General features: G+C 36.6%; 4 protein-coding genes and 1 long non-coding RNA gene across 6 annotated transcripts; 4 read left to right on the top strand and 1 right to left on the bottom strand.

Moving 5' to 3' along the window:
- Positions 1–21,265: 21,265 nt before the first annotated feature.
- LOC138909355 (uncharacterized) lies at positions 21,266–21,598 on the top strand. The gene has a single exon (XM_070200550.1). The coding sequence runs from the start codon at positions 21,266–21,268 to the stop codon at positions 21,596–21,598; it is 333 nt and encodes a 110-aa protein (XP_070056651.1).
- Positions 21,599–21,601: 3 nt separating this feature from the next.
- Positions 21,602–22,174, top strand: LOC138909354 (uncharacterized). The gene has a single exon (XM_070200548.1). It carries the CDS (start codon positions 21,602–21,604, stop codon positions 22,172–22,174), a length of 573 nt encoding a protein of 190 aa, XP_070056649.1.
- A 5,555-nt stretch (positions 22,175–27,729) lies between these two features.
- LOC138891397 (putative late blight resistance protein homolog R1A-10) lies at positions 27,730–29,658 on the top strand. Its single transcript, XM_070200547.1, has one exon. The coding sequence runs from the start codon at positions 27,730–27,732 to the stop codon at positions 29,656–29,658; it is 1,929 nt and encodes a 642-aa protein (XP_070056648.1).
- A 20,102-nt stretch (positions 29,659–49,760) lies between these two features.
- On the top strand, positions 49,761–52,197 carry LOC104110013 (uncharacterized). Its single transcript, XR_004510458.2, has 2 exons — positions 49,761–50,776; positions 51,638–52,197. It is a non-coding gene; the product is annotated as an uncharacterized lncRNA (long non-coding RNA).
- A 672-nt stretch (positions 52,198–52,869) lies between these two features.
- On the bottom strand, positions 52,870–60,986 carry LOC104110011 (probable potassium transporter 17). 2 transcript variants are annotated; one of them, XM_009619424.4, is made up of 8 exons: positions 60,723–60,986; positions 58,536–58,758; positions 57,635–57,868; positions 57,474–57,524; positions 56,772–57,032; positions 55,013–55,065; positions 54,552–54,921; positions 52,870–53,727 (listed from the first exon to the last, which is right to left on the bottom strand). In XM_009619424.4, exons 1-8 carry the CDS (start codon positions 60,855–60,857, stop codon positions 52,883–52,885), a joined length of 2,172 nt encoding a protein of 723 aa, XP_009617719.1. In that variant the 5' UTR covers positions 60,858–60,986; the 3' UTR covers positions 52,870–52,882. The 2 variants fall into 2 exon arrangements, with proteins under 2 accessions (XP_009617719.1, XP_009617722.1); XM_009619427.4 differs by having other exon boundaries at positions 60,750–60,980.
- Positions 60,987–72,089: the final 11,103 nt, after the last annotated feature.

Genomic DNA, 72,089 nt, shown 5'->3' with positions numbered 1-72,089 from the left:
TAGTTGTTCATAATCAATTACAGAATCATCAATTAACTTCATGTTAATGAAAATCTCATTTCAAACTTTCACAATACTGATAACGAAACACGAGGCATGAAGACCTCAAAATTATTTACCCGAATTAACGAGTCACATTTAACGCCACCTAGGCAGGCACCTACCTCGTAGGTTAAAAATTAATAATTACAACACGAATTTGACAACTATGCACAAAGAATTTCATATAAGTATTTTTAAATAAGCCTAACAGGCATGACTCCCTATTAGTACTATAGTACAAATTTAAATTTCACAAGGGAGAACTTAAACACAAGAATTTTCCTCACAAGGATCTCGTCCTTATATAACTTCCACCGTAGCTCGTAGCCCGGTTTAAATATATCAATTTATATAAAAATATGAGGATCTCGTCCTCAGTTCTGAATCACAAGTAATATGCACATCGTGCCAATTGAAAATTTCCATTTTCTACTTTTAAATAATTTCGGTTACACCAAATCACAACACATAATGAACCCCACGCCGCTAGGACATGTAATTCACAATTTGTAATTAATTATTCGGAATTTACATCAAAATTTACCGAAATGAGTAACAGAAAGCCACATTTAGACTCGCAACTCTTATTATGACCAACACGAATTGATAGGCGTAGTTATCTCCATAAAATCTCCCAACAAGGGTAAACACATAAGTAGATTATAGAATTATGAAGCTCACTCATAAGTGGAGCACCATAGAAGGACTCGTTTCGATACTGAGAACTGAATCAAGTTAAGGAAATTATTCCTTTATATTAAATCGAGGTCGTACCTGTAACGACACCATCTGATGCAGCGACATCCGCCATACCGTAAAACAAATATATCAACGGCTGGGTCTCCACCTCTAGGACGCCTTTTACTCATATGTCCTTCACCCCTAACTGGTCGTATGGGGTGGTGTAGTAACTGCAATAGGACACGTAGCCTGAGTGCTTTGATGAAATAAGTCTCTCCCAAGTTTTTGACAATTTTTCTCATGATGTGCCTAGTATCACCATATTCATAACAACTCATTTGCGGGTTAGACTGCTCATATTGTGTCTGTGCCAGATAACTGGAATAACCATTGTAGGAACTTATGTCGGTGGTGCATTAAAAGAACTTACTGGAGCACCCCGAGTAATCCGATGTGCATATTGGGCTGGACGACTGCCTGAGCCAAGTGGGCGGTGTTGCATTGGCTGGTCTGCCCTCTTCATAGGCTTACCACGAACACTGGTGGAGAATTATCTCTCCCAAGGCAAATTTCTTCTTTTGTTATGCTGACTCAACACTGTTGAGCTGACCCATTTCTTAACATACTCTTTGATTCTTCTTTGGGGTAACCCTTACCCCTATTTATACACAACGATCACGAAAGTAGAGCTCCATACAGACAAATCTTGGCACGAACCACATAGTCCAGAATCTCGTCAACAACTATACTTACTCCGAACCACTCCAAAATCCGCAACAGTGACGTCCTACGCTGAGTAGACCTTCTACAAATTTAGAGTTATTTCTATAACTCCTTTGCTATTGAAGTATAGGATTATTAAGGAGGCGGACATACCGCAAGTCCCAACCTTATCCTCTATAAAATCTCAGGTCTTAAACATGTGTAAATTTTACACTACTAGAAATTCGGCAAAAACCGACCAAGGTCGACCGACCAACTTTGGTCGGTAAAAAAATCGACCAAAGTTGGTCGGTTTTTCAAAATATTTTTTTTTTTTTTTTACGAAACCGGCCAACTTTGGTCGGTTTTCTTTGGCGCAAAAATGCGGAAAACTATTTTTGAGTCCCGCAAATTTTATGTTTCAAGAAACCGACCAACTTTGGTCGGTTTTTCAATTAATATAAATAAAAATTAATATTAAAAAAATGACCAAAATTGGTCGGTTAATTCGGCGGGTCATTTAAAAAAACCGACCAACTTTGGTCGGTAATTTTACTTTTTAATAAAACCGACCAACTTTGATCTGTTATTTTCGTGCGAAAATACAATTAAAGAGTATAAATCAAATAAAAGACAGTCTTAAAACAAAATGTATCAATGATCTAGTGGTAGAATAGTATCCTGCCACAGTACAGACCCCGGTTCGATTCCCAGATGGTGAATCTTTTTTTTACATAATTAAAATACCGACCAACTTTGGTCGGAAAAAACCGACCAACTTTGGTCGGTTTTTTTTTTGCAATATTTTTTTTTTGAATTTAATTGACCGACCAAAGTTGTCAGTAATTTCCGACCAACTTTGGTCGGTATTCCTTTCCGACCACAAAAATACCGTCCACACGTATATGGTCGCATTTTGGTCGGTTTTTGGCCATTACCAACCAACGTTGGTCGGGTTTTACCAGATTTTTAGTAGTGTTAGGGAACCTTTCAGTACCACATATATACATTTCAGGCCAAAATTGATATAATACATGACCCCGCAATCCACCCATTGGTAGTGGACTCCCCCTACTCAGCGCGAAGTCATAGGTCACAACGTCCGATAATCCACAATAATAATTTTCACAGCTTGTATAAATCTACCAGACGCCAACGTCCGTTGCACCCCCACATGAGTCACTAGGTGATCTCTCAATATGCCCATATCTTCAGTCGGAACCACACATTGAGGCAATGTTTGAGCATCTATGGCTCCCTCATAGTCCATATACGGCATTACAACCGTCGACGCACAACTGATACCGAGTGCGCAATGTCATATACGAGTGGATACAAAGGAATATAAGATATATGTTTCAAGCTAAATCAATGCCGCACGATAAGGAGTCAAAGAAGTAAATATTTCCTAACAGTTCCATAGCCTCTCGAAGATAAGTACAGACGTCTCCGTACCGATCCACAAAACTCTACTAAACCTGCTTGTGACTCATAACACCTATGAACCTAGTGCTCTGATACCAACTTGTCACGACCCCAAATTCCCTCCGTAGGATGTCGTGATGGCACCTAGTCTCTAAGACTAGGTAAGCCTATCAATACGGAATAATAATAAATATCTTAAATAAATAATATATAATTCAAATAATTTTAACTCCCAAAACCTGGTAGAAATAAGTCACAAGCTTCTAAGAATTTATTCTTTATGTGTCTATACATCAGAGTCTAAAGCAAATAAGGAAGACAACATAGTAAGATAGAAGGGCACTCCGGAGTCTGCGGACGCTGGCAGATATACCTCGAAGTCTCCATGCGCAGGTAACTCACTGACGTCTAGGCTGGTAAAATATAACCGGATCTGCACAAAAAGATGTGCAAAAGCGTAGTATGAGTACACCACAGCGGTACCCAGTAAGTGCCAAGCCTAACCTCGGTAGAGTAGTGACGAGGTCAGGTCAGGCCCAGCTAGAAAATAAATAATGGCATGGTAAAATGTTTATCAATGTAGTAAAATAAAATGACATTGGAAATGAATCAATTAGTATGTCATATTTTATTACATCAAATAATGGCAAATAAATACCTCGTTGAAACAAAATAGAATTCTTTTCAACTTTAAGAAAATCACAACAATAATCAAAGGCAACTACGGCCATAAATCAATATCAACAAGGGCACTCCCGAGGTACCGCCTCGTAGTCCCAAATCATAAATAAATTCACAATATCTCATTTCCTTATATCACCGCGGGAGTCTTCACAATTTATTTAAAGAAAAATATTTTTTTCGAAATAGCATCCCGCGTTTTAGCCACCCTTATCACACCGCATGACTTCTAGTAGTTCCCCTACTAGCCACGCGTATCAAGCCACCCTTATCTCACCGCATGCGTTTCAACACCCAAACCTTATACCACCGCATGCGTATCAATATCACAATATATCACAATTTGCACCTCAAGTGCTCAAATAATTTAACTTGCCAAAATAATTTAACAACAATATTTTTACACAATAAAGATCTCACGGCTCATGCCAAAATAAATCATCAATAATAGTTTGCCACAATAAAGAGTTCACGGCTCATGCCAAAATAAATCATCAATAATAGTTTTCCACAATAAAGAGCTCACGGCTCATGTCAAAATAATTCATCAATAATATTCTTCCACAATAAAGAGCTCACGGCTCCCTCACAATGAGTATAAAAATATTCAGGAGTAAATAATTTAGGAAAATAATATTTCAAAATCTTTACTACGTTGCTTCAATATCAAGTTTAAAAATGTGAAATACTTCATATTAATAATATTTAATTTAAAGAAAATCAACCTTCAAATAATGCACAGAATAAAAGAAACCAAGTTTCAACTAAACAGGTAAAATAATTAGTAAGAAAAGATCAAACAAATTTGAAGTATATATCTCACATCAATGATGAAGAATATAACAAGATAAAATAATTTAATAAATGCGCAACAGTGATCTACACAATTTAAAAATATAATCTTTCGCAATTTAACCCGTGTACACACTCGTCACCTCGTGCACACGACTTTCAACATATTTTAATAATCACATCAATACCAATCCTAGGGGAAATTTCTCCCACACAAGGTTAGACAAGTCACTTACCTCGACTTGCTCCAATTTAACCAAGTATTATGCTTTTTCCTCGAATTTCTGACTCCGATCGACTCGTATCTAGTCATAATTAATTCGATACAGTCAACAAAAATTATAGTAATCACTTTCATAAGAAAATATTACATTTTCATTAAAATCCGAAATTAGCTCAAAATTTGCCCGTGGGGCCCACATCTCGAAATCCGGCGAAACTTACAAAATCCGATAACCCATTCAATTACGAGTCCACCCATACCAATTTTACCAAAATCCGATAACAACTCGACCTCCAAATCTTAAATTTTCGTTTTTGGAAGATTTTGCAAAAATCTTGATTTCTTCCTTTAAAATCCGAAATAAATGATGAATATGACCATGGATTTATGAAATATAATCACATTTGGATATAGGACACTTACCCAAGTTGAAGTCTTGAAGAAATCCTCAAAATCGCCCAAGAACCGTGCTCCAAAACTCCAAAACGAAATGAAGGAAATGACCATTTTTGGTCCTTAAGTTTCTGCCCCAAAAACACTATTCCGGTCCCTAAAAGTTCAATCCCGTCGCTAAAAGTGTCACATCTGGTCGCTAAATGTGCACACCAGGACTATTTACACCAACGGTTTTATTTCACTAAAAAGGCTCTAACTCCATCATACGAACTCGGAATTCAACGATTCTTATTCCTATGAGTCACAAATAAAACTACGAACCCATTCGTTCAATCGAAACTCAATTCGGAGCTCATTTGCTCAATGTGATACCAATTTTGCTCGTTAAACAATTAACTCATATTTTGCGCTTAAAACTCAATCGCGACTTGATGAAATTAGACCAAACTTTCCAGATCACTCCTATAATTCATTATCAAAATGTCGAAAGTCTCGAAATCGAATTTTGATCTCTAGAACTAAAAATAGACTTTTGGATCATTACATGCTTATGTTGAAAATATCAAACTCTTCCTCGACAGCCTGTAGTGTATCAATCATAACTTCTTGTGCTCAACTCCAACTACCAAACGGTTTATCATTCTGGAAACTAGATACAAAGGGCTACAACTTTCATGTTTTGCTCATTGCCCAACTCTTTATAGATTGTGAGATATAAGCTCCCAAAGTCAGCCCTGTGCAGCAGAAATTTCTGGCGATGTACACTGCTGTAGCAAAAATCTGCAATACCAGTTTCAGTCAATCGATCATAACATTTTGTATAAATGTCTGAATGATAAATCATTTATCATTCTAGAAACTAGAATCAAAGGGCTACAACTTTCATGTTTTGAAAATTTTCAGATTCCTTATAGATTTCGAGATATAAGCTTCCAAAGTCAGCTCTGCGATTGCACCGGTTGCTGTCCAAAAACAGCTTCTGCAGCAGAAAAATTCCAGCAGCTCCTTTTTGTCCGAAATTCATTCTGTTAACCTTCCGAATCCACCCGAGGCCCTCGGTACCTTAACCAAATATACCAACATATCCCAAAATACAATATGAACTTAGTTGAGGCTTCAAACCATGCCAAACAACGCCGAAATTACGAATCGCGCATCGAATCGAATTATGAGTTTTCAAATCTTTCAACTTCTATATTTTACGCCGAAACATATCAAATCAATTCCGATTGACCTCAAATTTTGCACACAAGTAATAAATGACATAATGGATTTATAAAAGATTTCAGAATCGGATTTCGACCCCGATATCAAAAAGTCAACCCCTCGGTCAAACTTCCCAAAAATTCAACTTTCGGCATTTCAAGCCTAATTCCACTACGAACTTCCAAATAAAATTCCGATCACGCTCCTAAGTCCAAAATCACCATACGGAGCTGTTGGAATCATCAAATTCTATTCCGGGGCCGTTTGCACATAATTTGACATCCGGTCACTATTTGAACTTAAACTTTTAATTTTTCATCAAAATTCCATATCTCGGGCTAGGGACCTCAGAATTTGATTCCGGGCATACGCCTAAGTCACAAATCATGATACAGACGGACCTACTAAAATTATCAAAACACTGATCCGAGTCCGTTTGCTTAAAAATATTGACCAAAGCCAACTCAGTTGAGTTTTAAAGCTCTAATTCACATTTTAATTCATTTTTCACCTAAAAACTTTCCGGAAAATTTTTTACGGACTGCACACGCAAGTCGAGTAATGATAAATAGTTCTTTTCGAGGTCTTAGAATACAGAATTAATTATTAAATTTAAAGATGACATTTTGGGTCATCACATGCCTCTACCGCGGCCCCAGCCTCTCGTGGCCCTAAATGATGGTACTGGTGGCTATACGACAAGAATACAAGAGTGAAGTTTTCCTAATGGTTCGGTAGCCTCTCGAAGATAAGTACGGACATCTCTGTACCGATCCGCATGACTCTACTAAACCTGCTCATGGCTTGTGAGACCTATGTAACCTAGGCTCTGATACCAACTTGTCATGGCCCAAAATCACACATGTCATGATGGCAACTATCGCAATACTAGCCAAGCTAATAATCACAAATAACCATGCATTTTTAAATTTGCAAACATAATGAAATAAGCTTAGCAGTGAAAATCTCATAAATAACATATAATAAAATACCGCGACTCAATAAAAAATCCCCAAAATCCGAGTGTCACTGGGTATATGAGCTACTAAAGTGTCAACATAGTTAGACTGCTAACACAAATGTCTAGAAAGATGGAACAATGCTAAATAAACTGAAAGGAATGAGAGTTGAGATATGCGGACGCCAAAGCAGCTACCTCAAAAGTCTCCAAGCAGAGGAAGCTCCAAATCTAGCAACCGCCGTGCCCAGAAGTACCTGGATCTGCACATGAAGTGCAGAGTATAGTATGAGTACAATCGACCCAATGTAATCAATAACTAACAGGTCTAACATTGGGTTAAAAGTAGTGACGAGCTTAGATAGGTACAGTCCAAATCCAGATAATAACAATAATAACTCAGAGAGAAATCCAATAATCATTTATAGACAATACAGAAATGTAGACATGCTTTCTAGTTTTAACAGTTTGAGCTTAACACAAATAGAACATGCCAAGTATGACCAATATAAGGAATGCCACATCTCAATATCTACATGTCAAGTATGCATGTCAACTGTAATGCAACACAATGATAAAGTCATATACTCATACTCTCGGAGTACTCATCCTCACTCAGCATGCTCAATCACTCAGTACTCCCAACCACTCAGCACTCTCAATCACTCGGCACTCGCACTCGGCCCACGCCCTCGGTAGGTACATGCGCTCACTACTGATATGTCTAACTCCGGAGGGGCGGATCCTGCCCAAGAGCTAATATAAGCTAATCATGGCATGAATCAATAAAGCCTATTACGATGTGAAGCCCGATCCTATAAATATCACTCACAATCAGGCCCTCGGTCTCACTCAGTCATCAATCTCTCCAGTCTCTCGTGCTCACAAATCTCATGACAACCAGCCCAAACAATGACAATATGATGTAATAATAAATGGTAATAGAGACTGAGATATGATATTCAAATGATAGATATGACTGAGTACATAAATGCAATTTAAGCAAATAATTCAACAACAAAAACGACCTCTGTGGATCCAACCAGTACCAGTATATAGCCTAAATGTGAAATCTAATATGGATCACATCTCAATTCCTCTAATACATGGAGATTATATGAATAATAACAAGATTGGGTAGTTGCACAGTCCCACAGAATAAACCGAGTCATAATTACTACGGTGCACGCCTATACGCCCGTCAACTAGCATGTGTGTCACCTCAACACCAACCACATAACACGTAGTTCGGGGATTCATACCCTCAATATCAAGTTAGAAGTGTTACTTACCTCAAACCGTACAAATATCTACTCCAACAAGCCCTTGCCTCGTGAATCGACCTCCGAACGACTCGAATCTAGCCACATACAACTAAACAATCAACACAAGCTACAGGAATCAATTTCCTATGATAAAGCTATGTTCTTTAACAAAAGTCAAAAAGTCAACCCCTAGCACACGTCTTGGAATCCAACAAAATTTACAAAATTCGAATACCCATTCAATAATGAGTCCAACCATACCAAAATTACCAAATTCCGACATCAAATCGCCGCTAAAATCCCCAAATCTTAAGCTACTCTCCAATCCCTAGTCCAAAATTTTTCAAATTCCACCTTAAAAACACATAATCTAGTTGGGAAATTCAATGGGTATTCAATATTAATAGATAAACGGCCAAAATTTGCTTAGCTATTCAAATCTAGTGAAACCCCTCTCAAAATTCTCCTCCAATCGAGCTTGCAAAGTCCAAAAATGAAGAAATCTCGAAACCCTTAGAATTAATACACTGCCAGTTCCATCGCACATGAGGTTCACTTAACTGCATTTGCCTCCCCGCAGGCATGACCAAAATTCCTTTTCTATTATTTCCATGAAGGCCCCCTACCTTCTCTTCTGCTGACCAGACTCCGCTTCTGCGGAGTCGCACCAGCGACCTCCTCTCCGCTCGCACCAGACCAGAAACACTTCGGCATTTCCCTTAAGTCTAAACTCATTCTGATTTCAATCTGAATCATTCCCGAGGCCCTCGGGACCCCATTCAAACATACTAACACATCCCAAAATATCATACGAACTTAGTCGCGGCTTCAAATCACATCAAACAATATCAAAAATACGAATTGCACCCCAATTCAAGCCTAATGAAACAAATGGATTTCCAACTCCTACAATTGATGCCGAAACCTATCAAACCAATTTCGATTGACCTAAAATTTTGTACATAACCCATAAATGACACAACGGACCTATTTCAACTTCCGGAACTAAAACCCGAGCCCGATAACAATAAATTCAACCGTCGGTCAAACTTCTATTTTTTTAACTTTTGCTAATTCAAGCCAAAATGACATGCGGACCTCCATATACATATCCGGATGCACTCCTGTGTCAAAAATTACCATACGGAGCTATCAGAATCATCAAAACTCCATTCTGAAGTAATTTACACATAAGTCAACATTCGGTCAACTCTTTCAACTTAGGCTTCCAATCTTGTGACTAAGTGTCCTAATTCATTCCGAAATATCCCCGAAACCAAACCAACCACCCTGCCAAGTCACATATTAATAATCAAACACATAATAAGCAATAAATGGGGGAACGAGGCTATAATACTCAAAATGACTAGTCGGGTCATTACACATATGAGCCTCGCTTTCCGTATCTTGTCATCCATACGAGCCACACGCACATTCTCCCGAATATCTTCATTCCTAACCTTATTCTTCCTAGTGTGTACGTACATCCATCTCAACATCCTTATTTTTGCTACTTTCATCTTCTGGATGTATGAGTTCTTAACTGACCAACACCCATCCCCATACAACTTGGCTGGTCTAATCACCGCTCTATAAAATTTAACTTTGAGTAACAGAGGCATTTTCTTATCACACAGAACTCCAGATGTTAATCTCTATTTCTTCCACCCCACCTCTATACGGTGTATGATATCCTCGTCGATCTCCCCATCCCCTTGGATAACCGACCCAAGGTACTTGAAATTGCCTCTCTTGGGGATGACCTGAGATTCAAGTCTCACTTCCGTGCCCGCTTCCCTCGGCTTCGCGTCGAACTTGCACTCCAGGTATACCGTCTTAGTCCTGCTCAACTTGAAACTCTTAGACTCAAGGGCCTGTCTCCAAACCTCCAACCTCTCGTTAACGCAGCCTCACGTCTCATCAATTAGAACTATGTCATCAGTTTCTAATGTTAGGGTAGACATTTATTATGTGATGTTCTCAAAATTTTGTGATGATTAGGAATAATATATGGCTTAAGAATAATTTTGTTATTCCGTTTACCAAATAAAATCGGTTTGTTGCTGTACATTTTATAGCATGCATAAAAACAGACAAATCAAATATTTAAGGTTGTAAGCATCGGTTAGGTTTACATTAATGGTTAAAATTTATTTTATAACTGTCGTCTTAGCTCTTTTCATGTCCATTAAGAAAAATAATAAATACAATATATAATTTACTAAGTTTTCCTATTAAATATTTTTTGAGAATTGAGTAGTATCAAAAAGAACTACTACTTCTTTAATATTAAGAGTATAGTTTGAAATAATTAATAAATTTAATCTTGAAATCCTAAAGTGGCAATTATTTTTGGACAAACTTTTTGTGTTAAAGCGACGCTTAAAATGAGACGGAAGGAGAAGATATTTTAAAAAGCCTTTAATCAAATGAAAATGGATGGAGTATTTATTGTTCCCACTATTCAACATAACTTGACAGATCGGATTCCACGAACCAACCGGCAATGAGTTAGCCTTTTTTTTAGTAAGTCAAGAAGTTTATTCATGACCACTAACATGGAGTTAGAAATAAATTAAGGATGTTATACAACAGTTGGTGCCATTAAAAATTATTTACACACCCAAGGCAGCCCACATTATATTAGTTGTTATATATTAGTTGAGATATCTTGAATTAAATCCTCCCTATATATATTAACAGACAATACAGATTCCATCATTTCCACAATCTTATTCTTGAATTTGATGGCTTATACTGCTGTAATTTCTCTTCTTCAAATTCTTGAGCAGAGAAACCCAGAACTTATTCATGCTCAAACTACTAAAACGATCGAAACACTTCATGCTACTGCTAAATATTTTCAAAAAGTTCTTGAAGAAGCTGGCAATAGTAGGTTTGACCATGAAAAAATCAAATCTTTGGACGAAAAAATAAGAGTTGTTGCTAGTGATGCAGAACATGTTGTCGAGCTGAAGATTTGCCAAATCATCGAAGGCTTAAGTTGGACATTTGGAATTTTACAACACGAGGATTTGCTACCGGTTATTGCAAAAATGGATAAAACAAAGAAAGAAGTAATGGAGATTGTTTCTGATTTTAGTACAAGTACTCATAATGCTGACGGTGATCAAATTCTTGAATTATCCGAGGATTCCTTAATTGGCACTTCTTCTAGAAGTTATCCAATGCGGGAATATTTGGAATATGATATGGTGCAGGGACTTGATGATGACTTGGAGACCATAGTTCAAAAATGACAGGACCACCGTCGGATCTAGACATTGTCACAATAACAGGCATGGGTGGCATTGGCAAAACAACACTTGCCAGAAAAGCTTATGATCATCTCCCAATCAGGTATCATTTTGACATTCGTGTTTGGGTTACAATATCTCAAGAATTTCGATGTAGAAATGTGTTGTTAGATGCTTTACATTGTATTTCAGGGCCAAATGTTTTCAACAGAATAGATTATGATAAGAAGGATGACAATGAGTTAGCCGACTTGGTGCAGAAAAACCTCAAGGGTCGAAGATACCTTGTTGTTGTTGATGATATTTGGAGTACGGATGTCTGGAATAGAATAAGGAGAATATTTCCTGATTACAACAATAGGAGTCGAATCTTATTGACTAGTAGGGAAACTGATGTAGCGATGTATGCAAATAGTAGCAGTCCTCATGAGATGAACCTCTTAAATTTAGATAATAGTTGGAAGTTACTTGGTGATAAGGTGTTTGGACCAAAACATGATCATCCTCCAGAGTTGGAAGAAATTGGAAAGAAAATAGTAGAAAAATGCCAAGGACTACCCTTAACAATTTCAGTGATAGCGGGACATCTTTCTAAAATCGCCCGGACATTAAAAAGTTGGAAGGATGTTGCCCGAACTTTAGGTGAAATCGTTGCTAGCCATCCAAATAAATGCTTAGAAGTGCTCGGTTTGAGTTACCACCACTTACCTAATCACCTCAAACATTGCTTTCTTTCTATGGGTAGTTTCCAAGAGGACTTTCAGATCGAGACGGGGAGACTGATCCAATTATGGATCGCGGAAGGTTTTGTAAGGACGTCTGAAAGTGGTAAAAACTTGGAGGAAGTGGCAGTAGATTATTTGGAGGATCTTATCAGCAGGAACTTGATATTGGCTCGAAAAAGGAGATTCAATGGTGAGATAAAAGTATGTGGAACGCATGATCTACTGCGTGAATTCTGTTTGATCGAAGCTGAAATGACAAAGTTTATGCATGTTGAGAGAACTGAGCTAGATGTCCCTACTCTTCCAACACAAAAGCATAATGTTCGTCGCTTCAGTTTTCAAACCCAATTTTATTCAGTTGACGATTGTTGTAAGCTATTACCCCCTGTTGCCAGATCTATCTACTTATTTTCTAGATTGGATCTACCTTTTGCGACACGTGTTAAGCTTCACGAGGTATTGCCCATCTACCACCGTCGTCCTATAATACATGAATTTTTCTCCCGTTTCCACCTTCTCAAGGTATTGGCCATCTTCCATGAACATGTAGGGTTCAATTCATTTCCACTAGTGATTACAAAGTTATTTCATTTAAGATATATCCAAGTTCGATGTAACGGCAACATTCCTGATTCAATTTCAGAGCTTCTGAATTTGCAAACTCTTATTACTCATAGGAACAAATACGAAGAGAAAACTTTACCAGGGAAGATATGGATAATGAAGAACTTGAGGCATATACATCTGGGAGGACCCAGTTATTTACCCAGTCCAAGAAGAGAAAGTATTCTAAACAAGCATCTCGTGTTAGGGATGCCAAATCTAGAGCAACTTTCTGGTCTTTGTTCCACCAGTTGTACAAATGAAGTCTTTTCTGTCATTCCCAATCTAAAGAGATTGATCGTACTTTATTCCCCAAAAGATCATATGGCCAATCGCCTCATTGATATGCCCAGCTTGAGAAAACTCGAAGCATTGAAGTGTTTCAGGAAAAGTACATTGCCAAGCTCCATCAAAAGTTCTATTTTCCCAACATCAGTTAAGAGGTTGACTTTAGCTGGCTGGTTTCAATTTCCTTGGTACGAAATATCAACTCTTGTCATGTTGCCAAATCTTGAAGAGCTCAAAATTAAATATAATGCAGTCAGAGGTCAAGCATGGAGATTGAGTGATAAAGACAAGTTCGAACGCCTAAAGTAGTTGTTATTTAACAGCCTAAATCTTGAGTGTTGGGAAGCTAGCAGTGATAGCTTCCCAAATTTAAAATGCCTCGTTCTGAAAAATTGGAACTATATCAAAGAAATTCCAACAGATTTTGGGGAAGTTTATACTTTGGAGTCAATTGAGTTACATAATTGCCCGACTCCTGTTGAGGATTCTGCAAGAAAGATTAAATAAGAACAAGAGGACATGGGAAATAATTGCTTTAAGGTCTATATCTACAGCAGTCACAGTAAGTTTAAGATTTCTCAATAATATTCTTCGATATATTCTTCACATTATTAAGTACCTCATCTTTGTTAAATTTTTCCTCCTTGAAATTAAGATGATTTCTACTTTTTATCTTGCAATATATGCAGGTGATTGAGGCTTATTTTGAGGGATCATCTAACACTATCTTCCAAATACAAAAGTAAAATCTTTTCTTTTTTAATGTTCTTATGCATTGTTAAATTTTGGACAAGAGGGGTTGCTCTGATGGTAAGCAACCTCCACTTCCAACCAAGAGGTTGTGAGTTCGAGTCACCCCAAGAGCAAGGTGGGGAGTCCTTGGAGAGAAGTATGCCGAGGGTCTATTGGAAACAACCTTTCTATCTCATGGTAGGGGTAAGGTCTGCGTACACACACTACCTCCCCAGACCTCACTAGTGGGATTATACTGGGTTGTTGTTGTTGTTGTTGTTGTTGTTGTTGTTGTTATGCATTGTTAAATTTATGTTTTAGGAATAAGCATGTTTCTTTGCACAAATAGCCGGCGATATTCATTGTTTATTTTTTATAGCCATATTAAATAGATTATACATTGATTATACATAATTATACACATATAATACATAAATTATGCATATATTATACCTCAACCAGTTATTTTTAGTTTAAGTAGTTACGTGGGTGGCTGGGTTAATTCTTTTTACCATACTATTAAACCTTTTATTTATTGTAATTTGAGCTCACCAAACTCCAATCCTTTTTACTGCTCTGCTTCAACTTCCTATTTCATGTGATTCCATGCGCTCAAAGGTGCCCTATCTAAATCTTGTAGCTTATGAATTGTGTAAAAATATTGTTACTGGTCAAGCTGTTTAAGCTAATGAATTGTGTCGAAATGTTGATATTGACCAGTCCAGTTCACTTACATCAATTTCGTGAAATCACTCATCGAGAGCCCCAAAGATGTCAAAAAATAGTCAGAGCCTTGTCTTTGCTTTCTTCTTCTTATTCTTCTTCACATTTTTATGTTTTTTTTCCGACATCTCCTCTATACTTGTACCCTTTATCACTGGAACATGGTCATATGTAGGAACCACAATCCCATCTCCCTGAATTGTATCCTCATCTATACCTTGCTTGTCAGATTCTATAACTTCCATAGCACTAAAGCCATTAGTTAACTTCAATGGAATTGTGTCATTAGGAAGTGCCTCATGTGTCTCTTAGATCTGTTTGTCGCTACCCTGCTTTCCTTAATTCTTTTGATTCTTACCAACACATTTTTTCTTTGAACTAGTAACTTCCACCCATTCTTCTATTTTTCTGTTATCATATTGAACGACCTCCTTCAGTTTTCCATCCTTAGATGGTCCCTGAGCAGACTCCTTGGGCAGTTGCAACCTACATTCAGCATCAGAATGCCTTTGGATCTTGCAATAAAAATAGAAATTCGGCCCTTGCTCATATTCCACAGGTTGAAGGAAGGTTTGAATCTCCCCGGAGTTATCTAGCAATGCAACTTCAACCTCCTTAAGCATCCGCCGAGTCAAGTCAGTTTCTATTCGTTCCTTGGCAGTTGTAGGTCTAGTGCGAGCAAGTGTAGCTTGTTCCAAGGCAATTATCGTACCGATCAAATTTGATTTGGTCTTGGTTTTAATTTTACAAAAATAACCAGAAAAACCGAACCAAACCGACTATAGAAGTAGCTATTTAAAATTTATTATTACACATATACATATGTATTATTTTATGTAAAGTTTTTGAAATTTTATGGTACATGTTAATAGCTATTATAATAATCTAGTTCCTTGCCTTTAAATTCTAGTTTGATTGGTAGTTTTCTTTGCTAAGTATAAGAACATATTTCATGTTAAAAATAATCTATTTTTAATTGAGTCCTTAAATTATTCATCACTATTTGATTTAATTATCATCAATATATTTTGGTAAATGATGAATTTCTCAAAGAGCAATTGGTTTGATAGTGTTACTTTGAAAATGTAGTCGCCGGAATATGTGTTTGGTAATGTATGTCTCATATTTAAGAAAAAAAACCCGATAAATAACTGAAAAATCCGAAAAATCGACATAAACCGAATCGATAAAAAATCGACTTAATTGGTTTGGTTTGGTTCCAATATTTGAAAAATCGACTTAGTGTGATTTTTTTTTAGTGGAAAATTGATACAAACCGAACCATGAACACTTTGTTGTTTAAGATAATATTTTAGTTTGTTTAGGTTGTTTCAGACATTCTAGTAGCCTAGTCGACTAATGACTACTTAGACTATGTGTTTTGCTTGGCCTCTAGTTGACTCTATATATATATATATATATATATATATATATATATATATATAAGGGAGCAGAGATTTTGAAATTATGTTTCTGTACCACTTTCTTGTTTGTATATTAATATTAAGAGTTATTATTTCTTGTATATTTTCTATCTGTAAATTAAATTCATTACTCTTAGTGTATGGTTAGTCTCCTAACTCCTTAATAACATCGATGGATTAACCTGTTAATTCCTAGATATTGAGGCCTGAAAAAATGTCCATATTATAAAAGGAAGAGATATCGGTCATAGCCGGGGTGTCGTTAAAGAAGTAGTTGTTAAGAACATATTGTGTGAAGGGAAAGAGATGAACAGAGTAAAAAAAAAAAATATATATATATATTGTTGTTGTTGTCTTTTGTTCTTTTTTCTTTTTGCTGGTACCAAAGGGGGAGAAAAAATTTACAAGCTTAGGGGGAGCACACCTTCAAGACATTAATTGGTTACTACGTATTGTTAATATATTAATAATTGTCATCATTAAAAATGGGAGACAGCTTTTAGTTTTAATGGTGACATTAATAAGTTCAATTCTAAGCATATTCGGGTAAATGTGCAGGAATACAATGATGCTTTGATCATACACTGGGGAGTACAAGGAAGGAAGATGTGCAACGGCCGAAAAAAAAACTGAGTCAAAGACCCAAAAAGGAAAATATCAAGAAGATCAAGTACGAGACTGGAAGGCGTGCAGCTTAAGGAAGACGGTAACCCAGAGGAATGCAAGAAAAGGAAAATAATGATTTGAATAGAAGCAAATTACAGTGGTCGAAAAAGGAAAACAAATGAGAAGCTGATCAAGCTGTGATTTAAAAGGTTCCAACTTTATTCTTGGAAAGATTTCCAGGATCAAATCTCTTGGGTTGTTTTCTTTCTGTCAATAGCAGGTAAGCAAATCATCTACAGAAAATCAAGGACACCAACGGGCTCCATATCCAGTATATAAAAGACGAAACAAGTCCAGAAGCAAGACATACGTTTGTCTAACCATCTTCAAGCTCTTTGTTCTCATCTTAGCAATATTGTAATACTTTTGATTTACTGTGTAAAAGAAAGAGATAAAAGAGAGAAAAATTATTGGTAAAATATTGTATCAAAATTGAGAGGAAAAATAGAAGAAAATTGAAGAGCTCATAGAAAACGCACAAACTAACTGTAACCAATTTACCAAGTAGCCATCATATAGAATAAAACCCTCTTGGAACATAAAGGGATTGGACTAGGATTCAGAATTCGATCCAGTATAAAATATCGTTGTACAATTCGGAGTACTTTTCTACAATTTAATTTCTGCACCCTTTATCCTATTCAGTTAGAACACTGAGAAAGCATAAAATCATTCACCCTCCATCTTGAACTTTCACCTCACAAGACTTGAACCTGCTAGGTAATAGCTTGTTTGGTCAAAGCTTCTCCCATGCCAAAACTATTTTTTTTCCAAAAAATTCTTTATTCTCAACTTGAGGTGTTTGGCCAAGTTTTTTATGGGAAAAAAGTGTTTTTGGATAAAAGCATAAGTAGTTTTTGAAAAACAAAAAAAAAGTAGTTTCTTCTCAGAAACAGAAGCAGTTTTGAATTTTTTTCCTACCAAAAATACTCTTAGAAAAATATTATATTTACCAAAATAATCCTACTTAGCTTAAATTATTAAGTAATTATAAATATGGGATGAACTTTATATTTGTTGAATAATTTTTTGATATTTTTAAATCATCTTGAAAGAATAAAATACTTTCAATTTTATTTTTATACTTTACTTAAATAAAAAAAAAAAACTTCATTATTATCTTTAATAATAAATATTTATAATTATTTATCTATTTATATAATATTAACTATTTGATAAATATTTTTGCGTCCTTATTTGTAATTTGATACTTCGAAACACTTTTTGAAAAGTTTGACCAAACACAAATTGTTGCTCAAAAATACTTTTCAAATTGATTAGTCAAACACAAACTAAACTGTTTTTCTTCGAAAATATTTGTTGAAAAATTACTATTAAAAAAAAAAATTTCTAAAAATAAACTGATTTTTTCAATTTGGCCAAACAAGACTACAAGTCTCCGGAAGTTTTGCAATGACTCGCTCAGACGCGAGTCGAGAAAAAGCATTTTAGGACGAGTCTCCTTCAACGCCACGCAACCTTCGTACTGTAAAGATGCTTGTGTACTCCTCCAATCAGAACACATACACAAATTGATGCATTTTAAATCAAGTAAAAACTGTCCATTGGAAGAAAGAAAACATTAATCAAATGAAAACGATATACATAACGCGACAGATCTGATTCCACGCACCCAACTGGCATTGACTCTTTTTTTTTTAATTAAGTCAAATAATTATTAATAAACATTAATTAGGAGGTGCGGAAAATAATTAAAGGTACAAGGTTGCTACACAACAAGTTGCTGTGTTAAAATATTGCCAAACTCAAAGGCAGAAACAATTTTTGGTTTTTTTTATAGATTTTAACATTGTTAGTCTCTTTTTAAAGAATATCTATATAAATAACATTACTTTTCCCTTTATTTTAAAAATAGCACATTTATTTACGGTTACAACATTTTTTAAGATTCCTGCCATTGCAAGGGTGTACAAATAAAACCAACAAACCACACCAACCCAATAATCCGAGTCAAATGGAGAAAAAAAATCCGACTATGGTTTGGTGTTGGAAAAAAAACCGACCATATTTGGTTTGGTTTGGTTTTAACTAAAAAAAGTCAAACCGAAATCAAACCAATCCGGCATTATATGTATAGAAGTTTTAAATATATTTAATACATAAAAATATTTATGGTAGCGTAGTTTATAAAAATTTCTTAAGCTTTTTCATAGTTTTATCTTTTAATGTATTATTTCAAGTTTGGACTTATACTTTTTGGATACTCCAATAAGTTTTATAGTCCATAAATATTAGTAACTCAAATAAATCCTAAACCAAAATCAAATCAATATTAATGTTAATAAAAGATATTCAATTCAATTGTACTATGAATGAAAATAGTATTGGATATCTAATTTTTAAGTTTTTTCATGGTTTAGATAAAATGTAAAACTTATTTTTCTTTTAGTGATTAGTCATGTAAATAATTGTACTTATTAGTCATAATTTTAAATTATGTTTGCTTTTATTATGGCTTATTAATAATATTTATTTTATGCGATTTTATTATCTTTATTGTTGAATATTTTAGTACAATGCCATTACTCATCTCATATTTATGTTATTTTATAGAAAAACACCATATATAGTTCTTTCTTTCTAGGATTAAAGAAATATTTGGAGCAAAAATTTTACGTTTTGTGCTATGAAGACTTTATGAAAAAAAACGAAAAAACTCGAAAATCGGAAAAAAAAAAAAGAAAAACCGAGATTAGAAAACCCGACTTTTATTGGTTTAGTTTGGTATTTAGATTTAATAACCCAATACAATTGGTTTGGTTTGGTAATTAGAAAATCTGAACCAACCCGACCCATGTACACCCCTACGTGACATTAAATTTTGAAACGTAAACACTAACCACAATTTATTGTTGTTACATGTGGTTTCATAATGTATCGTATTTTATTGTACTGTATTGTTTGATGAATACAACGTTTGGATAGACTGGGTTGTTTCATGATATCATGCACCAACAATATGAAGAATAAACTTGCAATATTACTAAGAAAAAATAGGTTACGGAGTAAAATTATTATATAAAAAAGTAGGGTAAATGATAGAATATGATTATTTAATAATAAGAAATGGTAAGACGAGAAAAAAAAAAGCAAGAGAACGATATCACCACACCAAATTCGTCGTTCCATAAAGTGACACTTTTCGTCGTTACGAAACGATAGATTTAACGATACGATACAATAAAATATAAGTAACAATCAAAACAAACATTTTATTTAAAGTAATAATACGATACAATGCAATAGATAATAACTATCCAAACAAGTTAAGGAATTATTGAACCACATTAATCACCTTTAATCTTTCTCGAATTTTGTATATTGCCTCATCTATGTGTCTTAAGCAAATTCCAACCAAATTCAACAACAACAACCCAGTAAAATTCCACAAGTGAGGTCTAGAGAGGATAATGTGTACGTAGACCTTACCCCTGCCCGAGGGAGTAGAGAGGATGTTTCCAACCAAATTCATTAAAAATATATATTTTTGCTTAGGTTTTTAGAATGTTGTAAATTATTGACGTCTTTTTCTAATTATTTTTGGTAGCATGACTTAATGGCTAATTGTTGGTAGATACTATCTGTTGCTATTTCTGTAGTTCTCTCAAGAAAATTTCAGTTAAAAAGAAAAAGCCTAATCTCCCATCTGCAGGCAACCTACACTGCTCCATTAATAAAGATGCTTGCTTACTCAAGTGTTGAGAGCAAATAAACAAATCGGTGATTTTTTTTAGTCAGGGAAAACCTGTCTATCAGAAGAAAGAAAATGTTAAGCCTTTAATCAAATGAAAATGGATGGAATACTATCATTCTACCATATCTCGATAGATCTAATTCCACGAGCGGCAATGGCTTAGAGGGTGTTTGGATTGGCTTTTAAGCTGATCAAATCAGTTTTTAAGTGTTTTTTTTTTTTTTAGCTTTTTTAAGTGTTTGACAAAGTTAAAAAGTACTTAAAATAAGTTAAAAACTGCTTAAAACAAGTTAAAAGCAATAAGATGGGCAATATGTTGAAGAATCGAGTATGAGCCATAACAGTCAAGCAGCTATTCTAGCTTATTCTGTTAGGCAGTTAGGACCTTAGGTGACAGCTGTCACTAGCTAAGTTAATAGAGGTAGTTAGTGGAAATTAGTTAGAGTTGGTTAGATGTACTTGTATATATACATAGCTTCTGTACAAAAGTTAGTTGCAGATTTCATTATATGAAATGAGTTCATTCTTCTCTCTAACTCGATCAATTAGTTCTATAATTCAATATGGCATCAGAGCCCGTGAAGACGATCAATTCACGCAGATTGCTTGAAATTGATTTCTGTATCTAGAACTCGTTGGTCGTCATCTATGCAATTGCTTTGATTCACCTCGTCTTAGGTTGAGTTGTCCTTGAGCAATTAGGTATTTTTTTGGTTTCTCTGTGTTCGATTCTATCCTAAGATCTCGATTTTTTATCTTCAATGGTGATCGGAGCCGGTGGTACAAGCTCAGGCACAGGAATTGAAGATACGACTGCTGATGCAACTCCAGTGGCAGATCCAAGTCGTGTGGGTGCTATAGTTGTCGATCAATATCATCCTCTATTTCTCCAACCGTCTGATACTCCAGGTAGCTCTCTCATCTCAATTAAACTAACTGAACATGAAAATTATGCTCTGTGGAGCAGCTCTATGCGTATTAGTTTACTAGGCAAGAGCAAACTAGGTTTTGTAGATGGAAGATGTTCTAAGGATAAATTTGATCCTTCTATTCATGATCTGTGGGAAAAGTGTAATGTTATTGTGCTTTCATAGATAATGAATTTTGTGAGTGTTGAGCTATTAAGTGGAATGGTGTATGCTACAAGTGCACACAAGGTGTGGAGTGACCTTAGAGAAAGCTTTGAAAAGGTGAATGGCTTGAGGGTCCTATACTTGCACAAACAAATTGCTACTCTGTCACAGGGCATCTCATCAGTGTCCTCTAATTTCTCTAAATTGAAGGAGTTTTGGGCTGAATTTGATGCACTTATGCCTTGTCCTGGTTGTGGTTGTGAAGAATCAAAGAGATATATAGAACACTTTGAGTATCAGAGGTTGTTACAATTCTTAATGGGACTGATTGAGTCCTATGCACAGTCGAGCAATCATATTCTGAATATGTCACCTATTCTCTCTATAAACAAAGCCTATTCTATGATCATTTCAGAAGAAAGTAGAAGGTCCTTGGCTAATCATTCCTCAAATGTAGCAGAAATTCATAAGGGAACAGCCTTGTTCACCAGTAAAGGTCACCCTAATTCATCTCAGTTACCAATAAGACTGGTCCTGCTCCATACTCCTCTAATCCTGCCTCTTATTCCCCTGGCCTTCAGAATCATAATCAAGTGATGTTCAATAATAAAGGAAGCTCATACCCTACAAATAATTTCAAGTAGAGGAAGAATCAGATGCATTGTGACTACTGCAGTTTCAAAGGTTACACTAGGGAAACCTGCTATAAGCTTCATGGCTACCCCTCAGATTTCAAATCCAAGAAGAAGCATCCTTCAGAAAACTCAGCTGCTTATACTGGAGAGAATCAGTTCTCCAACAATGTTATGTCAATCTATGGGAATTCTTCAACATCACAAGCAGTAGGCCATCTCACCAACAACCAGTTTGCTCAGAACCAGCTTGCTCAGGCTGCAATAAGTGGAATCCCTCAATTTACACAGGAACAGTACAATCAAATCATTCAGATGCTTGAAAAAGGAAGTGAGGATAATGGCTCAGCCATGGCAGCAGGTATGATACATAATGCAACCCTTCCTGAAGATTAGCCTAAGTGGATAATTGACACTGGAGCTTCTAATCATATGGTGCATAGGATTGATATGTTGTTTGATTTAAAACACTTGGGACAGACTAATGTAGGGAAAGTGTGTCTACCTATAGGAGAGCTAGCCACAGTAATACATCTAGGCTCCACATACATATTTCTTGGCCACAAGATAACTAATGTTATGCATATACTTGAGTTCAGATACAATCTGTTATTTGTCTCAAAGATTACAAAGGAGCTGAAGGGTGTAGCTATGTTCTTTCTTGAATTTTGTATATTTTAGGATCTCTTCAGTGGACAGGTGAAGGGGATTGGTAAGGAAGACTATGGATTGTATGTGCTCACATCTCGGAGTATAATACAAGCAATGGAGGATGCACCTACTACAAGAAATTTAAGTTCTGTTCCAAAATCTCTCACTGTAAATACCACTGAGTATACTAGAATAAATGTTGCCCTATGGCATAGGAGGCTAGGTCATATACCTTTGGATATACTGAAGAAAGTAAGTGAATTTCAGTCTGTGAAATTTGATGATACTGAACACCATTGTACTGTCTGCCTAGTTGCTAAGCAAACAAGATTACCCTTTCCTCTGAGTACTTCCACTGCTCATTCTAACTTTGATATCATTCATGTTGATGTGTGGGGCCCTTACAGGTTACCTACCTGTGATGGGAAGAGATATTTTTTTAACTATAGCTGATGATCATTCTAGATTCACATGGCTGTATCTATTACCCTCAAAAGCTGAAGTAATTATGGTTCTTAGGAAATTCTTCTTAATGGTTAAAACTATTCATTCCTCTACTGTCAAAGTCCTAAGAACAGACAATGGTTGTGAGTGTTTTAATACTCAAATGACAGAACTGCTCAAGTCACTAGGCATCACTCATCAAAGCTCTTGTGTTTACACTCCACAACAGAATGGAGTAGTTGAGAGAAGGCACAAGCATATACTCAATATAGCAAGGACACTCAGATTCCAAGCCTCAGTTCCACTCAGATTCTGGGGAGAATGTGTTACTACTGTAGCTTATCTTATAAGCAGGCTACCTACCTCAACTCTTAAAGGTAGAACGCCATATGAAATATTGCATAGTGTTCCTGCTTCTCTCACTCATAAATTTGCTCCTAGAGCTGTTCCTGCAGTTTTTCTTGAATATTCTATGGTTCAAAAGGGCTATAAGATGTATACACTAGTCTCCAGGAAATTTATAGTCAGTAGAGATGTGGTGTTCAAGGAGGATGTCTATCCCTCCAGACACACTATCTATCCCATATCATCAGTATTTCCTATTTTAGATTTCTCCCCTAACACTAGTTCTGGAAGCAATATAACAGTATCTCCTCAAAATACTATAGACCTATCTAATGCACAACCTGCTGATCCCTTAGTATCTGCTGAAATTCCAAACTTATCAGCTGCTTCAAACACCAGTACATCACCAGATATAGAGTCCTCTACTGAGGCCTCAGCACTAGTGCCTCATCATGAAGTACCTAGCAGAAAATCTCTAAGAATGTCTAAACCACCACTGTGGATGAAGGACTTTGTGGTTTCAACTCATGGCAAGTCCAACTATTATTATCCCATATCAAACTATGTGAGCTACAACAATATTTCTTCTGCCTATAGTGCTGCACTCAATGTCTACTCATCTATTATTGAACCACAGTCCTATAATGAAGCAGTTCAGAATCCTAAATGGATTGCTGCTATGAAGTGAGAAATCACAACACTAGAGGAGAACAAGACTTGGAGCATTGTTGATTTGCCAGAAGGAAAGGTGCCTATTGGATACAAATGGATTTTTAAAATCAAATATACAGCCTCAGGAGTAGTAGAAAGATACAAAGCAAGGATAGTGGCTAAAGGTTACAATCAGCAAGAAGGGCTTGACTATACATAAACTTTCTCCCCTGTGGCCAAGATGGTCACAGTCAGGTCAGTTATAGCAGTTGCAACTGCTAAGCATTGATACATCTTTCAAATGGATGTGCACAATGCCTTTCTTCAAGGGGATTTGCTTGAAGAAGTGTACATGGACATCCCACAAGGTTTTTCTACCCAGGGAGGGACAGGCAAAGTTTATCGATTACACAAATCATTATATGGCCTCAAACAGGCACCACGACAGTGGAACAAGAAGCTAATTGATGCCTTGCTACAGATTGGTTTCACTCATAGTCATTTTGATTACTCCTTATTCACTAAGAAAGTGCAGGACAGACTGGTTCTTGTCTTAGTCTATGTTGATGACCTTTTGGTTACAAGGAGTTGTCCTCAGCTTATTCTGTAGGCTAGATGTGATCTACAACTCAAGTTCAAGATGAAATATCTTGGTGAGCTCAAGTTTTTCTTAGGCATTGAGTTTGCCAGATCAAGGGAGGCTATTATCATGAATCAGAGAAAATATGCTCTAGAACTAATTGTTGAGCTGTGACTTGGAGGAGCTAAACCTGTTAGTGCTCCATTAAAGCACAATCAAAAGCTCACCTCTGCAGACTATGACAGCTTCATCAACACTCAAAGCACAGACAAAGACAATGCAGATACAGATCATCTTCTACCTGATGCTAGCCAATATCAAAGGCTAGTAGGGAGACTTCTGTATTTGACAATGACCAGAGCAGACATTGCCTTTGCTGTTCAACTCCTTAGCCAGTTTATGCATAAGCCCAAGCAATCTCATATGGAAGTTGCACTAAGAGTAGTAAGGTACATCAAGAGTGCACTTGGCCTAGGATTGTTGATGCCCTCTGAAAGCTATGGAAAACTAAGAGCCTACTGTGACTCAGACTGGGGAGGCTGTCTGTAGACTAGAAAGTCTGTTACAGGTTATCTAGTGAAGTTTGAAAATGCCTTAGTCTCTTGGAAGTCAAAGAAGCAAGACACTGCGGCAAGGAGTTCTGCAGAAGCAGAGTTCAGAAGCATGGCTTCAGTAGTGACTGAATTAACCTGGTTAACAGGTCTATACAAAGAATTAGGAGTGGAGGTTGAAGTTCCTATTGATCTATACTGTGACAGCAAGGCTGCAATCCAGATTGCAGCCAACCCCATATTCCACGAACGCACAAAACACATTGACATAGATTGTCACTTTGTGAGAGAAAAAATTATTCAAGGATTGGTAAAGACACACTATGTTTCTACAAAAGAACAACAAGCTGATCTATTGACCAAGAGTCTGGGAAAGCCACAACATGATTACCTACTATCCAACCTGGGGTTGAAAGATGTGTTTCAACCATCAGCTTGAGGGAGGGTGTTGAAGAATCGAGTATGAGCCATAATAGTCAAGCAGCTCTTCCAGCTTATTCTGTTAGGCAGTTAGGAGCTTAGGTGACAGCTGTCACTAACTAAGTTAGTAGAGGTAGTTAGTGAAAATTAGTTAGAGTTGGTTAGATGTACTTGTATATATACATAGCTTCTGTACAAAAGTTAGTTGCAGATTTCATTATATGAAATGAGTTCATTCTTCTCTGCTTTGCTTTCATTTCATCTCTCTAACTCGATCAATTAGTTCTATAATTCAAAACAATCCCAACTTATTATATTTTGGCTTAAAAACTATTTCTGCTGAAAATCTACTATTTTTCTAGTCAATCCAAACGGACTCTTAGTTTTATTTTAATAAGTCAAACAATTTATTAATAACCACTAAGGAACTAACATGGTCTTGGGAATTATGTAAAGGGTATTGTACAAGTTGTGGGATTAAAAATTTACACACTCAAGGCAGCCCACATAATAAATAGGGGGTTTTCCATTATTTGAGAGAAAAATTAGTTAAAGAGCTGTTCCTTCAAAAATTCTTTTGTTCCTTCCTCTCCATATTAATCTGGAACTATTCCAAATCTTTCTCCTTCTTGCCATCATTTCCACAATCTGATTCTTAAGTAGTTGATGGCTGCTTATATTGCTGTAATTTCTCTTGTTAAAACTCTTGAGCAACTTCAGCAGAGAATTAATCCAAAGCTCATTCAAGGTCAAACTGCTAAAACGCTCGATTCTCTTCATGCTACTGCTGAATATTTTCATAATGTTGTTGAAGAAACTAGAAAGAGTAGGTTTGATCCTGAAAAAATCAAATCTTTGGAGGAAAAAATAAGAGTTGCTGCTAGTGATGCAGAAGATGTTGTTAAGCTTAAGATTGGTCAACTAATCAAAGGCTCAAGCTGGAAGTTTGGAATAGCACATATAATTTTACACAGGAATTTGGTATCACTAATTAAAAAAATCGATACAACAAAGAAAGAAGTGATGGAGATTATTTCTGAATTGAGCACTAGTACTGTTACGCGGCGCCTTCCTGAAGTTCCTTGGAAGGGCGACGTAAGGCTAAGCAACTGATGTCAGTGCGGTTGCTATGCGCCAACTGAGGTCCTCGCCGTACGCTAGACTAGATTGTCAGTGCCGTACGGGAAAGCCAATGTCGTGAGCAATTGAGCAGCGGAAAATGAGCAATTGATGATGAAAGCTGATGATTGTATTGATGATGATGAAAGCTATTACAAGATGAAATGCGGTGTCGGGGGGGAGAGACACCAGTACAGAGAATTGTTTGAATGCTTGAATGTTTGAATGCTTTGGTCCCCCTTAATAATGCTTAAAAAAAATAAACCAAAGTTACATGAGTTGACCTAAGAAAGCTGTAGAAGCACACTGAAAATGAATGAAGTAAAACTACTCTATAATTACAATGAAAAGGACTTAGTCTTCTATGGAAGCAAGTCCGATGGCAGCAACTTTGTCTTGAGCATCAGGGTCTGCGCGCGCATTGCTGTGGGCGCGCGCGGCACTATTTGGTTCTGCCAGCGGCGGGGCGCTGGTGCTTGGCATTGGGTCTGCGCTTGCGGCATTGTCGGTGCGCGCGGCGCTGATGGCATTCGCCAGCCGCTGGGCGCTGGCACTGATTGTCGGTGGGGCGACAGAGGCGCATGCTCGCTTGTCACTTAGCGCTGCCGAGACCACGGGGCCGACCGTGGCGCTAGGCATTGGGAGGCTTGCCGGGACGCCACGGGGCGCGTCCAAGGGGTCATGGGTCGATGATGGAAAGCAGCCCATGACAGTACTCATGATGCTGATGATGAAATTGTTGAATTATCTGGGGATTCCATGATTGGCACTTCTACAAGTGATTCAATGCTGCCAAATTTGGAAGATGCCATTGTGCAGGGACTTGATGATGACTTGGAGATCATGGTTAAAAGATTGACAGGACCACTGTCGGCAGTAGACATTGTCACTATATCAGGCATGGGTGGCATTGGCAAAACAACACTCGCTAGAAAAGCTTATGATCATCTCACAATCAGGTATCATTTTGACCTTCATATTTGGGTTACAATATCTCAAGAATTTCGATTTAGAAATGTCTTGTTACATGCTTTACATTGCATCTCAAAGCATACAAATTTTTTCAATGCAAATGATTATGATAAGGTGAAGGACAATGAGTTAGCCGACCTGGTGCAGAAAAAACTAAAGGGTCGGAGATACCTTGTTGTTGTTGATGATATTTGGAGTACGGGTGATTGGGATAGTATAAGAGGAATATTTCCTGAGTACAATAATCGGAGTCGAATCTTATTGACTACTAGGGAAACTGCGGTAGCTATGTATGCGGATTCTATTAGCCCTCATCACATGAACCTATTGAATTTAGAAAACAGCTGGAAGTTACTTCGTGATAATGTATTTGGACCAGAAAATGATCATCCTCATGAGTTGGAAAAATTTGGAAAGAAAATAGTAGAAAAATGCAAAGGACTACCATTAACGATTTTAGTTATCGCAGGGCATCTTTCTAAAATGGCCAGGACATTAGAAGCTTGGAAGGATGTTGTCCGAATCTTAGGTGAAATCGTTGCTAGTCATCCAGATAAATGCCTAGGAGTGCTTGGTTTGAGTTACCACCACTTGCCTAATCATCTCAAGCCTTGCTTTCTTTCTATGGGTTGTTTCCCAGAGGATTTTCAGGTTGAAACTAAGAGATTGATCCAACTATGGATCGCGGAAGGTTATATAAGGACGTCTCGAAGTAATAAAAGCTTGGAGGAAGTGGCAGTAGATTATTTGGAGGATCTTATTGGCAGGAACTTAATGATTAGAAAACGGAGATTCAATGGTGAGATAAAAGCATGTGCAATGCATGATCTGCTGCATGAATTTTGTTTGATAGAAGCTGAAATGACAAAGTTTATGCATATTGATAAAAACTACTCTTCTCTTCTAACACAAAAGCAAAATGTTCGTCGCTTCAGTTTTCAAAGCCAATATTATTCAGTTGATGATTGTTGTAAGCTATTACCCCCTGTTGCCACATCTATCTACTTATCTCGATTGGATCTACCTTACGCAACACGTGTTAAGCTTTTCGGGATATTGCCCATCTACCATCCTCATACTGTAGTACATGAAATTTTCTCCCATTTCAACCTTCTTAGGGTATTGTCCATCTTCCATGAATCTACAAATTTCACCTCCTTTCCACTCGTGATTACAAAGTTATTTCATTTGAGATATCTCCAAGTTGGATTTGACGATGATATTCCTGCATCAATCTCAAAGCTTCAAAATTTGCAAACTCTAATTCTTATGAATCAACGTCGTGATAAAACTTTACCAGGGACGATATGGATGATGAAGAACTTAAGGCATATACATCTGGAGGGAGCTACCAGTCTTAGAAGTGACATTCTAAATAAGCATCTTGTGACAGAGATGCCAAATCTACAGGAATTTTCTGTTCTCTGTTCCACCAGTTGTACAAATGAAGTGTTTTCAATCATTCCCAATCTAAAGAGCCTGATTGTCTGTGACCGTTTGGCCAATCGCCTCATTGATATGTCAAGCTTAAGAAAACTCGAAGCACTGAAGTTTTTCGTGGGAAATTCGCCGAGGTCCCTCGCGAGGTTTGTCTTCCCAACATCACTTAAGAGGTTGACTTTAACTAGACGGTTTTATTTTCCTTGCCAAAATCCATTCCACATTCCATGTCTCACAGCTCAAAAAGCATATTGGATCTGCTCCTATAGTACCTGATCTACCAGTATCCCTTTCTCCTCATGGTAATATTGTTTTAGAACTAGAGCAAGCACTGGAATTTCAATCCATTTCCAAGCATCACAGGCAGGTCAAGCAAGTGTTGGTCAAGTGGTTCAACTGTCCACTTGAAGATAGTACTTGGATAGATGTCCATGCTTTCAAGCAATAGTTTCCTCATTTTGTCCTTGAAGACAAGGACTCTTAGCGGGGAGGATTTGTTACGAGTCTGTTAATAGAAGAAGGGCATATGTTAGGCGGTCAGACAATGTTAGTTTTTTTTTTTTTTTTTTTTTTTGGGGGGGGGGGGTGTATGACAGTCAGTTAGAAGAGATTCTCGACTATAGAATATAAGAGAAGAAGCTCAGTTGTAATAGCTATTCAGATTTACTTCAATAACATTTTTCTCTCTTTAATCTCTGCATTCTTAGTTCTCTTCCAAGAATAGCTTAGCTGTAGATTGTTCAAGGGCTATTCTCTCAATTGGCTCTTTAGGTTTACAGTTTTGTACTTAATTCGATTAGGTACGTAACAATACACCTTTGAATAAACTGTATAAGCATTTCGATAAATTGTAAAACTTTTGATAGGGAGTTCCAATAGTTATAACTATAATGATAACCAATGACTATATATTGCCCATTCCCCGATTTACTTGGGTGTCTTACTTGAAAGATATTGACGATAGTGACTATCGCCTGGTCACAAGGCCGCCTCACCCAGTGTTGTTCATTATCACGGTAAGATGTCTTTACGGACGAACAAATGAAACACACACTGGCACGTGTAGGACGGATCTACATTGAGGGAGTGGGTTCACGTAAATCCATACTTTTCTCCCTGAACCATTTATAGCACCACTTGTTTCCTGCTCCTATACTTACATATATATGAGTGAATGCATGCTCATGTGAGTATCTTAGTACACTGGTAAGTAATTAAACCTTCCGCCTGCCAGGTCAAGGGCTTGACCGTCGTGCCATTCTCTTTTTTAGTTATTAAATATTGCTCTTAGATCACTTTTTTAATAAATAAAATAGGAAATTTTTCCTGTTATAAAAAAAATACCAATAAATTATATATTTAGTTAATATAGAAAAGACAAAAAACCGACTACATGAATAAACAATTAACTATATATACTGATAAAATGAAATTATAAATATTTTTAGTGGAATTAGAGCTTAGTAAACTATATTTTAACCGTCAATAACTTTTTAAATAAAAAAAATTATAAGAAAAAAGCTAATGTATTCTGTTCGTGGGGGAAGGTTAATAGGAGTAAAAAATAGTTTTTATATTCCTATATTTTTCTATCTTTGTTTTCTTTTTCTTTCTGTTACCATCCCTTAATCCCTCTTATTTTATAATCATCTAACAACCCTTATTATCGACTTCCTCACTCTATTATTATTTTTTTCTTTTCCTTTTCTCCTTCTTTCCTATTGCTATCTGCTACTAACTTTATTATATCCTTTTCTTTTTACCTCTTCCTCCCTCACTCCTACAGTTACTCCAAAAAAAACTTTTGCTCCCTTCTTTATGCTTACAAATGTCTAATTTTTCTTAGTTCCCTACAAAACATATAATACATTTTCCGTATATGCAGATATTTTAGTCACTCGTCTTATAAATAGAGAAAGTAACTCTCCAAAACAGACATCAAGAAAGGCAAGCTTGGGAGAAGCGAATAATACAAATTAAAAAAAGAGCACCCAAGAACTCACGAGAGACATCTAGATAATGAGCAAATAGAGAAGAAACATATGAATATGTAGATCTTAGATCAAATAGTACTGAGACATCCCTAGTGCAGACAGAAATAATACTTGTGATCACGACATCTGAGGCTACTGCATCTAGTCTGGCTGGAAAAGCATAGAAACTAGCTGGAGCGCCACTTGACTGGCCTCCACCTCTAGGGCGACCCCTACCCGCCAGCCCTCCACCTCTGGCAGGCCGGACGATCGGTGCGAAAGCTGGTGCGGTGATCATGGGGTGATGGCCCTGCTGCACTGCCTTGCCCCGTAACTTGGGGCAAGATCTCCTCATATGACCAAGCTCCCCGCACTCATAGCAACCTCTCGGTGCGGAAGATGACTAACCTTGAGGACCTGAATACCCGCTGGAAGAACCCTGAATAGCCGGTGGACGGTAGGAGCTCTCTAGAATGTCACTGAAATAGGGCCGCACAGGTGCACCCCGAGAAGGCGGTGGTGCTGAATAAGTGGGTCTGCTGGACTGACCCCTCACAAACTGACCTCTGCCCCCAGAATGGGCGCCGTTGAATCCTCCAGAAAGCCGAGGCTTTTTCTCCCCCGTCGTATACAAACGACCCTGGGTGCGGATACCCTCAATCTACTGATCTATCTCCACAACCTGCTCGTAAGGAGTCACCATCTCCACCTCTCGGGACATAGTAACCTGAATACCATAATGCAAGCCCGCAATAAACCTACGCACTCTCTCGGCATTAGTGGGGAGTATCATAAGTGCATGGAGGGACAACTCAGAGAATCTCACCCCATAATCGGTCACAGATATCTAACCCTGCTTGAGCCGCTCGAACTGATCCCGTAGCTCTTCCCTCTGAGAGGGTGGAATATATCTCTCCAGAAAAAGACGTGTGTACTGATCCCAAGTCAAGGGAGGTGAACCCGCTGGTCTGCTAAGAAGATAGGACTGCCACCATCTACGAGCCCTGCCCTCCAACTGAAATGTGGTGAAGTCCACCCCGTTAGACTCCAATACTCTCATGTTCTGCAGCCTGTCTCTACAATGGTCAATAAAATCCTGGGGGTCCCCATGTCGCTAACCGCCCAAGGCACGAGGATGTAGTCTGGTCCATCTATCCAGCAACCTATGCATCTCGACGGTCGCATCTGGTCTGGGCTCTGGTACAACCGTTGCAACTGGATGGGCTCCGCCCATAGGTAATGCACCTGGGGTCTGATATACAGTAGCGGCGTGCCCTGGAGCTTGAGCGGTAGGGGTCTGTACTCCCCCTCCAGCCTGAGATATGGCTGGGTCCGCTGAAAATAAACTAGCCTGCATCATAGAATCCATGAACCACGGCATATGGTCCATGACCTCCTAAAATCCCGGCGCGGACGTGAAATCTGCAGGGACTGGCTCAGCTGCAGGCACCTCACCCTGCGCCACAATGACAGGATCCTCCACTGGATCCGCTGGTGGTACAACGGGAGCAACTCTAGGATGCCCTCTTCCTCTAGCAGGAGATGGAGTCCTCCCCCGGCCTCTGTCTCGTCCTCTAGCAACAGGGGGAGAAGCTCCTCCACTACCGGGTACATCTTCTGCGCGCGTTCTCACCATCTGTGAGAGAATAAGAGAAAGACACTTAGTACAACATCAACTTCCCGATAGGAGATGAAGAAAAATAAGTATCATAATACCATATAGCCTCTCGAAGATATGTACGGACGTCTCCGCACCGATCCGCAAGACTCTATTAGGACCGCTCATGACTTATGAAACCTATGTGAACCTAGAGCTCTGATACCAAGCTGTCACGACCCAATTTTTACTATAGGCCGTGATGGCGCCCAGCATCGCTACTAGGCAAGCCAACAGTAAACTACCCATTGAATTGCTCATTTTAATATTTTTAAAATCTTTGATTTTTATTTAATAAGGAAACAAATAGTAAGTGAGCATAGTAATATAAAGCATAAACTAAACGTGAAAGTAAGATAGTGTATTAAATAATCAAAACCTATGAGTGTCTACTAGAATTCCCAAAATTCGGTGTCACAAATGAACAAGCATCTAGTAGAATATACAAAATTCCCTAAGAACTATTGTCTGAAACATAATAGACAGAAATGATAAAACATATCAAGAGAAGGCTCCGGGTGTTGTAGAATGGAGCATGAGAAACAACTCACCACTAGACCTCCGGGTAATGCGGATGCGCGCCTGAACGAACTCCAGGTGCACTTACCTCAGAACCTGCACAATATGTGCAGAAGTGTAGTGTGATTACGTAAACAATATGTACCCTGTAAGTATCTAGTCTAACCTCGAAGAAGTAGTGATGAGGGGTCGATATCGACACTTACTAGTGGGCAATATACATAATGTACCAGAATATTAAATAAGCATGAGATACAACATCAATAATGGAATAAGAGGCAACAATTAAATAATCCTTTAACAAAATAACAATTAAAAGTCCCCCAATATCACATGCTAATCTCAACAAGTAAGAGGCTAACATGTATTTATAAATTCTCAAGTCATGAAAGACATATCATGTATAATCGGACTCCAAGTGACAACACGCACTAGTTATGCAGAGGTCGTACGGACCGATCCATAATAATCATGTAAATACACTATCGAGCTCGTACGACCCGATCCATGGATGCATCCCATAATATATATAAATATTGTCGAGCGTTTGGACCGATCTACAGGAATAGGAAAAACTCTTCGGATTACGAATTATGTATTTACAACTTCAAAGCAAGCCCATAAAACAATATAAATTTCCATCAATGATTAAATATTCCGCTAAATCTCTAAGTAATGAAGCTCGATTTAACATAATCTTTAACCAAAGTTTTACTTATTAATTTAAGCAATTAAACTAGCAAAACTAAGTTCAAATAGTGCAAGTAATAGCATAATAAAGGCCTATGTCTACCCGGGCATAACATGAATTTTAGCTACGTACGGACTCTTGTCACTTCGTGCATACGTAGCACCCACAATTAGTAGCAAATAATAATTTAAACACCTATGAGGTTAATTCCCTCTTACAAGTTAGGCAAGAGACATACCTCGTTTCCAAGTCCTCTCTCCGGTCCACAAATCACTCTAAAAGCCTTAAGTCTGTGCCGAACAATCCTAAACTAGTCAAAAATTGTACAAACTAATCAATAATTGCTCAAAAGTTCATAATTTAACTATTATAGTGATTACCCAACCCAATTTGGAAGGTTTCTAAAATTCACCCCGGGCCCATGTGCCCGAATTTCGAAAATTTTTATAAATAATTGTAACCCACAACCTCACGAACACAAATATATAATTTTTACCCAATTCCATAATCATTTTCGTGGTCTAATCTCATTTTTATCAATATCTAGGTTTTTCAACAAACTGCTAAAACTTTCGCATTTTTCATGTTAAAATCTACCCATAATCTATGTATTTAATTTGCATTGTATAGAAATCACTTACTTTCAATAGTTAGGTGAAAACCCATCTCGGAACACATAAAACAACATCGAAACTAAGAATCGCACCCTAAAATCAAATTGAATCAACTTATGAACTTCAAACTTCTCAACTAGCTCCGAACGCGCTGAATGATACTTAGACTACTCGGAATCACCCCAAATTTTGCATACAAGTAATAAATTATCATACATAATTATTTTCGGGCTCGAAATCCCAAACGGACCTCGATAACAGTCTACTCCAAACCAAATTTAAAGAATTAGAAAACCTTCAATGAACCAACTTTCAACATTAACCGTCGAAAAGCTCCCGGATCACCCGAAGCCCGATCTGAACACACACTCAAGTCCAAAATTATCATACGTATGGATTGGAACTATCTAATCCCGGTTCCGAGGTTGTTTACTCAAAATATTGACTCAAGTCAAACTTGGCCATCATATGCCACTAATAAGGAACTAAGTGTTCCGATTTCAACCCGAACCCTTTCAAACCTAAACCAACCATTCCCGCAAGTTATAAAACAATAAAAATATATACGGAGAGTCTTAATTAGGGGAACGGAGATCTAAAAAGTAAAACAATCGGTCGGATCGTTACAATACTAGTCAATATATCTACGCTTCGCGTGATCATAAGAGAAAATAATAAATATACAATATATCTTGTTATAAATTTAATAGAGAGAGAAGAAATACAATTTTCACGCATCATGCACAAATATAAATATTTTCTCTTATGACCGCGCAAAGCGCGGATAATTTGGCCATCTTCAATGGTGTGTTTAGCTAATTTCCACTAGCGATTACAAAGTTATTTCATTTGAGATATCTTGCAGTAACATATGGTGGAAATCTTCTTGCATCAGTTTTAAAGCTTCAAAATTTGCCAACTCTAATTCATGCACAATATCGTTCAGTTATAACTTCATTACCGAGGAAGATATGGATGATGAAGAACTTAAGGCATATACATATGGAGAGAAACAGTTATTTACCCAGTCCTAGAAGAGAAAGTATTCTAAATACGCATATTGCGACAGGGATGTCAAATCTAGAGGATATAATTCCCTTAAGGTCTACATCCATAGCAGTCACAGTAAAATTTAATTAGATCTCTCTAAAAGATACTTTAATTCTTCACATTATTACTCCATCTCTTTTAAAGTTTACCTCCTTGAATAAGCATGTTAATGCATGTCTTGCCCATTTCTGATTTAGTATTTTCTAAACCATAACGACTAATGATGTTCTGTAATATTTATTTTGTTTTGTATGATAATTCGAAATGAATGAGGTCTCTAATATGCATTGTCTATGGGGTATAAGAATCGGAGGTTTCACACTTGAATCTGTATTCCTTTGTTCAAGTATCATATGGTGTTGGTGAAAATACAATTAATTACCGTTGAAAAATAAAATGAAGAAAATAAAATAAATATTCTTCAGGCTGAGGCGCGAATATTTCGCTCTCTTTAAGGAGATTCAAGTCTACTGCGGTGTCACAACCCAAAATTCTAACTTATCGTGATGACGCCTATCTCAATAGTAGGCAAGTCAATAACCTCAATAAATCACAATAATCTCTTAAGTTTGAAAATATAATATTTGAATTCAATTGAAAAACTCATAATTTCATATACAAAACACTCCTAAAATCCGGTGTCACTGAGTACATGAGAATCTAAATAATGATAAGTCTAACTGATAAGAACACTGTCTGAAAATATAGAACAGTACAAAAACTGAAAGGAAAGAGGGTCAAGGTCTGCGGACGCCAAGCAACTACTTTGATAGTCTCCAACAGATAAATCCTCAAATCTGGCAATCGTCGTATCCGGAAGTACTTGGATCTGCACACGAGGTGCAGAGTGTAGTATGAGTAAAACCAACTCAATAAATAACAAGACTAACCTCTGAGCTGAAAGTAGTGACGAGCTCAACAGGTACAATCCAGTACAGAAATGTAGGCATGCTTTCTAGTTCAACAGTTAAACTCAGTACAGAAAAAATAGATAAAATATGCATGATATGAGGAATATGACATCTCTATATCTACATGATAAAATATATGATGAATGTGATGTACCACAATGGAAATCTCATCTACTCACACTCTGAGAATATCGTCACGTAGCCTAAACATGATCTTTATCATGAGACTCAGCTCAAATTCCACTAACACGTGGAGGATATGTGGATAATGACATGATTCTCTAATTATACAACTCCACAGAATTTATTTAAGTCTCAATTTGTATGGTGCACGCCCACACGCCCGCCACCTAGCATGTGTATCACCTCCAAACAAATCACATAACACGTATAATCAGGGTTCATACCCTCAGAATCAAGTTTAGAAGTGTTACTTACCTCAAATTGTGTAATTCTTAACTCACCTCAAACCGTGTAATTCTTTACTCACCTATGCCTTTGCCTCACGAATTGACCTCCGAAAGCCTCGTATCTAGTCACAATTAATTCGATTCAGTCAATACAAATTATAGGAATCCTCTTAAATAAACATTCATCCTCGAACGGGTTTAGAATCATACCTGAAACCTTAAATAGGTGTGGACATTTTCTCTGCATCTCCCGCTCAGTCTCCCAAGTAGCTTCTCTGATTGGCTGACCTCTTCACTGTACTTTCACTGAAGTTATGTTCTTTGATCTCAACTTTCGAACCTACCGGTCCAAAATGGCAACCGTCTCCACATGATATATCAAATTACCATCCAACTACACTGTACTGAAATCCAAAATATGAGACGGATCTCTAACATACTTCCGGAGCATTGATACATGAAACACTGGATGAACACCCGATAGATTAGGTGGAAATGCAAGTTCGTAAACCACCCCTCTAATCTTCTTAAGTATTTCACAAGGCCCAATATATCTAAGACTGAACTTGCCCTTCTTCCCAAATCTCATAACACCCTTCATAGGAAAAACTTGGAGTAGTACCTTCTCTCCTACCATGTAAGCAATATCGCGAACCATCCGGTCGGCATAACTCTTCTGTCTAGACTGCGCCGTGCGAAGTCATTTTTGAATCAATTTAACCTTTTTCCAAAGCATCCTGAACTAAATCAATACCCAATAGCCTAGCCCCACCCGGCTCAAACCTACCCACTGAAAACTGACACTGTCTCCCATATAAAGCCTCATACGGAGCCATCTGAATACTCGATTGGTAGCTGTTATTATAGGCAAACTCTGTCAGTGGCAGAAACTGATTACAAGAACCCCCAAAATCTATAACACAAGCACGTAAACATATCTTCCAATATCTGAATAGTGCGCTCGGACTGTCCGTCCGTCTGAGGGTGAAATGTTATACTCAACTGAACCTGTCAGCCTAATTCTCGATGCACTGCTCTCCAAAACTGTGATGTAAACTGCGTGCCCTGATCTGAAATGATGGACACTGGCACACTGTGTAGGCGAACAATCTCACGGATATAAATCTCAGCCAATCGCTCCGAAGAATAAATAGTACCAACTAGAATAAAATGAGCGGACTTGGTCAGCCGATCTACAACGACCCAAACAACATCAAACTTTCTCAAAGTCCATGGGAGTCCAACTACAAAGTCCATGGTAATGCGCTCCCATTTCCATTTCGAAATTTCTAGTCTCTGAAGTAATCTGCTCGGTCTCTGATGTTCGTAATTCACCTGTTGACAATTTAAGCATCGAGCTACAAACCCAGCTATAACTTTCTTCATTTTTCTCCACCAATAGTGTTGTCTCAAGTCCTGATACATCTTTGTGCCACCCGGGTGAATAGAATACCGCGAACTGTGGGCTTCTTCAAGAATCAATTCACACAACCCATCTATATTTGGCACACAAATCCGACCTTGCATCCTCAACATCCCATCATGTCCAATAGTAACATCTTTGGCATCTCCGTGTTGAACTGTGTCCTTTAGGACAAGCAAATGGGGACCATCATACTGGCGCTCTCTGATGCGATCGTATAAGGAAGACCGTGAAATCACACAGGCTAGAACCCGACTGGGCTCCAAAACATCTAACCTCACGAACCGATTAGCCAAGGTCTGAACATCAACTGCAAAAGGCCTTTCGACAACAGGAATGAATGCAAGGCTACCTATACTCACCGCCTTTCTACTCAAGGCATCGGCCACCACATTGGCCTTCCCGGGATGATACAGAATAGTGATATCATAGTCCTTTAGCAGCTCCAACCATCTACGCTGCCTCAAATTTAGAACCTTCTGTTTGAAGAAGTACTGAAGACTCCGATGATTTGTAAATACCTAACAAGACACACCATAGAGATAGTGCCTCCAAATTTTCAATGCATGAACAATGGCTGCCAATTCTAAATCATGGACATGATAGTTCTTTTCATGTGGCTTTAACTAGCGCGAAGCATAAGTAATCACTTTACCCTCCTGCATTAAGACACACCAAATACCAATCCGAGAAGCATCACAATACACTGTATATGAGCTTGAAGCTGACGGCAAAATTAGAACTAGAGTTGTGGTCAAGGAATTCTTAAGCTTCTGGAAGCTCTCTTCACAATCATCCGACCACCTGAACGGAGCACATTTCTGGGTCAATTTAGTCAAGGGCGATGCAATAGACGATAAGAGACGATAATAACCAGCCAAGCCAAGAAAACTCTGAATCTCAGTAGCTGAAGATGGCATGTGCCAACTCTGAACTGCCTTTATTTTCTTCGGATCCAACCTTAATTCGTTCATTGGACACTATGTGTCCCAAGAATTCTGCCGAGCTAAGCCAGAACTCACACTTAGAGAATTTGGCATAAAGTTTCTCCTCTCTCAGCCTCTGTAGTACAATACTCAAGTGTCATGCATGCTCCTCCTGGCTACGTGAGTACACCAGGATATCATCAATAAATACTACGACAAATGAGTCAAAATATGGCTAGAATACACTATTCATCAAGTGCATATATGTTGTTGGGGCGTTGGTCAGCCCAAAAGACATCACGGGAAATTCATAGTGACCATAACGAGTCCTGCATGTCGTCCTTAGAATATCTGAATCCCGAATTAGAATTATTAGCTGGTGATACCCAGACCTCAAATAAATGTTGGAGAACACCCTTGCTCCCTGAAGCTGGTCAAATAAGTGATCAATACGCATCAAAGGATACTTGTTCTTGATTGTAACTTTGTTCAACTGCCTATAGTCGATGCACATCCGTATAGTACCATCTTTCTTTTTCACAAACAGAATCGGTGCACCCCAAGGTGACACACTAGGCCCAATAAACCCTTTATCAAGAAGTTCCTGAAGTTGTTCGTTCAATTCTTTCAATTCAGCTGGTGTCATACGATACAGAGGATAGAAATAGGCTGAGTGCCCGGCACCAAGTCAATACCGAAATCAATATCCCTGTCGGGTGGCATATCCGACAGGTCTATAGGAAATACATCCGAAAAATCTTGCACTACCGGTACAGAATCAATAGTAGAAGTGTCTACATCAACATCTCTCACAATGGCCAAATATGACAAACACCCCTTCCCAACCATACGTTGAGCCTTCAAGTAAGAAATTACCCTGCTGGGAACATAATCTGGAGAACCTCTCCACTTGACCTTTGGCAATCCCGGTATCGCCAATGTCACTATTTTTGTGTGATAGTCCAGAATAACATGACATGAAGACAGCCAATCCATACCCAAGATTACATCGAAATCAACCATACTAAGCAATAAAAGATCAACCCTAGTCTCCAGTCCCCCAATAGTTACCACACACGACTGATATACACGGTCCACAATAATAGTATCGCCTACCAGCGTAGATACACGAACAAGTAAAACTATGGACTCACAGGGCATATCTAGATAACGAGCAAAATATGATGAAACATACGAATATGTGGAACCAGGGTCAAATAATATAGAAACTTCCCTGTGGCACACTGAGACAATACATGTGATCACTACATCGGAAGTAACGACATCTGGCCTAGCAGGAAAAGTATAGAATCGAGCCTGACCGCCACCTAATTGGCCTCCCTCTCTTAGGCGACCCCTAGATGACTGAGTCCTACCCCGATCTGGCTGGGCAAGTGGTGAAGCAACTGGTGCTGAAGTCGTAGACTGACTCCTCTACTGAGTTGAACCTCCTGTAAGGCGGGGGAAATATCTCTTTATGTGACCCAAATCTCCACACTCAAAGCAACCCCTCTCTGAAAATGTCGGCAAGTTCTGAGGCGGACCTCGAGAACCAGAATAACTACCAGAAGGACCTGCTACAGATGAACCTTGAACTGATGGAGCACGAGATAAAATCTGAGCTGGAAATGCACTAAGAGAAGACTAACTCTGTCGAGCATCATATGAACCATGGGTAGCTGATGCGACACGATGAGCTGGACGAGCCATCTGAGCGGGCCTATAAGGACGACCCCTACTGTGATAGGGTTGTCCCCCAGAAGGAACACTGCTGGAATTTCCCAGACCTCGAGACCTCTTGGCCTCCCTCTCCTCACGCTCATGAGTACGGACCATCTCTAGCCGTCGATCATTGTCAACCACCTTGTCGAATTTAGCACCTGCTACATTCCCTAGAGTCATAACAAAACGGAACTGATGGTTGAGGCCATTAATGAACCTCCTGATCTTTTCTCTCTCAGTGGGAACCAACCAAACTGCATGATGAGCCAGTTCTGAAAACCGTATCTCATACTGAGTCACGGACAAGTCCTTATGACGCAAATATTCGAACTGCCTACACAGTTCCTCTCTACGGATCTGTGGAACAAACTTCTCCAGAAATAATACGGAGAACTCATGCCATGATAGTGGTGCTACACCAACTGGTCTGCTCCTCTCATAAGTCTCCCACCATCTGAAGGCTGCTCCGGTCAACTGCAAAGTAGTAAATGAGACCCCACTGGTCTCCAGAATACCTACTGTATGAAGCATCCGCTGGCATCTGTCCAAGAAATCCTGATCATCCTAGGACTCAGTTCCATTGAAAGTTGGAGGATGGAGTCTCTCAAACCTCTCTAATCTCTTATGCTCCTCATCATTCATAATAGGACCCACCTGGGCCTGAGCAGCTGCAACGGGCTGGACTGGTAGTGCCCCTGGTATCTAAAGTCCGTGCACTACCTGCTCTAGAGTACAGGCAACAGGGGTATGAGTACCTCCCCCGGCCTGAGAAGTGGTTGGTGCGTCCTGAGCTGAAACCACCTGACCAAGGCCAGTGCAAACAATCAATATCGGTGCTAAAGCCTCTTGAAGACCTGGAATCACAATAGGCACAGCTGGTGCCTGAGCTGGTCCGGTCGGCTCAGCTATATCTTGAATCTGCTCCCGAGCTTGAGCAACTAGTGGTGCTACAGGTGCTTCTCTAACTGCCATACGAGCTACACCTCGACCTCTACTTCGGCCCCGGCCTCTCACGGCCCTAACTGGTGGCGCTAGTGGCTGACCGTCCGATCTGGTAGTACGTGTCCCTCATCATCTGTGAGAGAATAGGATAACAAAAATATAGTTTCCAGAATGAACAAATTTGCACGACAGAATACAAGAAGATGAAATGTTTTCCTAAGGGTTTGGCAGCCTCTCGAAGATAAGTACAGGCGTCTCCGTACCGATCCACGACTCTACTAAACCTGATCATGACTCGTGAGACCTATGTAACCTAGGCTCTGATACCAACTTGTCACGACCCAAAATCCTAACCTCTCGTGATGGCGCCTATCTCAATACTAGGCAAGTCGATAACCTCAATAAATCACAATAATCTCTTAAGTTTGAAAATATAATATTTGAATTCAATAAAAAAACCTCACAATTTCAGATACAAAATACTCCCAAAACCTGGTGTCACTGAGTACATGAGCATCTAAATAATGATAAGTCTAACTGATAAGAACACTGTCTGAAAATATAGAACAGTACAATAACTGAAAGGAAAGAGAGTCAAGGTCTGCGGATGCCAAGTAACTACCTTGATAGTCTCCAACAGATAAATCCTCAAATATGGCAACCGCTGTATCCAAAAGTACTTGGATCTGCACACGAGGTGCAGAGTGTAGTATGAGTACAACCAACTCAATAAGTAACAAGACTAACCTCTGGGATGAAAGTAGTGACGAGCTCAACAGGTATAGTCTAGTACAGAAATTACCGTACAGAAATATAGGCATGCTTTCCAGTTCAACAGTTAAAATCAGTATAGGAAAAATAGATAAAATCTGCATGATATGAGGAATATGACATCTCTATATCTACATGAAAAAATATATGATGTATGTGATGTACCACAATGTAAACCTCGTGTACTCACACTCTCAGAATACTCAATCACTCAGTACTGTATATGGCCAATTCAGCCCAGGGATGATCCATCCCATATATATATATATATATATATATACACACACACACACACACACATCAACTGACAGTTAGTCACTCAGTACTGTATAAGGCCAATCCAACCCAGGGGAAGGTTTATCCCCAAATATAAATGATTCGGACAAGATCCATGTCCAGGGAAGATCTATCCCTCAATATAAATGCTTCAGACAAGATCCATGCCCAGGGAAGATCCATCCCTCAATATAAATCAACCGTACTCACTGTGAGGGGTGCAGCCTCCGGATGGGGCCCTTCAGCCCAAGCGCTATAATAGCCAGATCCATGCATAAATAAATAAAATATGTTGCGGCGTGCAGCCCGATCTCATAAATATCACTCAAAATCTCCAGTCTCTAGGACTCTCAGTGACATTAAAATCAACCCGACATAATGATATGATGTATTAATGAATGGCAACAGAGACTGAGATATGATATGCAAATGATAGATGTGACTGAGTACAAAATTATAATTTAAACAAATAATTCAACAGTAAAACGACATCTGTGGGTCCCAAAATATTGGCACGTAGCCTAAACATAATCTTTAACATGAGTCTCAGCTCAATTTCTACTAACACGATGAGGATATGCAGATAATGACATGATTCTCTAATTATATAACTCCACTGAATTTATTTAAGTTTCAATTTATATGGTGCACGCCCACACGCCCGTCACCTAGCATGTGCGTTCACCTCCAAACAAATCACATAACACGTATAATCAGGATTCATACCCTCAGAACCAAGTTTAGAAGTGTTACTTACCTCAAATCGTGTAATTCTTCACTCCGCTATGCCTTTGCCTCATGAATTGACCTCCGAAAGCCTCGTATCTAGTCACAATTAATTCGATTCAGTCAATACAAATTATAAGAATTTAATTCCACATGAAAATACTAATTTTCTAACAAAATCCGAAATTTAGCTCAAAAGTCGCCAGTGGGGCTCACTTCTCGGAACCCGATAAAAGTTATAAAATATGAATACCCATTCAACCACGAGTCCAACCATATAAATTTTACCATATTCTGACATCAACTTGACCCTCTTCGAATTAAACCAAGAGGGTTTTCTAAATTTTTCAAATTAAATCACCAATTAAATGTTAAAAATAACCATGGATTCGGGTAATTTGACCAATATTGAGTTAAAAATACTTACCCAATTGTTTTCCTTAAAAATATCCCGAAAATCGCCTCTTTCCGAGCTCCAAATCGATAAAAATAGCCATTTTCAGAACTTAAACTTTTTGTCCATGTCTTTCCTCTTCGCGTTCGCGAAGCACAAAAATGTGCTGCCAAAATTTTCTCCTTTGTGTTCACGACCTCCTCGTCGCGTTCGCGAAGCCTTCCGACCTCTGCCCTCCGTGTTCGCAAGCCACGAGCCGCGTTTGCGAAGGCTTAACACCAGGCAGGCCCCTAGCTCCCTTTACTCTTCGCGTCCGTCCACTCGCGTTCGCGTAGGCTTCCCCAGCCTCTTCTTCGCATTCACATCTTCTTCATCGCGTTCGCGTAGGCTTCCCCAGCAGCCCAAAAATCCTTCTTCACGAACGCGTGAGACCCTTCGTATTCGCGAAGAACAACACCAGACACCAGTTCTAGCAGTTGCAAAACAAGGAAAACTGATCTGAAACCATCCCGGAACTCACCCAAAGCTCCCGGGACCTCAACTAAATATACGAACAAGTCCCAAAATATCATACGAACTTAGTCGAAACCTCAAATCACATCAAACAATACTAAAAATACGAATCATACCCCAATTCAAGCTTAATGAAACTAAGAATTTTTGACTTCTACATTTAATGTCGAAACCTATCAAATCAAGTCCGATTGACCTCAAATTTTACACACAAGTCATAAATGATATAACGAACCTGTTCAAATTTCCAGAATCGGATTCCGATTCCGCTATTCAAAAAGTCAAATCCCCGGTCAAACTTCCAACCTTAAATATCTGTTTTAGCCATTTCAAGTCTAATTTAACTACGGACTTTCAAATAATTTTTCGGACACGCTCCTATGTCCAAAATTATCATACATAGCTATTGGAATCATCAAAATTCTATTTCGGGGTCATTTACACATAGGTCGACATCCAACCAACCTTTTCAACTTAAGTTTTAAACCTTGAAATTAAGTGTTCTAATTCATTCCAAGACCTCACCGGACCCGAACCAATTACCGTGGTAAGTCATATAATAACTGTAAAGCATAAATTGAGCAGTAAATGAGAAAAATAGGTTGTAATACTCAAAATGACCGGCCGAGTCGTTACATGTGATAGCATCTTCACCGGTTCAGCAGTAATACTCTTGACTTGTCCCCTCCAAGATACAACAGCCTGACAATGTCGTATGACTCGAACAACTCTAGATAAGTTGTTGAGTCCAAAGCTCCACTAAAATGAACACATTCCTTCCACAAACTAATATTCTCTTTTGTAGAGAATAAGTTGGAGACTTAGATTTTCTCCTTCTCTTAACTCTCTTTTTCACTCCACCAAGTTTACTTTTTTCATACACACTATCATATTTTTTCCATTCAAACACAAGAAAGAAATACCACTATTTATAGGTATATAATCTCTTCCATAAAATAAATAATAAGGCAGTGGATAATAAAATTATAGAACATGGTTGGTGGTTATAAAATATAATCTTTAATGGGTAATTAGTGATAGATCATGGCATTAGTGGTTTCATGAGTTACACCAAAGTGATACCACTCTCTTTCCAATTTATAACTACTACCTCACAAGAAATAATGCACTTTAATATTATAATTTTAATATTAAAATGCACTAACACCAACATATGGTGTGCCCTTCTTCTTCTTCTTTTTTCATCATACTATAAATACCCCCATATTCGGGGGACAAGGGGCGGAACGACCTCTCAAGTTTTTCTCTTTACTGCTTTGCTTGAATTATGACAAGATACTGTTACTATCCAAGTTGTTTTAGGCTTTAAGATAATGAATTGTGATGGAATGTTGATACTCGCAAAGCCATTTCAACTCATCAATTTCGTGAAAGATAAAGCCTAATTCCACTGTCCTTTGAAGATTGGAAGATAGTGAAAGACGACTCATACGTCTTTCGTTCTTCCGTTTCTTGGTTTGAACTGTTAGATGAATTATTTCTTGATACCATCCGTTTATTCATTCAATATATTCACCGAAATAAATAAATCAATTAAATTTCAAGATGCTTCATGAAGTGCTTCTTTCGGAGTTAAACTTCCATTTGTCCATATTTCGAGAAAAAATATCTTTTATTTTTCATTCCCATTACCGGGCCAAGAATGACCGTTAGTTGACACCAACCACTTTTCACTGGTAGAGAGGCCTCTTAAATATATTAAGAAAAGATGTTCAGAGGGGCTTCCAAAATCAGGTGATTCTTGGTCCAATTGAAATATCTTCTCTACAATTTCACAACTTGAGTCGAACGATCGATCGCACCGCTAATTGAGAGCCCCAAAGATGTCAAGGGATAGTCAGAAAAGAGATACTTTTCAACATGTCAGGAAGTGATGAAGAAGTGACATAAATGTATAAAAAGCTAAACCATGTTTGGCTGCAGCATAAAAAGTTATTGTCTTGTAAGGACCTTAATTCAACAGTTACTGTAAGAGCCTGGTTCTTAGCACATATTTATTGCACATACTTATTAATCATCAAAACACATAACTCAACATGAACTAAATCACACTTACTTTATCACTCCATAATATGAGCTCAGGTAGAACAAGCCTCTTTATAACTTTAGCTTGGTAGAATTTGACACCATTTAGTATCCATTTATGCCATCGTATTCAATTTCAGTTGTTTCCTATTAACCCTTCCATAAGGTTTATCAAGATCTTTAGTTGTATTGTCATTAATGTACACAACCTACATAAGCCTTAGGACATTTTGCAATCAGAGCAAATCAACGAGTCTCGAGCGTTAGGCGTGCTTGTAGCGCACAATCAGATACTTGATGCATAATCCTCGCAAGATTTGAGCCCGCCAGGTAAACCTCAAGGCATCTGCAATACGTTAAAGGCGAGTCCAGAAAAAGCCTTTTAGAACACTGGCTATTATAACGAGCCTTCTCCAACACCACACAACATACATATTGTCTCCATTATGTCAACTGTAAAGATGTTCTTGTTTACTCCAATTAGAGCAAATAAACAAATTGTTGCATTTTAAATAAAGTAAAGAAAGAAAAAATAGTAAAGAAAACATTAAACAAATGAAAATGGATGGGAGAATATTATACCTACTCATCTACTCCCTCCGTTTTAATTTATGTGAACCTATTTTCTTTTTAGTCTGTGCCAAAAAGAATGACTTATTTACTTATTTGGAAACAATTTACCTTTATGCAATGATTTATAGCCACACAAAATATATGTGCCTCATTTTTAACCACAAGTTCAAAAGTCCTCTTTCTTTTCTTAAACTCCGTGCCCAGTCAAATGGGTTCACATAAATTGAAAGGGAGGGAGTATATAAGTCGACCGATCTGATTCCACGCACCCAACTGGCATTGACTTCGTTTTTCTGCCAAAGTCAAATAATTTTACTCATAAATATCAAGGTTGTTAATTGTTATACAACAAGTTGTGGGTTATAAAATTGCCACATCCAAGGCAGTGCACATTTTTTATTTCCTTAGCAGCCAGATAAAAAAAAATTGGTGTTTTTTAGTCAGGTAAAAAAATGTCTATCCAAAGAAAGAAAATATTTTAAAAAAAAACTTTAATCAAATATCTGAACAGATCTGATTCCACGCAACAACTGGCAATGACTTATCTTCTTTTAGTAAGTCAAAATAATTTATTGATAAACACTAACATGGTAGTGTCTGACACAACAAGTTGTGGGATTAAAAATTAAAAATTACATTGTAGAGCCGCTCATAAATAATAGCCTTTATATATATATACATTTATGTATATTATATACAAAAAATATACTTTTATGAACTTTTGTGCCTACCGGATATAAATATTTATATTGGGAAATTACAAAAAGTGTTCGAAAACTTTGTGATACTCGAGTGTTAACTTTAAATTTCTCTATCTATATTTATATGAGTTTGATCTTTTCAATTTATTACTTTTTCTTAGTTGTGAAGGGTTTCTTCAAGTGAAATTTTTTGTGCTATCTCCTTGTTTTCTTTTCTCTAATCCCACACAAAAAAAAAATGCGTATTTGATATCTTTTATTAAATCCTCTCTACTCCAATTATTTTGTTCCTTCCTCTCCATATTAACCTGGCAATATATAGATTCCAAGTCTTCCTCTTCTTGCTATCATTTCCACTATCTGATTCTTGACTTGATGGCTTACACTGCTGTAGTTTCTCTTCTTCAAACTCTTGAGCAACGAAACCCAGAACTCTTTCATGATCAAACTGCTAATAGGATCGAATCTCTTCGTGCTACTGCTGAATATATTCTAAATGTCCTTGAAAAACTTAGTAAGATCAGTAGGTTTGACACTGAAGAAACCAAATCTTTAGAGGAAAAAATAGTTGCTGCTAGTGATGCAGAAGATGTTGTCGAGCTGAAGATTTATCAAATCATCAAAGGCTTAAGTTGGACATTTGGAATTTTATAACACCAGGATTTGCTACCAATTGTTGAAAAAATGGATACAACAAAGAAAGAATTGATGGAAATTGTTTCTGCTTTTAGCACAAGTACTCATGATTCTGCTGATGATCAAATTCTTGAACTATCTGAGGATTCTTTGATTGGCACTTCTTCTAAAAGTAATCCAATGTTGTCAAATTTGGAAAATGATATCGTGCAGGGACTCGATGATGACTTGGAGATCATAGTTAAAAGATTGACAGGACCACCGTCAGATCTAGACATTGTCACAATATCCGGCATGGGTGGCATTGACAAAACAACACTCACTAGAAAAGCTTATGATCATCTCCCAATCAGGTATCATTTTGACATTCTTGCTTGGGTTACAATATCTCAATAAGAAGGATGACAGTGAGTTAGCCGATCTGGTGCAGAAAAAACCTAAAGGGTCGAAGATACCTTGTTGTTGTTGATGATATTTGGAGTATCGATGTTTGGGATAGTATAAGAGGAATATTTCCTAATTGCCACAATAGGAGCCGAATCTTATTGACTACTAGGGAAACTAAGGTAACGATGTATGCAAATACTAGTAGCCCTCGTCATGAGATGAACCTCTTGAATGTAGAAAATGGTTGGAAGTTACTTCGTGATAAAGTGTTTGGACCAAAACATGATCATCCTCCTGGGTTGGAAGAAATTGGAAAGAAAATAGTAGAAAAATGTCAAGGACTACCCTTAACAATTTCAGTGATTGGGGGACATCTCTCTAAAATGACCAGAACATTAGAAAGTTGGAAGGATGTTGCTAGGTGAAATCGTTGCTAATCATCCAGATAAATGCTTAGGAGTGCTCGGTTTGAGTTACCACCACTTGCCTATTCACCTCAAACCTTGCTTTCTTTCTATGGGTAGCTTCCCAGAAGATTTTTAGGTTGCATCTCGAAGATTGATCCAATTACGGATCGCGCAAAGTTTAATAAGGACGTCTAGAAGTCGTAAAAGCTTGGAGGAAGTGGCAGAAGATTATTTGTAGGATCTTATCAACAGGAACTTGATAATGGCTAGAAAAAGGAGATTCAATGATGAGATAAAAACATGTGCAATGCACGATCTACTGCGTGAATTCTGTTTGATAGAAGCTAAAACGACAAAGTTTATGCATGTTGAAAGAACTTACCATACTCCTCCAACACAAGCATAATGTTCGACGCTTCAGTTTTCAAACCCAATATTATTCAGTTGATAAGTGTTGTAGGTTATTTATTTTCACGATTGGCTCGAAATTATGAAACCCCTGTTAAGAGAAAGTATTCTAAACAAGCATCTCGTGTTAGGGATGCCAAATCTAGAGGAACTTTCTGATCTCTTTTCTTCCTGTTGTACAAATGAAGTCTTTTCTGAGACTCTCCCAATCTAAGGAGATTGATTATTCGTGTAACAACTTCAGCCAATGGACAAAACTCGAAGAACTTAAGTGTTCCAATGGACTTGTTTCCTGCTCTATCAAGAGTTTTGTTTTCCCAACATCGCTTAAAAGGTTGACTTTAATTCACTTCTTTTGGTTTCATTGGGAAGATATATCAACTCTTTGTCATGTTGCCAAATCTTGAAGAGCTCAAACTTAAGGTCCACTGGTGATCAAGTATGGAGATTGAGCGACGAAGGCAAGTTCCAAAGCTTGAAGTTGTTATTTAAAGGCATACATCTTGAGCGTTGGGAAGCTATCCCAAATCTAAAACGCCTTGTTTTGAAGGCAACTACCTAAAAGAAATTCCAATAAATTTTGGGGAAGTTTGTACATTGGAGTCAATTGAGTTACACAATTGCAGCAGTCTAGCTGAGGATTCTGCAAGAAATATTGAACAAGAACAAGAAGCCATGGGAAATAATTCCCTTAAGGTCTACATCCATAACAGTCGCAGTAAGTTTTACATCTCTCTAAAAAATTCTTCGATTCTTCACATTAATTATTACTCCTTTGTTAATACCTCCTTGAAATTAAGATGATGACTTCTATTTTTTATCTTTGCATATATGTAGGGGTGTTCATAAAAAAACAAAAAATCGAACCAAACCGAAAACCGAACCAAACCGATCAAAAATATCAATACTTTTTATGTTTGGTTTGGTTTTGGTTTTGAATTTTTAAAATTGATCAAATTTGGTTTGGTTTTGGTTTTAATAAAAAAATAACCGGAAAAAACCGAACCAAACCGACTATAAAAGTAGCTATTCAAATTTATTATTACACCTATATATATGTATATTTTTATATAAAGTTTCTAAAATTTTATGGTACATATTAGTCATTTATATTTTTAGTCTATTTCTTTGCGATTATAATAATCTAATTCTTTGCCTTTACATTCTAGTTTGATTGGTAGTTTTCTTTTGCTAAGTACAAAAATTTATTTCATGTTAAAAATAATCAATTTTTAATTGAGTACTTTAATTATTCATCACTATTTGATTCAATTATCATCAATATATCTTGGTAAATGATAGATTTCTCAAAGAGCAATTAATTTGATAGTATTACATTGAAAATATAGTCGTCGGAATATGCGTTTGGTAGTGTATGTCTCATATTTAAGAAAAAAACCGATGAATAACCAAAAAAACCTAACAACCAACAAAGACTGAATCAAACCGAATCGATAAAAAACCGACTTAATTGGTTTGGTTTGGTTCCAATATTTAAAAAACCGACTTAGTTGGTTTGGTTTCTTTTTCGGGAAAAAACGACCCAAACCGAACCATGAACACCCTTACATATATGCAGGGCAATAAAGCTTATTTTGAGGGACCATTTCCAAATGCGAAACCTTTCATTAGTTTATATTTTGAACTTTTATGTCCATATCTGTTGTTAAATTTATGTTTTAGGAATAAGCCATATTTAATGCAAGTCTCACCCATTTCTGATTTAGTATTTTGTAAACCACAACTGGTGATGTACTGTATTTACCTCTCTATAACAGCATCATTATATAACATCCATTAAAGCTTAGCTTTTTATAGAACCAATTTTTATGATATGTTATAATATATGTTCGTTATAGCAGCCAAACAATCTGGAACAAATGAGGCTGTTATAAAGAGGTTTGATTTCTATTTTGTTTTATGTGATAGTTCCAAATGAATAAGGTGTCTATGCATTGTAGGTTTCACACTGTTTTCTATGACAAGTAGTGTCCTTGCGCGCACTTCTACCATTACTCTTTCATTCTAACAGAGTAAAATATTTTGAGCAAATCTCACCCTGTTTTGTAATTTTGGGTAGAACAGAACAAATTGCTGTAGTCTCAACTCAATGATCAATGGAGGTTCAGTTCAAATTTTTTTTAAAAAAATAATAGAGTATAATATTTGTTTCCTGCTTCTATAGAGTATAGAGAAATGTCCTTCGAATTACCAAGAAGGGGTGTGGTGGAGTATTAACTATTCCTTCATCCGTAACCAAAGTTCTCAAATTCGAGTCGCTTTTGTTAAGGAGCGCTTTACCCCCTAATATGGGGCTTCCCCGCAATCTTGATTTAGTCGAGTCCCAAACCAAAAATAAGAAGAAATGTCCACCGAGTTTTACACTAACAATACTTTCAGCTTCTCTATTGAACTTCCCTTCCTCCATAGCTTTTGTCAATTGCTTTCTAAGCTACTATATCAGTATATATATATATATATATATATATATATATATATATATATATATATATATCAACTACAACATGCCTCATACACACATGAGGATTCCTAGGACATGCTACCCCACTAAAATATACATCTTTTAACTTTTGAAAAATGAAAACATATATGCATTGAAACTAGATTAGATCAATATGTTGAAAGCATCAATATTGATCTTACCTGTTATGGTTGTGATCAACCTTCTTGGTACTGTACCAGTGCCCTGTAATCAAGCCTCATAAAGCATACCAACCTCGATACGTTTGTTGAAAGCATCAATATTGATCTTACCTGTTATGGTTGTGATCAACCTTCTTGGTACTGTACCAGTGCCCTGTAATCAAGCCTCATAAAGCATACCAACCTCGATACGTTGAGGTAATGGCACACCCAAAGCAGGCAGTGCAGATCTGCAATTGCTGTGCAAAACTTCATAGAAAGCAAGCATTGTTCTATCAAACCATCCACAATGCTTACCAATATAAAACCTCGTCTTTCCACGAATATGGACCACCCCAGCAAGCTTTGCCTCTTCCAACTCGGGAATTTCGTCTTCTTCCTCCGTCGAATTATGGTTGGAGCACTGAAGAAGATGAGCCCGTAAACTCTCAACAACTTGATTAACCAAATCATCACCTTCAAGACTAAGCTTATCCGCATAACCATACCGGATCACGCATCTATAAACCCCTTTGAGACCTAGTTTGCTAACAACTATCCTTTCACCTGGTGCTACTTTAGGTACTAGAAAATACCGAAGAGTTGTAAATACAGTAACTTTGTGAAGAGATCTCATGTTCTTTATGTAATGACCTAATATTGGGGTTAAACCGTCTTGAATATTTGTATAGAAGAAGCAGAGTCCTGGAACTCTCTGAAGACCTGGATCCATTAGCAGTGTCGTTAGTGTCTCCAAGTCTATCTTGTGCATCAATTCATACTCGAGCTTTCTCTGCCTACCATAGAACCAGCCAAACATAATGAAAGCAAGGATGAGAGAGATGGCAAAAGGAATCCAACCACCTTCTGGAATTTTTGTGAAGATTGCACTAACATATACACTTTCCATCACAAAGAACACGATGAAGTAGAGTGCAACCAGAGCAAGTGGAGTTCTCCAAATAATGATCATAACCAATGAAAGCAATATAGTGGTTATAAGCATAACCAAGCTAACAACAACACCTGTTAGAGAATCAATTTTAAGTAGTTAATGCAATATTTACTACACTGACGATAGAAAAGAGGTTAACAGTTGCAAGGACAATAAAGGATGAGATCTCCTTTAGCACAATGACTCCATATTGTAGTTTATTTGTCAGTCAGAAGAAAATTCATTCCACTAATCACTGCTGTTACATGCATACATTGGCCAACATAGAAGCATATCAAGGGTATGCATATCACATGTAGATGATATCAGGGGAAAAGCCCAGTTTGCTAATGTCTTCGGCAGCACACTCGTCATGACTACTATCAAAAAAGCTCCTAATGAAGATGAATATTTCACATGGAGGCGTGTGTATCTTTATGCTGGGTGTGAAGTAACACCAATCAGACGAAAAGATTTCCACCTCAAACTATAGAAAAAATGCAATTTATTCCTTAATAAACATAAAATACATATATGTAATTTTATCTGGACAATGCTAAACAAGACAAGAAAATTTAGTTGAACTTGATTTGCACCACATATATGAAATGTATCACTACTATTCATTCATGAAATTTCTATTTTGACAATGCTAAACAAGAAAATTTCTGAAAACAATGAACCTAATAGTATGAGAAAATTCAGGTTCACAGTTTGTTTAGCCTCAGTTCATTACACCAGTTCCTCCTTGAAATATCATCACCAAGTAGCAGTGAATTAGGTGAAGAAACTGCAGTAGTCAATGTCAGGCCACAGTAACAACCACCTCCTATGAAGAGGAATCCGTAAAGGAATTAATTCAGGTAAAATAATCACCAAGAATACAAGATTAAAAGCAGGATTTAGAGAATCTTACCAAAGGCATTTCCGATGTCTTGTCCGTCTCCAAAAATTAGTATGACTGCAACACAGAGAATCATGAGGATGTAGTTAACTTCTGGTGAGTAAACCTCACCTTCTTTGCTGGAGGATGTGTGAACTACCTTCACCCGAGGAAAATAATCCAACACAACTGATTGCTTAATAACAGAAAAGGTGGCTGAAATCAGCGACTGACTTGCAACTATTGCAGCTAATGTGGCTATCACAAAAATTGGCCAGTACACAGCAGATGGTATAAACTTGTAAAATCCATCAAAATGGTCGTTTGGATTTCTGATCAAATATGCCGTCTGGCCCGCATATGTCAGCACTAATGATGGATATATAGTAAAGAGAAATGCTATCTGCCAGAAAATGAGGTCCCGTAAATAATAAAAAACAAGCAAACAAGAAGAAGAGACTAAGAGAAATTCTAAGACGTAGCAAGTATTTTACCCGAATCGAACTCCTGTTGAAATGACCAAGATCAGCAAACATTGCTTCAGAGCCTGAAAAATATGATATGATTGTACTATTAAACAGAGGATGCTTACTAATCTACTTGTGTATACTCAAATACATCTATCGCCTTCCCAAGATGCGGGAAACAAGAAGACCAGCATCTGTTGAAAATAAATAACAGGAAAATTCATAATTTTCCTCCAGAACATGTCCAAAGTCAGTTACACACTAAAAACTTTTTGGACAATTTGGTAGCCCCATTATTTGTCAAAAGTGTACCTAATATCACATGGAGAGGACACGTGGCATAGAAATTATTCTCACTTTCAGTCGGTGTGTGAAGCTAAAAGAAACATGTGGTGCTCCAATTGATAGCTAGTAAACGTGTTTCCTTCTTTTTTTCTTTTGACTGATGCAATGTGTTAATAATTCATTTTTTTTGAATTTGTACTTTCATGGATAAGATTTTACTTTCATTGTTGTTCAGGGTTTCCGCTCCACACAACTTCCTATTTCAATAATCTTGAATCTACCTAATAAGATCTTCATTTAATTGTAAATAACTTAGTGCCTTGTTGAAGAAAGAAGATAAAGAAAATAAACGAAGAACGAAGTTGATTAGAGGAGGCCAAACCACAAAAAGATTTAAAAACTATATATTAAAAGATATCGAAAAGCATCCATGTCTCCTACCAGATCTTGGCCAGAAAATAACTCTGGCAAAGGTACTCTCCACCCCCTAACCTCTTGCATCCTGTCTTTTTCTCTAGCCCTCAAACCCCACAACACAAAAATAAAAGAAGAGTGAGGAATCCAACATCTTAGCCACAAAAAGGACAAGGTCGACGTTGGAACTCTCTGAGCTAACTAATCTAGAACAACCTCCACCTTTTGTCTCTCTCAAACCACACCAGTTCGATGAGACGGCGGTCTCCAAAGAAAGAAAGCCAAAAGAATTTTTGTACTGTAAACATACTTCACAATAATGTTCACCTCCACTCCATCTGATTTTGAGTTCTTGTGAATCTGAATTGAGCAAGACACCGGCTATGAGCCTTTCCCGCCAAGGGTAGACATTGCATACATGTTAATTGGTCCAAGTTTTCCCCAATCTTAATTGCAAAAATAAAAGGAAAAGAAGAAAGTGAAAAACTCCAAGTTTCTGCTGAAAACAAAGAGAGAGAATATTTAAAAAGGGAAAAGGAGGGGGAAAAAAATAGAGGTAAATAGCACGTGACAGCGCGTGCATAAACTCCCCCCTCTCTCATCTCGTTATATCTATCTAGTCACCACTCAGGGAGGTATAGATACACTTTGGACTAGTAAAGAGGAATATTAGGTCAAAGTTTATGCAAGTAACAGCCATTTCAGAACTAGTTGAGGGAAAAACGTTATGACTTTTTCCAAAAATAAAACTAAAAGTGAACAGTGAATAATGTGATAAAGCAAGACATGTTTAAAAATACAGATATTTGAAGACCCAAACAGTGACCTTGGGTCAAAATGGAGCTACCGCATGATAGGATCAAGGATCATCTCTGCTTATGTCATACATCACATTCAGCACATAATCCAGTTATCAATAAAGCAAAAAAGTCTTCCCAATTTCACAGTTACTCCTATCATAAGAAATTGATATTTCAAGGCCCATACCATGTGAATTTCCAAACAACGAGACAAAACATGAGGAAATGGATTTATATCTTAATCCAAATGAAGAACTATTTCAGACCACACCAATATTAAGTCTTACCCGTAATGCAGAGGATAGTACCACCAAGATATATCCATCCTTGCTTTCCATTTCTTAAGAAGAAGTGGACTATGTAATGGGGTGATATTGCCTTGAATATGCTAGGATAATGCTTAATGATACTGTATATCCCAACGAGAGGAGTGGTAAGAGTCCATGCACCCATGATAGGAGAGAACAAGAAACTCACTCCTGAAGTACCAAATTTCTGCAGGAGGAATAGAACAATGAGAACGATTGCTGAGAGAGCTTCGACCAATGCTGCAAGTAGCAAACAGAGAAATTGTGAATATCAAGAGAGAGAGAGAGAGAGAGAGAGAGAGAGAGAGAGAGATGTTTAGATTAAGGGGGCCAAGAAACATGGTTCGCGCACGATCTAGTGTTTAAAAAGACTTCCAACTTTCAGCAACTGCTCTGCATCTCCTTTTTGTTAATCTGACTTATTGACCTTAAAGTGTTCTATCATCACTTAATTACTTCAAACAATTACTAGAATGAGGATTCAAGTGATTTCAAATAGTTACCAGAATCAGGATTCAAGAAACATCAAATGTAAATCTGTGAAAGGTCGCTTTTAACAACAAGCACAATACCTTAAAACCAAGAAACTACAAGTATCAAATTTGCTCCTCTACCACTTCCCAATTACCCTCAAAACCTTAAATGCCTCTCCATACAATGAATAATTTGTGCCATACTTACATTTACTGACCGACGGAAAACGTGCTCTTAAGCCATCCATTGCAGACAACACTAACAGAAAGAAGGGACAATAAATGAAACTGAAACTGAAAGAGAAAAACTGATGAGAACTCAAAAAGATGCTGAAAGCAAACTAGACGGCCCAACACAAGCTAATATACCTGAGATGGCAGGTGTAAGTATGCCATCACCGATTAGCATGCACATACCCAACATTGCAATGAAAAGCAGTACCCTTCTGGCAATCAAACTCCTCTCACAAAATTTACCCAGCTTACTTGGCTTTTTTGATTGGTTAACATAGGAATGGCTTGAGTTCAAACTGGCAGTCTTGGAAGAAAGAATCCCAATATTAATATTCCTGCAGAGTAATGAATATAGAGCAAATGTTCCACCTGCAAAAGACCATGTTCCAGAACTAAAATTTCTAGAATGATTACGTCAAAAGCGCAATGAAGAAACACTGTAGTGGCTTTTAAAAGGAATTTCAACCGAAAAATAAAGAGAATTTACTCAACATTATAAACTGTTCAATCTTTAATATATAGAGTCCAACTCTTATTTTATGACCCGGAAATCCTTCTGGAGCCATCCTTTGGGCCAACTTCAAAACTCGGGGATGATGGGCCAGTCCCTCAACCCTACTCCACTTACATACCAGAGTTAGTTCGCTTGGCACAGGGCTCAAACCGGTGATCTAAGACACAAGTCCCTCAACCTTTGCCAATTGAGCTAACCCCTAAGGGCTGAAGTCCTATACTTCAGCCAAAACAAGATCTCTTATGTCTAAAATGTGTAGGATAACAAAGATCAGAAACTATCTGAAAAAGAGAACCAAAGAACAAAATTAATAGGAAAAGAATAGGAACATTCTCATTTATCTTTACCTCAAAAGTCCAAACAGCACTAATGCAATAAAATAATTATAAACATCCTTCATCAACACCTCCAACATTCTCAAAAGGTTAGTTTTTAGTATGAGTTCATAGGAACAGTTTCTTAATCCCCGAGGTACCGAATTCATAAGTAGCAAAAGTACAAAGAGACAGAGATCAGCAATACCTTCGCCCTGATCATCAGCGTTGAGAGCTATGGTAGCGTATTTGACAACACCAATTAGACTGAGCGTCCAAAACATTATGCTGTAGATCCCCAAATAATCATCCTCAGTTGGAGATTTTAATGGCATTGATGGATATACATAAAGTGGAGATGTGACAAGACCCCCAAAAACAACTCCTAAGGTCTTGTATGCAAGGACCAGGTTCCCCCATCGTCCAGTGTCCTAAACCAATAGAGTTTCCGAGAAAGAAAATGAGCGAAAAACAACTGTAAAATAGATACTAGTAGAGACAACTTAACTTTGAATGTAAAATTGTTGGTCGAGAAATGACAAATTCCCTAAACTAGTAAACTACAAATCAAAGGAGTTCAAAGTAATTGGATTTTCAAGACTCTGTTTGACTTGATAGATTATTTGATTTCAAATATGAGGAAAACTTCGTCGCAGAAATATTTGAAAAGCCACCTTTTCTTATTCATGTAAAAGGGTAGCAAATGTTATGAATAATATCCAAGTGGAAAGAACCTGAGGCCAATTGAAAATTATCATAAAATTCCTTGGACAGTAAGATTCATGCAAAACACCATTAGCGTATACATGGATTTGAAATTGATGCATCCAAAAGGAGTGGAGTCAAATTTGCGAGAGATACCAGATAAATTGTTATAGGCATTAGTTAAGGAGATAAACTCTCAGCAACTCTCACCAATAAAATAAGTTGTCTCCGCTCTCAATCATCATATTACCATTGGGTGAAGCTCGGTAGGTTAGCTTCATCATCAGAGATATAACTCTTTTTAAATTTATGTTATTTGTAAAGATATTTCTGTAAATTTTTCAATATCATCACATTTTATCCAAACTTTCATCATTTGAAGATAATAGCTTTTTAACGTTTCATAGAATCTCTGTATGAAATGTTCATAGTTATACACCCTTCCAAGCAGCCTAATTCAGGAAGCTGAAGTTCAACCTCACTTAACGAAAGCAGAATGAGAAATTTCCCCTACGACCAATAAACATCGTAAAAGATTGTTTAAATACATCTTTCATATCACGACCTTATCAAGAATAAGCTTATATCCTGGGGAGATCACCACTTTAAAGCTATAAATGATGTCACAATTGACTATTATATTTTCTAAATTATAATCATGTAGCCAACTTTAAAAACAACATTTTTCCATTTCTCAATTGACTAGGGGTGTCAAATGCTTGATTTGAATGTTTGCAAGCCAACTGAATTTCCAGCTATATTTTGTCACTAAAAGAGAAGCTTTACACTTACTTCAGCCAAAAGACGAGAAAGGTAAATCAAAAAATATGAAAGATATACTGTATCTAATCTCTAGCATAACAATCTGAAGATAATAAAGGAGTTGGAATAAGGAAATATTATCATTATCATTAAAAATTCACCTCAATTCAAATTTACCTGTCCTTGGTTATATGAATCTAATTAATCAATTTTTTCAAATGGTGGTTCTGAGCCAATTTGCTTACACCTCGACTATTTCACCGGTACTTACGTCCTCCCACTATATATCAGGTAACTCTACTCACCTAGACTTAGGCGGATTGAAAAAAAAACCATTCATTGTTTTTGCCCCTACTGGGGTTGGAATCTTGGTATCTTCTTCATTACAGCTTCATCAACCACTAGATCATTCCACAGAGTGCCTTATTCACTAATTTGTTTTAAGTTATATCACTGACAGTATAAAATATTTTACACCGAGTGAATTTTAACTAGTGATAATAAGTTGTTTACCATTTTTACTAAGTAAACTTTAGAAGTGACCTGATTGTATAAATAATAGGGCATAAAACTTAAAACTTATAAGGCAAATATGAGCTCTCTAGACCATATGCTATCCTTACACTTTCCCAACAGTGGAATAGAAGTCTCTAACCAGATTAAAAGGACTACACCTATTCATGGAAAACACCAGACCTAATAAAAGTGTTCATATAATCAGTTTTTCCTTCGAGGCAGCTAAGAATTTGGAATACACACAAAAATAATGTAGAAACAAAAAATCCAAATAAAATAAGGCACAAGATTTTACGTAACACAAACAAACAAACAAACAAACAAAAAGGAACTGCAAAAAAACAAAGCACATTGTCCCATAATAATAAATAAAATAAAAGTAAAAGATATTAGATAATAGAAATATAGAGACCGCGTGGAATGTGGTTAACCACTGAACCTTTTGGTCATGACAATTGTTAATGGTGTCACCGTCATGCACCGATACCACAACGGTTGCATCCGACTGATTCGCCGCCGAGTCATGCTTTCCGGGTTGCCGATCCATGGCCCCTTTTAACTTAGCAGAAAATAAGCGGGGTGGGGTTGGGGGTGGGGGACGTAGAGTTTGTTGCAGGCTGGAAGACTGAAGAGTGTGTGGGATTTATAAACGGAAGATTTGGAAAGCTAATTGAATTTGTGTGTAATTGGGTCTTGGTCAACATAAAATTAGGAGCCTCTTTTGCAAAGCCACTTAGCAACAATTGTATGTTTGTTTGGGAAAATAATTACGTGGTTAGTATGGAATTTGACGTAATTTGAGGGTTTAATTGCACTATCTAATTCTCAATGGGAGACGAGAATTGATGTTATTTACACTGTGTAATTACAAGGTTGCTTTTTAATTTTTTTTTTTGTTTTTTATTTTAATTTATTTTCTTTATAACTTTTTATTTCTAATTTTTAATTTATTTTTTTTGAAATTTTAAGATATATTTTTCTTTGTACATTATTTATCTTTTATTTCTCTATATTTACTTCTTGTGATTCTATGTAATTGCTTATTTTTTATTTATTTTATTATTCTATTTTTTGAAACCACACCTCCTAATATTAGAAATAACAAGTCATTAACAAATTTGGCATATAACGAGTGATGCAATTAAAGTAAAATTTTGTTGCTAAATGTGGTTATAAACTTATTATGTTTCCTGATCTTAAGTTGTAGTGGAACTTACTATTATTATGTTGGAATTTGACATATGTTAAACTATTTTTTTTTAATTTTAAAATTGTGTTATATTCATGGTTCCAATTTAGTTATTTTAGTAGTATTGGCTCACATTGTATGTTGTTCATTTTTTAGTTAGAATTGATAGATTAGTTTTGTCAAGCATTTGAATAATATTATGACATTATATTTATAAATATTAATTTATTTTATCAGATATGAATTTTATGATTTTCTTACAAAACGTATGTTTTTAGTTTTTGTAAGTATCAAAACTAAATATTACTTGTAGACATGAAATAATTTACCCTTCCCTAGATTTTATACCGTTTGTTGCTTAGATGCTTATTTTAGGTGTAATATTGATATTTTAACTTTCAATTCATTTTTGTTTTGTTTTATCTAAAAGTATGAAAACTACAAAAATATTTTTCTTTATTTTAACTAATTGATATTTATCAGCTAGTTACTTTTAGTTTATCTTACTTTTCATAAAATTGAAAAATACAAAAATAGTATTGACAGAAAATAATATTATTTTACTTAGTTTAGTGTGATTCTTAAGTTGTAATCTTAATAAATAGTGAAGTATTTTGAATATTGTCTATTTACTTTAATCAATAGCATTATTAGTCCAAGACATTTTGGTTTATCATTAGCAAAAAAGAAAAGTAGATAAAAAGAAAGGGATATCATGTTATTTTCATATAACAAAAAGCGCACGCATACACATTTGCAAACTCACTCTTAATATTTTTCTTCACATCACCTCTCACACATATAAACAACAAAATCATCAATTGAATTTCGATAGTATTCCACTCATACTTTTAGCCAATGATAAAATACACACATAAACAACAAAATCATCAATTGAAATCTCAATGTATTCCACTCACATAAATGGAGTCCACATGGTTTTGATGTTCATTTCTTCTTCTCCAAGATAATTCCAAAGGCCGAGGATATATAAAAAATACCCCAAAAGCAGAAAAAGGGGAGGTCAAGGACGGAGAGGGAAAAAGGCGAGGGTTTAAAAAGTCTTGATTTCCAATTTTTCCTTTCTGATTTTCCATTCTAGTTCGTTCGTATTAAAAAAATCAGTTCTTGCCTTAAAATTCGAAAATACAAAAGAATATTTCTATTTTTCTTCTTCCGCTTTAGATTTTTGAATTTTCAATTATGGAATTTGATTGAGCTGAGGGGGTTTTGAGTTCGTCATTGTCGTTGTCGTCGGTTTCCGTCCGAGTTCCGGTCGTAATAATTGGGTGCATTTTGCTCGTGTAATTGCTGAAAATCCCCATTTATATAAACTTCAATTTTCAGGTCCATCTCTCTTTCCCGTTTTTTATCTTTTGTTTGGATCTTTGTGGTGATAAGCATGATATTGGCCCTTTGTTTATCCTCTCTCTTTGGTTGGTTTCTTGTTCTGTTTGAATTATGAGAATGTTTGTTTAAAATATCATATGGTTTACTCCTGTCAAATTAAGGTTCAATCATTGTTGTGGGATTAAGCTTGCTATATTTTTATTTTATTTTTACAATTTTGACCATGTTTGCTAGAGAACATTTCTTAGTAGATTAATAGGTCTTCTTTGTGTATAGTTAGTGTTAAAGAATTTCCTTCGATAGTACTTTTAAGTTTCAGTAGGTCAATTTTGTTTGTTTGCTGCTGCTCGTTTTGGGTTACTAGTTTCTCGAGAGTCATATAGTATATAATTTTATAAAGTAATATTAATATTATTAGAAAAGTTTTGAATAAATAATTATACATAAAAAATAACGTACAAGGTTCTATGAATATTTAATGTGGATCATCATATGGTGACTTGTTACTTGAGGTCTAGATGATTGGATATCGCCTGAACCTACAAAGATAAATAATCAAAGTTTAATTAGATACATGTGTTTTGCTTATTTTGATTTTATGAGGTACAAACATGGATAATGAAGCGTATATATCGCCTAATATTTTCTTATAGATAATATTGCTGGTATATGCTTCTTTCATTTGTTTCGGTTGTTATGTCGTGACCAAAATTCTTGTTATTGATATTAATATCCCTCCTAAAAGTATAAGTTAGCCACATGAGAAAACATGTTGCGAATTTCGCTAACTAATATATTTCACTTTACCTATAAATACCTTCTTGAACTTTATATACAAAATTAAAAATTATTTGACAATTGACAGAGATATACTACATAATAGTAATCAAGGTACGTGTTCCAACTGTTAACCTTCGAAATCATGAGAATTGACATATCTTTCTAAAGTTTATAATTTCTTCATTACCTTTTTGTAATTTGCATATTTTCATTCCTAGGCATATTTAATACTAATGATTATTTTGACTTCTCTTCTTCACGAGAACAAATGCACGGAAAATATCTTGTAGAAGTCATAATACTCATCTCTCTTTTTTTTTCTCTAGAATAGATCCAAGGAAAGAACTTAAACCAAAGACTTATTATTATATTTGACCAAAAACGTATTATTATAATTGTAATCTATGGATACAAAACTAAACCAGCATATGCAAAGAAAAGAAATCCAAAATCGTACTTCAATGGATACCTAGTAATGTAAGTTAATCACCTCCATTTAACACACAAGAAAAAAAGTCCATAATCACAAACAATACAAATTTATGGACATGCAAAAAGAAAACTGCACTCTTATATCTTTTTTCAGCCACAAATAACTCCAAAATAATTCAACAAATTAATAAACACATATAAGCAGCATGCAAATGCAAAATTAGAAAACCATAGTTAGGAGGAATAAAAGAATATAAACAAAATTTCATTCACACCATAAGAATTGATAGCGTATAGTACAATAGAAAATTTTCAACACAAATTTGTGCAAATAAGAGACCAGGGCAGCATAAGCATGAATGCATGATTATTGAAATGATTAATTTTGTATATCACGTTAGTCGTGAAATCATAACATTCAAACAGATGTGGCTTTTTTTCTTAAAGCTAAGGTTAGTAATAATAAGAATATTATAGAATGTTTAGAGAATTTCTTCGTAAAAAAGATGTGTCTTTTGATTTAAGAGCCACCACTGCTTAAGGCACAATTGATAATTCAGAAAATTCAGTTACAAAAGAAGGGATATAACACTTGTAGTTACTCTGTAAAAGATAACAGCTTTTAGAGGAGGCACTTTAAATTAGATTTTCTTCCTTTTATTTAAATATTATTATTTTTTCAGTGTTTATTACTACTGAAATCAATATGTAAAGAATCAAATTTACACCACGCCATGTCAGACACTCCGTTTCGGAAAAGTCACCTTAACAGGACGTTTCGTAAAAGTCCAAAAGTCACCTTCTTTAATTTAAATATTATTATTAAATAACTAAATAAGGTATATTTCAATTATTTTAGAAGTTTATTTTAGTAATTCAACTTTTAACTTTTGTGTTTCCCACCTTTATAATAACTAGTCTCTATGAATGTGCGTTGCACGTTAATAATTGCACGCAGATATTCAATCTGTTTAATAATTGCACGTAAATATTCAATCAATAATTAATATGAGTAAAATATACTTTAACCAAACGTTCAAATTTTTCTTGAATTTCCGTCAATGCTTAAGGTCGTACGATAAAAATCTTCCATTGAAATCAAAATTGTATTCACATGCAACATATGTATACTAAATCTTGATGAATATCAGATGGCTACTAATACCGAGTGCTGGATTCGTAAGAATATCTATTATTAGTTAAGCAGGACAATTGTTTTTGAGTCTAAATAAAGAAATTTACCGATTTGTTTCCCACATAATTAGCATACTTTAAGATATCAATGCATCAAAATATTTTATTCTTTCCTTGTCTTTTGCTTGATTGGCTTGGACAAGATAAGAGCTTTACTTCTTAAAAACTTTACTAATGATTAGTGCAATATACGCCATGTTGCATCACAAACTAAGTTTTGTCCAAAAATGTTGAACAAAAAAGAAAAACCTTACAAATCCTTTATGATGACAAAGCAATTAATTACCTGCTCTATCTTTTGAGTCATGGACAATATAATATCGAGATCAAATTGACTTTGTTTCCTTCACGGCGAAAATAAGATCGTGATCAAAAGTACACATATCAAGGAGCTAGGCAAAGGTCTACCGGATATCAATTTTAATTAAATCATACAAAAATAAAAACATTAAATCATAAGTACAAAATCTTCCATAAACTTGAATGGAAGTAAAGGAAAACAAAGTCACACAAATAATTAGAATGGTAGAGATAAATGCGTGTTTCTTATTTTATACAATATATCTATCGTCTGTAATTAATGTTACCTTGCCTGCCATCATAACAGATAAAATATTTATAAAATCTTACCAACAAAAAGGACATTATCTTGTGACTTTGAGAGAATGACAGAGAGAACAGATATCCCATATTTTTCTCTTCAACAAGACCTACAATTGGTCTATAAAAATTAAATAATTAATTTTAATAGAATTAGTCTTCTTCTATGATTATTAAACTTTATCTCAACTCAAAATCGTGCTATCCTTTTAAAACTTTACTTCTAAGTCCGATTAAATTTGATTATGATTAGAATTCGGTGCAAATTAATATTAAGTTACAATTTTATACAACATAGAATTATGTTTTGAAGGACATAAAAGTCAATCAATTTATTGAGGGTATTTTTGTCTTTCAACATTTAGCGTAAAATATTCGTGCTTTTATAATTATATAGATATAGAATAGATATAGATAGATATAAATATAAATAGATAGATATTCTAGCGGCTTTTGTTTTTTTAATCAAAATATTAGTTTCTCCCGTAGTAATAATCATCTTAAGAGTGCTAATCATGAAACTAATAGTGGAAATCTATCAATAGATAATATTTAAAATATCATTAGAATATTAATCAAGTTTGCTTTTCTCTTAGTGCATGTTATCTAGCCGCTTTTGTTTTTTTTTAATCAAAATATTAGTTTCTCCCGTAGTAATCATCTTTAGAGTGCTAATCATGAAACTAATAGTGGAAAATAATATTTAAAATATCATTAGAATATTAATCAAATTTGTTTTTCTCTTAGTGCATGTTACTACTGTTTAGTAGACTTATTTGAAGTCTAGTGTCTTTCCTTTAGTGATTTGCTTTAGGAGTTTTAAAATATCATTAGAATACTATTAAGTTTGCTTTTCTCCAAGTGCATCTTACTACTTTATTTTAAAAAGTAAAATATACCTATTTACTTTCTAAAATAGTTTAAGAATACCCTTCGCTATACTACTGAGTTATCTATACCCCTACAGTCATACTTTGGGTTCAAATATACCCCGCATTTAAACGGAGGGACACATGTCATCGTCCTGTTGGTCAATTTTAAATATCTCCTAATTAATTAAAACGACCCATTACCCATACCCGAAAAGTAATTTTCTAAAGTAATTTATTTTTTGTAAAAACTGGAAAAAATTGGATTTATTTTTTACTAAAAACTGGAAAAAATGAAAATATTTTTTCCCCAGTTTTTACAAAAAAACTGCTTTAAAAAAAACTGAAAAATATTTTCTAAAATAATATTTTTGTAAAAACTGAAAAGTAATTTTCTAAAGCAATATTTTTGTAAAAACTCGAAAAACTGAATGTTTTTTTTTTACTAAAAACTGAAAATATTGAAAATATTTTTTTCCAGGTTATAGAAAAATATTGCTTTATAAAAAACCGAAAATTAATTTCTAAAGCAATTTGTTTTTTTGTAAAAATTAAAAAAAATAAAAAATAATTTTCTAAAGCAATATTTTTGTAAAAACTGAAAAAAAAATATTTTCTTTTTTCAGTTTTTAGTTAATTTGTTTTTAGTTTTTTTCCAGTTTTTAATTGCTTTAGAAAATTGCTTATCAGTTTTGGTTTTCAGTTTTTACAAAAACATTATTTTTTAAAAAAAATCAGTTTTGTTTAAAGCAGTTTTTTGTAAAAACTGGAAAAAAAAATATTTTTATTTTTTCCAGTTTTCAGTAAAAATAAAAATCAGTTTTTTTCTAGTTTTTTCAAAAAAAAAAAGTTGCTTTAGAAAATTTCTTTTCCGGTATGGGTGATGAGTCTTTTTAATTAATTAGGAGATATTTAGAGTTGGCCAACAGGACGATGACACGTGTCCCTCCATTTAAATGAGGGGTATATTTGAACCCAAAGTATGACTGTAGGGGTAATAATAACCCAATAATATAACGAGGGGTATTGTTAGACCATATTCAAAAGTACATGGGTATATTTGGCTCTTTGCCATATTTTAAATGTATTTGTAATGACCCGACCGGTCGTTTTGAGTATTACAACCCCATTTTCTATTTACTGCTCAATTTATGCTTTACAGTTGTTTTATGACTTATCGAGTTAATTGGTCCGGGTCCGGTAAGGTTTTGAAATGATTTGGAACACTTAGTTCTAAGGTTGAGAACTTAAGTTGAAAAGGTTAATCGGATGTTGACTTATGTGTAAACGACCTCGGATTTGAATTTTAATAATTCCAATAGATCCGTAGGGTGATTTTAAACTTAGAAGCGCGTCTGGAAAATTGTTTGGAGGTCCGTAGTGGAATTAGGCTTGAAATGACGAAAGCTAAATTTTTGGGAAGTTTGACCCGAGGGTTGACTTTTTGATACCGAGGTCGGGATCCGATTTTAAAATTTTGAATAGGTTTGTTACGTCATTTTATGACTTGTGTGCAAAATATGAGGTCAATCAGACGTGATTTGATAGGTTTCGGCATCGTTTGTAGAAATTGGAAGTTTCAAAGTTCATTAGGCTTGAATCTATGTGTGATTCGTATTTTTGGTGTTGTTTGATGTGATTTGAAGGATCGACTAAGTTCATATGATATTTTAGGACATGCTGGTGTATTTGGTTAAGGTCCCGAGGGTCTCGGGTGAATTTCGGATGGTTAACGGATCAAATTCGGACTTGGAAGAAATTTAAAAATTTTTTATCTTCTATTGTGATCGCACCTGCGAGAAATTGGCCGCAGGTGCGATGCCGCAGATGCGGCTCATGTTGTGCAGAGGCAGGAGGGCAGGCGCGCAGGTTCGATGAAATTTTCCGCACCAGCGAAGTAGCAGATGCGGTCCAAGGCTCGCAGAAGAGGAGGCAGCTGGGCTAAGTGACTTCCGCAGATGCGGTGTTTTACCGCAGAAGCGGGACCGCAGATGCAGAAATATGACCGCAGGTGCGAAAGCGCTGGGCAATGTACAAAACCAAAGGGTCCGAGAAATTTTATCATTTTTGACATTTCCAAAAGCGGGTGAGGCGATTTTTGAGCGAGAAATTACGGGAAATCTTGAGGTAAGTCACTTGTGATCATTTCTACTCCATAATATTGAATTATCATCGAATAATTCGACTAGATTACATGTTATTTACTAAATCGAATTATTTGTGGCTATATTCGAGGCGTTTGGAGAGTGATTCGCGAGGCAAAGACATTGGAGATTAAAGAATTACATGGTTTGAGATAAGTAACAGTTCTAAATTTGGTCCTGAGGGTATGAAACTTCGGATTATGTGTTATGTGATTGGTTTTGAGGTGACGCACTGTCACGACCCAAAATCTAACCATGATCGTGATGGTGCCTATCGTGTTACAAGGCAAGCCTATTTTCCAAAATATTGCTACTAAATCGATTATAAGAATTTAATAAAATAATACCAACATTTGAATTTCTCATAAACTAAATCAACTCTAAATATAATATAGAAAATATGGAAACGAGCCCCAAACATCAGGGTATCACTAAATCATGAGCATCTAAAACTATGAACTAAGATATATAAGATGTCTAACTGTCCAAAAGAAGAAATGACAAGAGGAGTAACAAGATCCTCTGGACGCTAACAACTACCTTGTAGTCTCCAAAGATAGTTGGCCTGAACTCAATGATCGCTGTCTTCTAACTCACCTGGATTTGCACATAAAGTGCATGGTGTAGTATGAGTACAACCGACTCAGTAGTAACAGAAATAACTAAGAAACTGAGCAGTAGTGACGAGCTAAGCAGAATAATCCAATTATTTATTTTCACAATTTATAATAAACATGAATAAATAGGTAAATTCCATAAAACCAACAAATGCCACAAAGAAATTAACAGGTAAATGCAGCAACAACCAAAGCAATGAATCCTCATAATAATGTCACTCCATCACTCAGCACTCGCACCCAACTCACGTGCTACACGGATAACTCACGCGCTATGGTATCAATACCTGGACCCGCACGGTCAACTCACGTGCTATGCGGACAACTTACGCGCTATGGTATTAATATCCTCACGACCAGGCCCTCGACCTCACTCAATCATGTACCTCACTAGCCTCACCATCATCAACAAATAAGGGAACATAACCTACATCAAGTATCACAACATATTAGCTAATGGAGACTGAGGTAAACATGTACAATAATTTCTATGACTGAGTACAAATAATGTGAGTATGAATAAAGCCTAAGCATGATCTCTAACATGAAGGCATACAAGTTCAACAACAAGTAACTACGTAAATATAGATGATGGCCATGAGGCCTCATGGGACGGACCAAGTCTCAATACCTCGCGTTGCAAACCCACACGCCCGTCACCTAGCGTGGGTATCACCTCTAAACAATCACGTGATATCAAATCTCCGGGTTAATACCCTCAAAGTCAGAGTTAAAACTGTTACTTACCTTAACAGCGTAAAATCCTACTCCGGGATGCCCTCGTCTCTGGACTCGGTCTCCAAAAACTCTAAATCTAACCATAATCATATTAATACCATCAATATAGGCTAACGAATCGAATTTCACAATAAAAATTACAAAATATGCCAAAAATCTGAAACCGGCCAAAACTCGCCCCCGGGCCCACGTCTCGGAACTAGTCAACAATGACAGATTCAAACCCTCGTCCTCTCCCGAGTCTAACCATCAAAAATTTATCAAAATCGGACTCCGTTTGGTCCCTCAAATCCCTACCTAAAACTCTCCAAAACTCAAGCCCTAACTCCCTCAATTTCACTTTGAAATCATCAATCAAATCCCAAAAATGAAGATGAATTCATGAAATATAACTAAAACTGAGTAGAGAACACTTATCCCAATCCTTATGGTGAAAATTGCCCCCAAAATCGCCCAAATCCGAGCTCCCCAACTCGAAATATGACCGAATGAACAAACTCTCGTTTTATATATTTTTCTGCCAGCTATTCTTCCTCGTTTCTCATGCCAAAACGATCCCAAAACTCGCTTTTTATACCTCCAATGGATTCCTTGTGAAATTTTAGTTAAGTTAGGCTTTTGAATCACTCAATTTGACCTTATAATGAAGGAGATATATAGGTTTTAATATTTGCAAATAGTGCAGATTTTTAAATACGAATTCAATGGCAATTTCGTAATTAAGCTGAAAAATCTGGCAACACAATTGTTTAGTAAAATGATCATAAATTCCATATACGATGCCCAAATTCGACGATTCTTTTTGCTATGGCTCTGTAATTATGATACGGATCTAATGCTTCAATTAAATCAGAAATCGGAGCTCATTTGCTTAATGTGGTACCATTTATGCTCTCAAAACGACGTTGAAACATCAGAAATACGAGCACAACGCAGCCCAAACCTATCCGAAACTCATCCGAACTCCTCGGGACCCCGTACGAACATACTAACAAGTTTCATAACATAAAACAGACCAACTCAAGGCCTCAAATTATGCATAACAACATTTAAACGACGAAACGCGCCTCAAATCAAACTAAATGAATTTTCGAACTTTCGACTTCCAAAAACTCGCGCCGAAACATATCAAATCAACTCGAAATTAACTCAAATTTTGCACACACGTCACAAATGACACTAGGAACCTAGTCCAACTTCCGAATTTCCATTCCTACCTCGATACCTAATTTTCTACTGCCGACCAAAATCGCCAAATTTTTAACTTTTGCCAATTCAAGCCTAATTCTACCACGGACCTCCGCATTACATTCCTGACACACTCCTAAGTCTAAAATCACCCAACGAAGCTAACTGAATCATGAAAATCCCAATCCGAATTCGTTTACTCATAAGTCAACTTCCGGTTGACTTTTTCTAACTTAGCTTGCTAACTAAGAGTCTAAGTGCCTCATTTTACTCCAAAACTACTCTGAACCCAAACTACCAATTAAAAACAACTCAACACAGCTGAACAATACACAAATAAGCAGAAATGGGGGAAACATGGCTATAACTCTCGAAACGACCGGCCGGGTCGTTACACGCACATGCTAGGCGACGGGCGTGTGGGCGTGCACTGCAGGAATTGTGACTTGGTCAAATTCTATAGAACTCTATAATTGAATAATCTGTTGATATCGGTACATTCTCTGTGTGTTAGAGAAAATTGAGCTGAGACTCGTATTAAAAATTATACTTAGACATATGCTGTTATTATTGGTACCTACTGGGTCATTTCTGTGGTTGAATTATACGTTCAAATTGTAATTTCACACTCAGTCATGTTCATTCATTTCATATCATATCTCATTCTTTGTTGCTATT

This window comes from Nicotiana tomentosiformis, chromosome 4, assembly GCF_000390325.3.
Source record: "Nicotiana tomentosiformis chromosome 4, ASM39032v3, whole genome shotgun sequence".
Lineage (NCBI taxonomy): Eukaryota > Viridiplantae > Streptophyta > Magnoliopsida > Solanales > Solanaceae > Nicotiana > Nicotiana tomentosiformis.
The sequence above is the reverse complement of the archived record's forward strand: the minus strand, read 5'-3'. Positions and strand labels throughout refer to the sequence as shown.

Excerpts from the sequence above, each read along its gene's own strand:
- LOC138909355 (XM_070200550.1), top strand. The coding sequence starts at position 21,266 with ATGGTGATCGGAGCCGGTGGTACAAGCTCAGGCACAGGAATTGAAGAT.
- LOC138909354 (XM_070200548.1), top strand. The coding sequence starts at position 21,602 with ATGAATTTTGTGAGTGTTGAGCTATTAAGTGGAATGGTGTATGCTACA.
- LOC138891397 (XM_070200547.1), top strand. The coding sequence starts at position 27,730 with ATGATTGGCACTTCTACAAGTGATTCAATGCTGCCAAATTTGGAAGAT.
- LOC104110011 (XM_009619424.4), bottom strand. The coding sequence starts at position 60,857 with ATGGATCGGCAACCCGGAAAGCATGACTCGGCGGCGAATCAGTCGGAT. Across the intron at positions 54,922-55,012 it reads TCAACAGGAGTTCGATTCGG|ATAGCATTTCTCTTTACTAT; the intron begins GTAAAATACTTG and ends ATTTTCTGGCAG. Across the intron at positions 53,728-54,551 it reads AGACATCGGAAATGCCTTTG|GTGTTGTTGTTAGCTTGGTT; the intron begins GTAAGATTCTCT and ends ATTCTCTAACAG.